Below are 72089 nucleotides of genomic sequence, written 5' to 3'. Positions count from 1 at the left end.
TCATGCAAATTGTTATCACGCCCACAGGGGTGTGATAACATGGAAAGAGGACTGACTAGTCTGAGGAACTTACGCCCCATAGTAGTAGTCAAAGCACTCATTAGAATCAGTAAAACCAGAGGTTAAAAATGCTTTTTAATTTAACGGAATTATGTTATACAGAGTGGTTAGGGAGAAAGTTTAATAACAGATAGCTGAATGCTGCTAGATAGGAGAGCATGGGGGACCTGACAGGATGCTTTTAACATTAACAGTATCATGCATTACACAATGATTGTGTAATGTACTTCATTGTTACACTTTAGGTATTTCATAATTTGAATCACACTGCTTGAAAATATCACGTGATACAGTGAAATGTTGCATTGCTATGGATTAGTAAATCACTTATTTGTTTCAATTATATTTGAGTGTTGTGTGATTTTTTAGCTTTTTGCATTGTTTGACCCTGAATTAAGGTCATATACATTGGGTTTCCCTCAAGCCCGTTCTCCAAAAATACAATAATTGCTGTTCAGGCAAATACAAGATATCATTTCAGAATGGTTGTCTATTCTTCTAATCCAATATTTTTTAAAGTAGCAGAATAAGACAACATACTTCACAGGATTATTTCCTTGGATGTAATTTAAATTTCTTACTTTCCTGTGTTTCATTATTTCGTTCAGGAAATATAATCAGGTTTTATCAGTTTTCTCTGTCTATTTCTAGAAGTGAGCAAATCTTTTGAAAGTTGAATTCGCCAATTTAGCAGATTTTTTTTTATTAGATTTGCAATGAATCTATTTGTGGTGAATTACAAGTAGACTGACTTAGTAGTGTCAATGTGGTTTCAATGTGGGGAGACAATTGATAATTTCACTGCTTTGTTGTCATAAACTGAATGTTTTAGTGTTTTTTATGACTTTCTATCCCTATCTCTAAGTTGTGACCTCAGATGCCCTTTTAGCGTGGCGCGGGGATTGTCTGTTGCTCCCTAGCACGTTACATGAAAATGGGGTTTTGGCTGAGTGTCTGGATTTGTGCTGTGAGGGTACTATGCCTGTGAAGGCCACATGTAACCGATGTTACATGTGGCCTAGTTCAATGAGAAAGAGCGCCATTTAAAAATAAACTTCCTTTTACTGAAGAATAACTTGGTATGAAGCATGTACAGCGGCTAGAAGGCATTTATCTTCAATGGCTTTTCTTTAACAACAAGTGACATCATCCCACACATTTCCTTCTTTCCCGCAAACACTCTATCTTCCTCAGTTACTTCCTCTACTCTTGCACAGCTCAGCACACTATCATTGGGGCTTCCGTTTTCCACTGTGGGGACCGCACAGTTGGTTGTGATGTAATGGTCCAGCCCCTCAAGCTACTCTCAGGTACCAGCTGATGAATGAGGACCCCTCAGGGTGGGGTTCATCGATATAACTCCTCATTGTCACTTCCAAAGTCCATTCCACGAGAGTCATAGACTTCATATATGCATTTTCTTCCTCTTGCTTCCCTTTACTTTTCCCTTTCATTACGCCTCTAACTGAAACTCCATACCGTACTGCTAGGCATCCTGCCCCAGGCCTCAATTTTCTTTTTTTATTCTCTCTCTGTCTCTGTTCCAATTCTGGGCCGCTGCTTGCTTCTCTTCTTTTATCTCTTTTCTTACAGGCTCCTCTCATCTGCTCCTGTAGTTCCAATTTTGCCAGAGGTACACCCATTGCATGCAGCACTGCTCACATTAGACTTGAGGCTGTACTCTGCAGACTCTGGGCTCTATGTGACTCACTACATGGAAACTCTATCCTGTCCCTTCAGCTTGTCCCCTCCCACTCTGGGCTAGACCAAACTCTGTCTTTGTCAACTACCTGTTGCTGATCAGAACACAGCTTTGTCACTAACAATGCAAATCATTAAACACACAAACATTATAATGATACACATAATTTCAACAAGGACAGCATTTCCATCTCCTTACATTATCTCACTGTCCAGGTTGACCGCAAAATGGGTGCGGCATTCCCTCTCACTGCTATTATTTTAATTATTATGATTAATATTATTTTCATTATTGTAGTACCTTATGATTTTCTATGCTAGAGCATGAAACTGATAAAAGGCATTATGGAGCAGCCTTTACTATTAAGCCTAGGTCATGAGAGCTTTCTTTAGTTGATGTAATGTTCTGCAATGTGCAAAATGGCAATGACCATTTTAGATGATTTGCTTGAATCAGAAAGCAAGTTGTTAAGATTTCCGAGGCTCATTGAATTCCTAAACATAGAAAATTGCCATAAAAATGGGTTGTCATGCCAATAAATAATACAGTTATTGTACAGATCATGAAAAGTTAATATTTTCCATTTAAATGTATTGAAATTTTTCTTTAATAGTTATTACTCTATGTATTATATTATGGTGCATTTGGTACTCAAAGTGCGTATCAAGTGACAGATTTTGACACACTTAATCCATTTTACCAATACTGGATCTTTATATTTACTGCCAAGTGATCCTCTCTTCACAGAACAGCTGTCTTTACCAGTTGCTTTTATGCTGCTGATTAGAGCGTGACCTGAACTTGCGCAGTAGCTAAGCTATATGCTTTAAAACTGAGAAGTCTGCTTCTAAAGATTGTAAGCCAGCAAATTATTTTTCTTTTCACTGCTGCAGACTTCATTTTGCAATTATTATCCATCTATTCACCTGATTATGTAGGATAAATTACTTGAAAATAAATGTATGGCTACCTGAAGGAAAAAGAAAACTGGGAAACTTACTGAAAATAAAGTTACAGCTGTCGGTGAAATAAGTCGAAGGCCAGTGTCACACTTGCGAGTGTGATGCGAGAAACTCGCGCAAGTCTCTCGTATCAATACCCGGCACTGCCGCCGGCACTCGGACCGAAGCGTGCGGCTGAATAGAAATACATGCAGCACGGTGGCGCAGTGGTTAGCACAGCAGCCTTGCAGCGCTGGGGTCCTGGGTTCTAATCCCACCCAGGACAACATCTGCAAAGAGTTTGTATGTTCTCTCCGTGTTTGCGTGGGTTTCCTCTGGGCACTCTGGTTTCCTCCCACATTCCAAAGACATACTGATAGGGATTCTAAATTGTGAGCCCCATCAGGGACAGCGATGATAATGTGTGTAAAGCGCTGCGGAATATGTTAGCGCTATATAAAAATAAAGATTATTATTATGCAGCCGGTCCGAGTGTCGGCGACAGTGCCAGGTATTGATGCGAGAGACTCGCACGAGTTTCTCACATCACACTCACAAGTGTGACACTGGCCTTACTGGGATCTTACTAGAACTTTTTTTTTACAGCTGCCAGTGGGAAAAGAAGGCTGGCTGTGTTCTTACGAGGGATTATATTTAAAGAGAACCTGTCACATGGAAAAATGCTATTAACCTGCAAATATGGGGTTAATTTGCAGGTTAATCGTTTTCTGAACATGCCCAGCACCCACACATAGAGCCCCACAGCAGAAAGAAATGAACTTTGTTCCTCCTGAGCAAGGGAGCTATCAGTCAGTACCAGACATGCAACGACAGCCGTCGCGCTCTATGCACAGAGCAGTGACTGAAGCTGTACTGAAAACGTGCCGGCACCACCCCTATGAATAAAACCCAAATGCTGCCGGGAGAAATAAAGTCCATTTACTCCCGGCAGCGGGGCTCACAGTGCAGGCTCCAGGCAGGTTCAGAATGCTGTTTACCTGCAGATTAAAATTAAAGCTGCAGGTTAGTTGCGTTTTTTCAAGTGACAGGTTCCCTTTAAAGATGACAGAGGTAAGAGAAGATAGTTTAGAAGTGATGCGGAGCAGGAGAGACTGAAATACATATTGAATAAATTCAAGGGGTTTTACAAGTCGGAGGTACTGAGTAGACATGAGCAAATGTTTCAATGTTCGGTTCAGATTGCGATTGCTAAATTTGCAATATTAGTTTGTCCAATATTCGCCGAACATAACCTAATGCCATTCAGATCAATGGGAGGCAAAAACAAACGCATGCACAACACCTTATAAAGGCCTCAAATGCTGCCAAAACACATCAAATGAGGGGCAGACACCAGGAAAGTGGCCTCAAGTCACCCACAGTACTAATTGTAGCATGGCACTGCAGCAATCAGCCAGGCATGAGGTATCGGGGTCTGGACCAGCATTTACAGCTTTCACTTGAACGTCACAGTAAGACGAGGTGGGTGAGGGATCGGTGTAGGCCTCCTGTGCTGGGAGCCCTGATACCACATGCAACAGCTCAACCTGTTTTCATACTTAGCCACACTCAAGTGGCACAAATATCATATGAATTTTGTAGACTACTATTGTCAGAAAAATCTAAGCATAGTAACATGGGTAGATGGCCTGGGAGGTCTACTGCTACAGGCAACATGCATGAAGGAGACCCAGCCAGCAGTCTACACATTTACAAAAATTTGTGGCAGACACCAACAAAGTGGCATCAATTTTAATAGAGTAGTAGTAAAGTAGAGCTAGTATAGCGGGGACCCACACTCTTCCACTACAGCCAACCCAGAAGATTGAGACTGTAACAGGCAATTGTGTCAAAATCACTGTTCCGTATCCCTCTGAAAGCCTGGAAGGGGTGTAACTAGGGGACCTACCAAATCCCTACTCAGACAAGTGGCAGCAGGAGAAAACTGCGACCCAAGGAGAGACAAAGAGGTGGCACCAGGTGCTATTCCTTGGCTGATGTACAGAAGGGTGACAGCATACCCCCTACAGCGGGTTTGCTGCTATGGCCAGAAGGTGGGATGAAAAATGCAGGCAGGCACTGTAGGGACTCTGGAACCATGGGTGCAGATAGGACCGGCTGAGGAACTGAAAAGCACTGGCAGGCGTGGGTTGGGCCAGGTGTTAGACAGATGGGTTCTGGCAGGTGCAATCTGGACCGGCTGATGCACAGAAGAGCACTGAGACAGGTACGACCAGACAGGCACAGATAGTAAGAGCAGATGGGTACAGAGCAGACAAGCAGATGGGCAAACCTGGGGAACCTGACAACTAGCAAGCATGCAAGGCAAACTAACAATGTAGCTCAGGCACCTTCTTACCTTCTTATTGGAGGAGAAGCCTTAAATAGAAGGTGTGCCTAGCTATAGGATTGGAATACCTTAGGCTGATGCGAGCGGTCCCTTTAAGAGGGAGGGAGAACGTGCATGCACCCTCTAAGCTAAGCATAGTTCCTAGTCCTGCAACTGAGCCTTGGTGGACACCGACACCTAGGGGGCGAGATGAGGAGGTGGTGTGTGAGTGGGAGACACTGAATGTCCTGTCTGTTAAGTATGAGGAGATCCATCAAAGAGCCAAGTCTGTAATTTCAAGAGATCAGAAAGTTTGTATTGGAGGGAATGGTCCACTGTGTCAAAGACAGATGCCAGGTCCAGGAGGAGGAGGAGGATAAACTTGTGTTGTTTCATTTGGCAGTTAGTAGGTCATTGGTGATTTTAGTCAGGGCAATTTCAGTGGAATGGTAAGTGCTCAAAGAGGGAGCAAGAGGAGAGGTGGGAGGACAGTTCAAAATGGACATGTAGTTCCAATAGTTTTTAGGCATAGGGGAGAAATGATATGGGGAGATAGGTAGACACAGAGGATGGTTCAAGGGTGGGCTTTTTGAGGATTGCTGTGATTGAGGCATGTTTCAATCAGGATGGAAGACACCAGTTGTTAGTGACAGGTTGAAGGCTGAAGACTGTGGTAAAGTTTGGAATGAGGTGGGACGCTATTATGTCAACTTCACAGGTGGTGAGGCAAAGTATTCAGCTGAGATGAGAGGAGAGGGAGGGGAAGCTGGTGGATGCAGGAATGAATTTAAAGCACTGAATAGCTGTTTAGGGTTGTGAAACAGGTATGATATGAGGGACGGGAAATCGGTTTGTTTTGCTGCAGTGAGCAATTGCACATCATTTTTCCAACTTCTATTACTGGATAGGCAACTCCATTCCCTTTCAATTGTACGCTTTGTAGATGAGGGCCAGAAATAGCATGTGCTCCAATAGATGGCAAGTGCTGTATCAAGTGGCCTTTGTTCCTCTTCCTCCACCTTAACATCACACACAGTACAGTCCTCAGATGTGGCACCTCAATTACCCTTCTTTCCCCTCACATCACAACTCTCCAAGTGCCCAACTGACTGTTGGGAACCACAGATGGCTGCATCCGTAGATCGTTTCACACATTGTATGCCATGGGCATAGGAAGTGTACCCTAAACATTCACAGAGTCAAGAGGAGGAAATCATCTGCACCAATGGCCAAATTTTTTCTCACTTTGATCCGTTGCCAGATGAAGTTTGGTCCAAGTATAAACCAAACCCTCGTCAACTGATGTTAACCTCGCTGGGTGAAGGTAATCCATTTGTGATGAGACTCAGATACTTGAAGTGCCCACAGACTTTACTGTGATCTCAAGTCAGTAAGAGGAGGAAGTTGACTCTCAGGGCAAGGAGGGGGAGAACACAGAGGATGAAGATGAGGTAGTAGATCACACTTGGTGTAAACGCAGAGGCATGAAGCTGAGTAGCTCAGCAGAGGAGGATGAAGGTGAGGAGGTTACATAGACACCAAATTATGTAACCACGACAACCAATGCATCTTGATTCCTGATCCTCAACTCTGGCTGTGAACAGCAGCATTCGTGGTTCTGCAGTTGCCTATCTTGGGTCTTTTTTTCAGACTAGAAAAAGTTTAAAAAATCTCGCTAGCTGTCAACTTTTTAAATAAAGACCTAGTAGAGTAAAAAAAAATGAAATAATTTTAGTACTACATGCATGAACTGGCACATGCAAAATCAACATGCTTTAATCTGGGAATGTCACTGTGCTAAAGTGCAGACTATCGGGCTTCGTGAACCACCATCCACCCCATCAACTGCATCTTCTGATTCTTCCTCCTCCTGCACAGTGGCAAGTGTTGTCACACAGGTCTCCGGCTGAAGGACCTCCACGTGTTAACCCCCTACAGTTGGGGTGACTGAGAGCCTGTCAGCTGTTACTGAATTGGACATGCCTGCTGTTTTGACTGATCTTACATACCAAGCACACCCCATCTTTCTCAATCCACTGTAATATCTCTGCCTGCACCTCTCTCACAGACCAGCAGCTTGTCGTGTTCACACTCCACCCTGTGTCAGCACAGCAGCAAACCATCGTTTGTGTAGTTGTGCTCACTGCACACGTAAAAGATTCTTTCCTCATGCACATGGCAAAACTAACAGCTTGAACTTCACCATCTTCAATCTACTAACAATAATAACCTTTATTTATATATTGCAAGCACATTCACACCACTGTAGCGGTGTAGAGCGCAAGAGGTCTCGAGGGACTCTAACCCTGAGTCTTGGGGCAGAGTTCTGTGACTTCTTGCTTGCGCTCTCTGAGCGGTATCGTGGCCCTGTGATGCAACAGGGTTCGCTTTCTTCATACCAGGTGAAGCTAACCCGTGTGTGTCTTCTTTTAATAGTGCCATATAGTCTGCCATTACCGAGCAGCAGGTGTCTTCTCTGCACTGTGGACCCCAGACTGCGAACACATTTTATATCGCCTCTTATTTATTTTTGGTGCATTCTGCCAGTCCTAACAGCCTGCACATGTGATCTTCTTGAGCAGGCACTGCAGGATTTTAAACCTTTATGGCGTAATGTGTTACCAATGGTTTCCTTGGTGACTGTGGTCTCAGCTGCCTTGAGATCCTTAACAAGATCCCCCCGTGTAGTTTTAAGCTGATCTCTAACCTTCTTCATGATCCATTTTCTTACTATTGCACCAACAGTTGTCTCCTTCTCACCCAGTGTCTTACTTATGGTTCTGTATCCCATTACAGCTTTGTGCAGGTCTATGATATTGTCCCTGACATTCTTAGAAAGCTCTTTGGTCTTGCCCATGTTGTGGAGGTTAGAGTCTGACTGATTAATTGAGTCTGTGGACAGGAGCCTTATATAAAGGTCACTATGTAAGAGAGCTGTCTTTAATGTAGGGGGCGCAAAGAAGCAGTGTGCAAAACGTTCGTTGGTGTCTTCCTCCTTCCAGGTCCATTAGCAGGTTGTTTTTTATCATACTAGCATCTGCTATGGATACTTTATTTTATTTAATTTCAATATTGCATGGTTTTACATAGGGTTTCAGGACTTCCCATATTATTAGGTACCTTTACCTGTATGTGTTTTTTGTTTATGTCCTTATATTAAAGGATCTTCCTCTCTCAACACCAATTGTGGCCATATTGTATCGCATTTTATAGTGCACTATGGCACTATGCATCTTACTTTATCTACTTTTCGAATCCTGCACTATGGTACTATGCACCTTACTTTATCTACTTTTCTTATAAACTCTGCTGAGATTTGATTAAGAACTGTATAATCTAGAAGATTGTCCGTGGCATTGGAGCAACTGCTTTCCTACATTTGCTGCTGATATGGTGCATGTTTTCTGCAGAAATACGGCTGATGTGTTGTTACATGAATTGATCAGGAATAGGGCCATGACGACGGCGGGAATGGTATCGGACAACAGGGTCAATAATAGGGTGGCTGTGTGAGGTACGAGATCCAGGATCCAGCCTACAGCAATTACTCATTTACCCAACACCAATTATCAGAGAGTGTTTGATGCTAATCAGAAGATAGATGTAAGAGATGCGTGTCTCAAGCTAGGAATAAAAGATGCCCATGAGAAATTGGATGCCAAAGATGCACATAATTTAAAAGATAGGCTAAAAACAATTTAAACCTCAGATCCAGGCTGCTGTATCACATTTGTAAAAAAAATAAAATAAATTAATTTTAATGTGCAACAGCTCTGCACACAGAACAATTTTGATGCCACTAAATGGAAAAGTTGGATATAGCGGGCTTTATCATGTTTATCAACAGAAAAAAAATATTTTAATGTGCTTGAGGATTGCAGACAGATTCATATAACTGCCATAAAATTACAATGTGTGATACGGCGGGCTGTGTCACATTCAGCAAAAGAAAAAATTATAATTTTTTTTCAATGCGCGTTAGGTCTGCAGACAGGTTAATATCACCATATGCTGGTGGGATGAGATGGTGGTCCCAGAAGAAAAGGAAGATGCAGAGGAAGATGCGGAAAAGAGAACATTGTCTTTAAATTCTAGACTGTCCTCACACAGGAGGGTGTCGAAGGAGAATGGATTACTGCGATCCAAGGGGGCTGGTGATAACAGACCAAACTGTTAACAAAGGTGCAAAATCCGAGGAACAAATGGAGGAGGAAGAGGTGATGAGCGAGCAACTGTCAGATGAAGAGGATAATTCTCCCCTCTCTGTTGTTTGTGGTTAGTGGGAGAGGACGGAGGAAACAAGCATCATTTTTTAACCAGTCACCAACACAGCATGTGCTTGGACTTCATGGAAGAGCCGAAGATATGAGTATCTTTTTGCTGCACTATCAGCTTGTGTACCAGCACAACAGAGTCCAAGTCTTGCACGTGGTGAATGAAAGGAGAGGATGGTGCAGGAGTATCTAGAACTAAATATCAATACCATCAGGGAGGGTTTGGACCCTTTCACATTTTGGCCTTCCAAAATGGATGAGAGGCCTGAGCTCACCACCCATGCTTTGGAGGTTTTATTGTGCCTGGCAGCCAGCATTCTCTCAGAATGTGTCTTCAGTTCTGCTGATGGTATCTTTATGAATAAGCCCAGCTGGTTGTCCCCTGAAAGTGTACACCTCCTAACTTTCATCAAGATTAACAAGTCATGGATCTCCAAGGACTTTTGCACCCCAATTGCAGACTGTACAGACTAGGTGATATTGCATTTTTTAGTGTACTGCATTAATGTCACGTAACTGCACTCTGTGATATCTTTGGTGTGGCTTCTGTGCTTGCTTTGGCTGCTACTGCTGCTGCTGATTCTAACACAAATTTGTGGAAATGTGAACAGTCAAGGTTGGCCTACATATGCTGGGTTGGCTGTAGTGGAAGATGTGTCGGTCTCTACTATACTATTTCTACTCTCGTGAAATTTATGCCACTTCTGGGGTGTAAGGCCTTCATTTGTTTAAATGTGACCACTCCTGGTTGGGTGTCCATCTGCTGGATTGGGTGCAGTGGAAGACCTGTCAGTACCCTTTTATACTATTTCTACTGTGGTGAAATTGATGCCACTTTGGTATTGTCTGCCAATAATATTTGGAACTGTGATCATTCCTGGCTTGGTGTCAATCTGTTGGATTGGGTGTAGTGGAAGATCTGTAGGTCACTATTATACTATTTCTACTGTGGTGAAAATGATGGCACTTTGGTAGTGTCTGCCACTAATTTTTGAAAATGTGCAGACTCCCGTTTGGTTCTCCTTCATGTATCACCATCAGGTCTCCACTTTCTTGGACTCAACTACCCATGTTACTATCCTTAATTTTTTCTGACAATGGTAGTCTATGAAACTGATATTTGTGCCCCCTGAGTGTGGCTCAGCATGAAAGCAGGTAGAGGTGTTGCATGTTGTATCGGGCTCCTAGCAAAGGAGGCCTACTCTGATCCCTCACCCATCTTGTCTTACTGTGATGTTCAATTTAAAGCTGGAAATGCTGCCCCAGACCCCCGATACCTCATGCCTGGATGATATCTGCAAGCTGTTGAAATGTGGAGATTCCAAGTTGGGTATCTATGTGGTCGGTTGCCTGTAGTGGATGGTGTGGCACTGGACTAGTATAATGTTTCTATTCTGTGGAAATTGATGCCACTTTAGTCGTGAGTGAGAGTAATTTTTTGACATGTGGAAACACCAATTTGGAGCTCCATCTGGTGGGTTGCCTGTGTAAGTAGGGTTCCCAGACAGGCAGGCTTGCACTTACTTTCAGTCAACTATCTGTGTCACTCTCATTAAATTTTTCTACCAATAGTACTGTATGAAACTGATGTTTGTGCCATCTGAGTGTGGCTGGAAAAAATAAAAATGAAGCTGTTGCATTAGATATCAGGGCTTCCAGCAAAGAAGGTTAACACTGCTCCCTTAACCATGAGGTGCTCAATGAAACTTCAATTCAAAGCTGTATATGATGGACCAGACCCTGATACCTCATGCATCTCCCATGGCTGACTGCTGTTGTGCCATTTGCAAATTTCTACTGTGGGTCCATTGATGTCAATTTTCATGGTTCCCCCCAGCCATTTTATCTGTTTGAGAAGATTTTTGACATCCCTTAAGGTGTTGTGTATATGTTTAGTTTGGCCTCCCATTGATTTTTTGGGGTTCAGGTACGTTCATTGAACGGCTAACGTCTAAATGTTTTGAAAATCGCACCGAACCCTGAAAGGTTCGCTCAACTCTGCTAACAACCCATGACTGTCATCGTATTGCTCCTATTAGGCACTGCCTGTACCTTGTTTACCAGATCCCCAAATTTTTTTTTTAGCTTTTTTTAAACAACTGCTCTTTAAAACATTTACAACTTGACTGTTATTTTGTTTCTTCATGCCATACCTAAAACTGTGTTTAAGGTCACTTTCACCAGTTAGCTATTTGTCCTCATATTTAATCTTTGGTCATTGGCATAACACATTACCTTTGACTCACAGGATAACATATAAATAAATTCATTGGTAGAACCTAGCTACCAGCTGTTAAACTTTGTGCTTGAGAAAAACTTTTCCTTTTTGTTATTGACACAATGTTCCACATAGCGATAGTAAACAATTAATTGTGATTTACACTGCTAGTGAAGATGATTGAATCACTTTGCCGAAAATTAAATTGAAATACATATTTTTTAAATCTACAGGTCTCGTCGAATTTGAAAAATGTGCAATTTGATTCATGTGAATCACCCTAACATGGCACATTGAAGTTGATTATAACTGTCAATTTGCTTAATAGTTTTCACCAATATCTCTCTGTCTTTCACTCTCTCATTTTTCCAACTTCTATTACTGGATAGGCAACTCCATTCCCTTTCAATTGTACGCTTTGTAGATGAGGGCCAGAAATAGCATGTGCTCCAATAGATGGCAAGTGCTGTATCAAGTGGCCTTTGTTCCTCTTCCTCCACCTTAACATCACACACAGTACAGTCCTCAGATGTGGCACCTCAATTACCCTTCTTTCCCCTCACATCACAACTCTCCAAGTGCCCAACTGACTGTTGGGAACCACAGATGGCTGCATCCGCAGATCGTTTCACACATTGTATGCCATGGGCATAGGAAGTGTACCCTAAACATTCACAGAGTCAAGAGGAGGAAATCATCTGCACCAATGGCCAAATTTTTTCTCACTTTGATCCGTTGCCAGATGAAGTTTGGTCCAAGTATAAACCAAACCCTCGTCAACTGATGTTAACCTCGCTGGGTGAAGGTAATCCATTTGTGATGAGACTCAGATACTTGAAGTGCCCACAGACTTTACTGTGATCTCAAGTCAGTAAGAGGAGGAAGTTGACTCTCAGGGCAAGGAGGGGGAGAACACAGAGGATGAAGATGAGGTAGTAGATCACACTTGGTGTAAACGCAGAGGCATGAAGCTGAGTAGCTCAGCAGAGGAGGATGAAGGTGAGGAGGTTACATAGACACCAAATTATGTAACCACGACAACCAATGCATCTTGATTCCTGATCCTCAACTCTGGCTGTGAACAGCAGCATTCGTGGTTCTGCAGTTGCCTATCTTGGGTCTTTTTTTCAGACTAGAAAAAGTTTAAAAAATCTCGCTAGCTGTCAACTTTTTAAATAAAGACCTAGTAGAGTAAAAAAAAATGAAATAATTTCAGTACTACATGCATGAACTGGCACATGCAAAATCAACATGCTTTAATCTGGGAATGTCACTGTGCTAAAGTGCAGACTATCGGGCTTCGTGAACCACCATCCACCCCATCAACTGCATCTTCTGATTCTTCCTCCTCCTGCACAGTGGCAAGTGTTGTCACACAGGTCTCCGGCTGAAGGACCTCCACGTGTTAACCCCCTACAGTTGGGGTGACTGAGAGCCTGTCAGCTGTTACTGAATTGGACATGCCTGCTGTTTTGACTGATCTTACATACCAAGCACACCCCATCTTTCTCAATCCACTGTAATATCTCTGCCTGCACCTCTCTCACAGACCAGCAGCTTGTCGTGTTCACACTCCACCCTGTGTCAGCACAGCAGCAAACCATCGTTTGTGTAGTTGTGCTCACTGCACACGTAAAAGATTCTTTCCTCATGCACATGGCAAAACTAACAGCTTGAACTTCACCATCTTCAATCTACTAATAATAATAACCTTTATTTATATATTGCAAGCACATTCACACCACTGTAGCGGTGTAGAGCGCAAGAGGTCTCGAGGGACTCTAACCCTGAGTCTTGGGGCAGAGTTCTGTGACTTCTTGCTTGCGCTCTCTGAGCGGTATCGTGGCCCTGTGATGCAACAGGGTTCGCTTTCTTCATACCAGGTGAAGCTAACCCGTGTGTGTCTTCTTTTAATAGTGCCATATAGTCTGCCATTACCGAGCAGCAGGTGTCTTCTCTGCACTGTGGACCCCAGACTGCGAACACATTTTATATCGCCTCTTATTTATTTTTGGTGCATTCTGCCAGTCCTAACAGCCTGCACATGTGATCTTCTTGAGCAGGCACTGCAGGATTTTAAACCTTTATGGCGTAATGTGTTACCAATGGTTTCCTTGGTGACTGTGGTCTCAGCTGCCTTGAGATCCTTAACAAGATCCCCCCGTGTAGTTTTAAGCTGATCTCTAACCTTCTTCATGATCCATTTTCTTACTATTGCACCAACAGTTGTCTCCTTCTCACCCAGTGTCTTACTTATGGTTCTGTATCCCATTACAGCTTTGTGCAGGTCTATGATATTGTCCCTGACATTCTTAGAAAGCTCTTTGGTCTTGCCCATGTTGTGGAGGTTAGAGTCTGACTGATTAATTGAGTCTGTGGACAGGAGCCTTATATAAAGGTCACTATGTAAGAGAGCTGTCTTTAATGTAGGGGGCGCAAAGAAGCAGTGTGCAAAACGTTCGTTGGTGTCTTCCTCCTTCCAGGTCCATTAGCAGGTTGTTTTTTATCATACTAGCATCTGCTATGGATACTTTATTTTATTTAATTTCAATATTGCATGGTTTTACATAGGGTTTCAGGACTTCCCATATTATTAGGTACCTTTACCTGTATGTGTTTTTTGTTTATGTCCTTATATTAAAGGATCTTCCACTCTCAACACCAATTGTGGCCATATTGTATCGCATTTTATAGTGCACTATGGCACTATGCATCTTACTTTATCTACTTTTCGAATCCTGCACTATGGTACTATGCACCTTACTTTATCTACTTTTCTTATAAACTCTGCTGAGATTTGATTAAGAACTGTATAATCTAGAAGATTGTCCGTGGCATTGGAGCAACTGCTTTCCTACATTTGCTGCTGATATGGTGCATGTTTTCTGCAGAAATACGGCTGATGTGTTGTTACATGAATTGATCAGGAATAGGGCCATGACGACGGCGGGAATGGTATCGGACAACAGGGTCAATAATAGGGTGGCTGTGGGAGGTACGAGATCCAGGATCCAGCCTACAGCAATTACTCATTTACCCAACACCAATTATCAGAGAGTGTTTGATGCTAATCAGAAGATAGATGTAAGAGATGCGTGTCTCAAGCTAGGAATAAAAGATGCCCATGAGAAATTGGATGCCAAAGATGCACATAATTTAAAAGATAGGCTAAAAACAATTTAAACCTCAGATCCAGGCTGCTGTATCACATTTGTAAAAAAAATAAAATAAATTAATTTTAATGTGCAACAGCTCTGCACACAGAACAATTTTGATGCCACTAAATGGAAAAGTTGGATATAGCGGGCTTTATCATGTTTATCAACAGAAAAAAAATATTTTAATGTGCTTGAGGATTGCAGACAGATTCATATAACTGCCATAAAATTACAATGTGTGATACGGCGGGCTGTGTCACATTCAGCAAAAGAAAAAATTATAATTTTTTTTCAATGCGCGTTAGGTCTGCAGACAGGTTAATATCACCATATGCTGGTGGGATGAGATGGTGGTCCCAGAAGAAAAGGAAGATGCAGAGGAAGATGCGGAAAAGAGAACATTGTCTTTAAATTCTAGACTGTCCTCACACAGGAGGGTGTCGAGGGAGAATGGATTACTGCGATCCAAGGGGGCTGGTGATAACAGACCAAACTGTTAACAAAGGTGCAAAATCCGAGGAACAAATGGAGGAGGAAGAGGTGATGAGCGAGCAACTGTCAGATGAAGAGGATAATTCTCCCCTCTCTGTTGTTTGTGGTTAGTGGGAGAGGACGGAGGAAACAAGCATCATTTTTTAACCAGTCACCAACACAGCATGTGCTTGGACTTCATGGAAGAGCCGAAGATATGAGTATCTTTTTGCTGCACTATCAGCTTGTGTACCAGCACAACAGAGTCCAAGTCTTGCACGTGGTGAATGAAAGGAGAGGATGGTGCAGGAGTATCTAGAACTAAATATCAATACCATCAGGGAGGGTTTGGACCCTTTCACATTTTGGCCTTCCAAAATGGATGAGAGGCCTGAGCTCACCACCCATGCTTTGGAGGTTTTATTGTGCCTGGCAGCCAGCATTCTCTCAGAATGTGTCTTCAGTTCTGCTGATGGTATCTTTATGAATAAGCCCAGCTGGTTGTCCCCTGAAAGTGTACACCTCCTAACTTTCATCAAGATTAACAAGTCATGGATCTCCAAGGACTTTTGCACCCCAATTGCAGACTGTACAGACTAGGTGATATTGCATTTTTTAGTGTACTGCATTAATGTCACGTAACTGCACTCTGTGATATCTTTGGTGTGGCTTCTGTGCTTGCTTTGGCTGCTACTGCTGCTGCTGATTCTAACACAAATTTGTGGAAATGTGAACAGTCAAGGTTGGCCTACATATGCTGGGTTGGCTGTAGTGGAAGATGTGTCGGTCTCTACTATACTATTTCTACTCTCGTGAAATTTATGCCACTTCTGGGGTGTAAGGCCTTCATTTGTTTAAATGTGACCACTCCTGGTTGGGTGTCCATCTGCTGGATTGGGTGCAGTGGAAGACCTGTCAGTACCCTTTTATACTATTTCTACTGTGGTGAAATTGATGCCACTTTGGTATTGTCTGCCAATAATATTTGGAACTGTGATCATTCCTGGCTTGGTGTCAATCTGTTGGATTGGGTGTAGTGGAAGATCTGTAGGTCACTATTATACTATTTCTACTGTGGTGAAAATGATGGCACTTTGGTAGTGTCTGCCACTAATTTTTGAAAATGTGCAGACTCCCGTTTGGTTCTCCTTCATGTATCACCATCAGGTCTCCACTTTCTTGGACTCAACTACCCATGTTACTATCCTTAATTTTTTCTGACAATGGTAGTCTATGAAACTGATATTTGTGCCCCCTGAGTGTGGCTCAGCATGAAAGCAGGTAGAGGTGTTGCATGTTGTATCGGGCTCCTAGCAAAGGAGGCCTACTCTGATCCCTCACCCATCTTGTCTTACTGTGATGTTCAATTTAAAGCTGGAAATGCTGCCCCAGACCCCCGATACCTCATGCCTGGATGATATCTGCAAGCTGTTGAAATGTGGAGATTCCAAGTTGGGTATCTATGTGGTCGGTTGCCTGTAGTGGATGGTGTGGCACTGGACTAGTATAATGTTTCTATTCTGTGGAAATTGATGCCACTTTAGTCGTGAGTGAGAGTAATTTTTTGACATGTGGAAACACCAATTTGGAGCTCCATCTGGTGGGTTGCCTGTGTAAGTAGGGTTCCCAGACAGGCAGGCTTGCACTTACTTTCAGTCAACTATCTGTGTCACTCTCATTAAATTTTTCTACCAATAGTACTGTATGAAACTGATGTTTGTGCCATCTGAGTGTGGCTGGAAAAAATAAAAATGAAGCTGTTGCATTAGATATCAGGGCTTCCAGCAAAGAAGGTTAACACTGCTCCCTTAACCATGAGGTGCTCAATGAAACTTCAATTCAAAGCTGTATATGATGGACCAGACCCTGATACCTCATGCATCTCCCATGGCTGACTGCTGTTGTGCCATTTGCAAATTTCTACTGTGGGTCCATTGATGTCAATTTTCATGGTTCCCCCCAGCCATTTTATCTGTTTGAGAAGATTTTTGACATCCCTTAAGGTGTTGTGTATATGTTTAGTTTGGCCTCCCATTGATTTTTTGGGGTTCAGGTACGTTCATTGAACGGCTATTGTCTAAATGTTTTGAAAATCGCACCGAACCCTGAAAGGTTCGCTCAACTCTGCTAACAACCCATGACTGTCATCGTATTGCTCCTATTAGGCACTGCCTGTACCTTGTTTACCAGATCCCCCAATTTTTTTTTTAGCTTTTTTTAAACAACTGCTCTTTAAAACATTTACAACTTGACTGTTATTTTGTTTCTTCATGCCATACCTAAAACTGTGTTTAAGGTCACTTTCACCAGTTAGCTATTTGTCCTCATATTTAATCTTTGGTCATTGGCATAACACATTACCTTTGACTCACAGGATAACATATAAATAAATTCATTGGTAGAACCTAGCTACCAGCTGTTAAACTTTGTGCTTGAGAAAAACTTTTCCTTTTTGTTATTGACACAATGTTCCACATAGCGATAGTAAACAATTAATTGTGATTTACACTGCTAGTGAAGATGATTGAATCACTTTGCCGAAAATTAAATTGAAATACATATTTTTTAAATCTACAGGTCTCGTCGAATTTGAAAAATGTGCAATTTGATTCATGTGAATCACCCTAACATGGCACATTGAAGTTGATTATAACTGTCAATTTGCTTAATAGTTTTCACCAATATCTCTCTGTCTTTCACTCTCTCATTTTTCCAACTTCTATTACTGGATAGGCAACTCCATTCCCTTTCAATTGTACGCTTTGTAGATGAGGGCCAGAAATAGCATGTGCTCCAATAGATGGCAAGTGCTGTATCAAGTGGCCTTTGTTCCTCTTCCTCCACCTTAACATCACACACAGTACAGTCCTCAGATGTGGCACCTCAATTACCCTTCTTTCCCCTCACATCACAACTCTCCAAGTGCCCAACTGACTGTTGGGAACCACAGATGGCTGCATCCGCAGATCGTTTCACACATTGTATGCCATGGGCATAGGAAGTGTACCCTAAACATTCACAGAGTCAAGAGGAGGAAATCATCTGCACCAATGGCCAAATTTTTTCTCACTTTGATCCGTTGCCAGATGAAGTTTGGTCCAAGTATAAACCAAACCCTCGTCAACTGATGTTAACCTCGCTGGGTGAAGGTAATCCATTTGTGATGAGACTCAGATACTTGAAGTGCCCACAGACTTTACTGTGATCTCAAGTCAGTAAGAGGAGGAAGTTGACTCTCAGGGCAAGGAGGGGGAGAACACAGAGGATGAAGATGAGGTAGTAGATCACACTTGGTGTAAACGCAGAGGCATGAAGCTGAGTAGCTCAGCACAGGAGGATGAAGGTGAGGAGGTTACATAGACACCAAATTATGTAACCACGACAACCAATGCATCTTGATTCCTGATCCTCAACTCTGGCTGTGAACAGCAGCATTCGTGGTTCTGCAGTTGCCTATCTTGGGTCTTTTTTTCAGACTAGAAAAAGTTTAAAAAATCTCGCTAGCTGTCAACTTTTTAAATAAAGACCTAATAGAGTAAAAAAAAATGAAATAATTTCAGTACTACATGCATGAACTGGCACATGCAAAATCAACATGCTTTAATCTGGGAATGTCACTGTGCTAAAGTGCAGACTATCGGGCTTCGTGAACCACCATCCACCCCATCAACTGCATCTTCTGATTCTTCCTCCTCCTGCACAGTGGCAAGTGTTGTCACACAGGTCTCCGGCTGAAGGACCTCCACGTGTTAACCCCCTACAGTTGGGGTGACTGAGAGCCTGTCAGCTGTTACTGAATTGGACATGCCTGCTGTTTTGACTGATCTTACATACCAAGCACACCCCATCTTTGTCAATCCACTGTAATATCTCTGCCTGCACCTCTCTCACAGACCAGCAGCTTGTCGTGTTCACACTCCACCCTGTGTCAGCACAGCAGCAACCATCGTTTGTGTAGTTGTGCTCACTGCACACGTAAAAGATTCTTTCCTCATGCACATGGCAAAACTAACAGCTTGAACTTCACCATCTTCAATCTACTAATAATAATAACCTTTATTTATATATTGCAAGCACATTCACACCACTGTAGCGGTGTAGAGCGCAAGAGGTCTCGAGGGACTCTAACCCTGAGTCTTGGGGCAGAGTTCTGTGACTTCTTGCTTGCGCTCTCTGAGCGGTATCGTGGCCCTGTGATGCAACAGGGTTCGCTTTCTTCATACCAGGTGAAGCTAACCCGTGTGTGTCTTCTTTTAATAGTGCCATATAGTCTGCCATTACCGAGCAGCAGGTGTCTTCTCTGCACTGTGGACCCCAGACTGCGAACACATTTTATATCGCCTCTTATTTATTTTTGGTGCATTCTGCCAGTCCTAACAGCCTGCACATGTGATCTTCTTGAGCAGGCACTGCAGGATTTTAAACCTTTATGGCGTAATGTGTTACCAATGGTTTCCTTGGTGACTGTGGTCTCAGCTGCCTTGAGATCCTTAACAAGATCCCCCCGTGTAGTTTTAAGCTGATCTCTAACCTTCTTCATGATCCATTTTCTTACTATTGCACCAACAGTTGTCTCCTTCTCACCCAGTGTCTTACTTATGGTTCTGTATCCCATTACAGCTTTGTGCAGGTCTATGATATTGTCCCTGACATTCTTAGAAAGCTCTTTGGTCTTGCCCATGTTGTGGAGGTTAGAGTCTGACTGATTAATTGAGTCTGTGGACAGGAGCCTTATATAAAGGTCACTATGTAAGAGAGCTGTCTTTAATGTAGGGGGCGCAAAGAAGCAGTGTGCAAAACGTTCGTTGGTGTCTTCCTCCTTCCAGGTCCATTAGCAGGTTGTTTTTTATCATACTAGCATCTGCTATGGATACTTTATTTTATTTAATTTCAATATTGCATGGTTTTACATAGGGTTTCAGGACTTCCCATATTATTAGGTACCTTTACCTGTATGTGTTTTTTGTTTATGTCCTTATATTAAAGGATCTTCCACTCTCAACACCAATTGTGGCCATATTGTATCGCATTTTATAGTGCACTATGGCACTATGCATCTTACTTTATCTACTTTTCGAATCCTGCACTATGGTACTATGCACCTTACTTTATCTACTTTTCTTATAAACTCTGCTGAGATTTGATTAAGAACTGTATAATCTAGAAGATTGTCCGTGGCATTGGAGCAACTGCTTTCCTACATTTGCTGCTGATATGGTGCATGTTTTCTGCAGAAATACGGCTGATGTGTTGTTACATGAATTGATCAGGAATAGGGCCATGACGACGGCGGGAATGGTATCGGACAACAGGGTCAATAATAGGGTGGCTGTGGGAGGTACGAGATCCAGGATCCAGCCTACAGCAATTACTCATTTACCCAACACCAATTATCAGAGAGTGTTTGATGCTAATCAGAAGATAGATGTAAGAGATGCGTGTCTCAAGCTAGGAATAAAAGATGCCCATGAGAAATTGGATGCCAAAGATGCACATAATTTAAAAGATAGGCTAAAAACAATTTAAACCTCAGATCCAGGCTGCTGTATCACATTTGTAAAAAAAAATAAAATAAATTAATTTTAATGTGCAACAGCTCTGCACACAGAACAATTTTGATGCCACTAAATGGAAAAGTTGGATATAGCGGGCTTTATCATGTTTATCAACAGAAAAAAAATATTTTAATGTGCTTGAGGATTGCAGACAGATTCATATAACTGCCATAAAATTACAATGTGTGATACGGCGGGCTGTGTCACATTCAGCAAAAGAAAAAATTATAATTTTTTTTCAATGCGCGTTAGGTCTGCAGACAGGTTAATATCACCATATGCTGGTGGGATGAGATGGTGGTCCCAGAAGAAAAGGAAGATGCAGAGGAAGATGCGGAAAAGAGAACATTGTCTTTAAATTCTAGACTGTCCTCACACAGGAGGGTGTCGAGGGAGAATGGATTACTGCGATCCAAGGGGGCTGGTGATAACAGACCAAACTGTTAACAAAGGTGCAAAATCCGAGGAACAAATGGAGGAGGAAGAGGTGATGAGCGAGCAACTGTCAGATGAAGAGGATAATTCTCCCCTCTCTGTTGTTTGTGGTTAGTGGGAGAGGACGGAGGAAACAAGCATCATTTTTTAACCAGTCACCAACACAGCATGTGCTTGGACTTCATGGAAGAGCCGAAGATATGAGTATCTTTTTGCTGCACTATCAGCTTGTGTACCAGCACAACAGAGTCCAAGTCTTGCACGTGGTGAATGAAAGGAGAGGATGGTGCAGGAGTATCTAGAACTAAATATCAATACCATCAGGGAGGGTTTGGATCCTTTCACATTTTGGCCTTCCAAAATGGATGAGAGGCCTGAGCTCACCACCCATGCTTTGGAGGTTTTATTGTGCCTGGCAGCCAGCATTCTCTCAGAATGTGTCTTCAGTTCTGCTGATGGTATCTTTATGAATAAGCCCAGCTGGTTGTCCCCTGAAAGTGTACACCTCCTAACTTTCATCAAGATTAACAAGTCATGGATCTCCAAGGACTTTTGCACCCCAATTGCAGACTGTACAGACTAGGTGATATTGCATTTTTTAGTGTACTGCATTAATGTCACGTAACTGCACTCTGTGATATCTTTGGTGTGGCTTCTGTGCTTGCTTTGGCTGCTACTGCTGCTGCTGATTCTAACACAAATTTGTGGAAATGTGAACAGTCAAGGTTGGCCTACATATGCTGGGTTGGCTGTAGTGGAAGATGTGTCGGTCTCTACTATACTATTTCTACTCTCGTGAAATTTATGCCACTTCTGGGGTGTAAGGCCTTCATTTGTTTAAATGTGACCACTCCTGGTTGGGTGTCCATCTGCTGGATTGGGTGCAGTGGAAGACCTGTCAGTACCCTTTTATACTATTTCTACTGTGGTGAAATTGATGCCACTTTGGTATTGTCTGCCAATAATATTTGGAACTGTGATCATTCCTGGCTTGGTGTCAATCTGTTGGATTGGGTGTAGTGGAAGATCTGTAGGTCACTATTATACTATTTCTACTGTGGTGAAAATGATGGCACTTTGGTAGTGTCTGCCACTAATTTTTGAAAATGTGCAGACTCCCGTTTGGTTCTCCTTCATGTATCACCATCAGGTCTCCACTTTCTTGGACTCAACTACCCATGTTACTATCCTTAATTTTTTCTGACAATGGTAGTCTATGAAACTGATATTTGTGCCCCCTGAGTGTGGCTCAGCATGAAAGCAGGTAGAGGTGTTGCATGTTGTATCGGGCTCCTAGCAAAGGAGGCCTACTCTGATCCCTCACCCATCTTGTCTTACTGTGATGTTCAATTTAAAGCTGGAAATGCTGCCCCAGACCCCCGATACCTCATGCCTGGATGATATCTGCAAGCTGTTGAAATGTGGAGATTCCAAGTTGGGTATCTATGTGGTCGGTTGCCTGTAGTGGATGGTGTGGCACTGGACTAGTATAATGTTTCTATTCTGTGGAAATTGATGCCACTTTAGTCGTGAGTGAGAGTAATTTTTTGACATGTGGAAACACCAATTTGGAGCTCCATCTGGTGGGTTGCCTGTGTAAGCAGGGTTCCCAGACAGGCAGGCTTGCACTTACTTTCAGTCAACTATCTGTGTCACTCTCATTAAATTTTTCTACCAATAGTACTGTATGAAACTGATGTTTGTGCCATCTGAGTGTGGCTGGAAAAAATAAAAATGAAGCTGTTGCATTAGATATCAGGGCTTCCAGCAAAGAAGGTTAACACTGCTCCCTTAACCATGAGGTGCTCAATGAAACTTCAATTCAAAGCTGTATATGATGGACCAGACCCTGATACCTCATGCATCTCCCATGGCTGACTGCTGTTGTGCCATTTGCAAATTTCTACTGTGGGTCCATTGATGTCAATTTTCATGGTTCCCCCCAGCCATTTTATCTGTTTGAGAAGATTTTTGACATCCCTTAAGGTGTTGTGTATATGTTTAGTTTGGCCTCCCATTGATTTTTTGGGGTTCAGGTACGTTCATTGAACGGCTAACTTCTAAATGTTTTGAAAATCGCACCGAACCCTGAAAGGTTCGCTCAACTCTGCTAACAACCCATGACTGTCATCGTATTGCTCCTATTAGGCACTGCCTGTACCTTGTTTACCAGATCCCCAAATTTTTTTTTTAGCTTTTTTTAAACAACTGCTCTTTAAAACATTTACAACTTGACTGTTATTTTGTTTCTTCATGCCATACCTAAAACTGTGTTTAAGGTCACTTTCACCAGTTAGCTATTTGTCCTCATATTTAATCTTTGGTCATTGGCATAACACATTACCTTTGACTCACAGGATAACATATAAATAAATTCATTGGTAGAACCTAGCTACCAGCTGTTAAACTTTGTGCTTGAGAAAAACTTTTCCTTTTTGTTATTGACACAATGTTCCACATAGCGATAGTAAACAATTAATTGTGATTTACACTGCTAGTGAAGATGATTGAATCACTTTGCCGAAAATTAAATTGAAATACATATTTTTTAAATCTACAGGTCTCGTCGAATTTGAAAAATGTGCAATTTGATTCATGTGAATCACCCTAACATGGCACATTGAAGTTGATTATAACTGTCAATTTGCTTAATAGTTTTCACCAATATCTCTCTGTCTTTCACTCTCTCATTTTTCCAACTTCTATTACTGGATAGGCAACTCCATTCCCTTTCAATTGTACGCTTTGTAGATGAGGGCCAGAAATAGCATGTGCTCCAATAGATGGCAAGTGCTGTATCAAGTGGCCTTTGTTCCTCTTCCTCCACCTTAACATCACACACAGTACAGTCCTCAGATGTGGCACCTCAATTACCCTTCTTTCCCCTCACATCACAACTCTCCAAGTGCCCAACTGACTGTTGGGAACCACAGATGGCTGCATCCGCAGATCGTTTCACACATTGTATGCCATGGGCATAGGAAGTGTACCCTAAACATTCACAGAGTCAAGAGGAGGAAATCATCTGCACCAATGGCCAAATTTTTTCTCACTTTGATCCGTTGCCAGATGAAGTTTGGTCCAAGTATAAACCAAACCCTCGTCAACTGATGTTAACCTCGCTGGGTGAAGGTAATCCATTTGTGATGAGACTCAGATACTTGAAGTGCCCACAGACTTTACTGTGATCTCAAGTCAGTAAGAGGAGGAAGTTGACTCTCAGGGCAAGGAGGGGGAGAACACAGAGGATGAAGATGAGGTAGTAGATCACACTTGGTGTAAACGCAGAGGCATGAAGCTGAGTAGCTCAGCAGAGGAGGATGAAGGTGAGGAGGTTACATAGACACCAAATTATGTAACCACGACAACCAATGCATCTTGATTCCTGATCCTCAACTCTGGCTGTGAACAGCAGCATTCGTGGTTCTGCAGTTGCCTATCTTGGGTCTTTTTTTCAGACTAGAAAAAGTTTAAAAAATCTCGCTAGCTGTCAACTTTTTAAATAAAGACCTAATAGAGTAAAAAAAAATGAAATAATTTCAGTACTACATGCATGAACTGGCACATGCAAAATCAACATGCTTTAATCTGGGAATGTCACTGTGCTAAAGTGCAGACTATCGGGCTTCGTGAACCACCATCCACCCCATCAACTGCATCTTCTGATTCTTCCTCCTCCTGCACAGTGGCAAGTGTTGTCACACAGGTCTCCGGCTGAAGGACCTCCACGTGTTAACCCCCTACAGTTGGGGTGACTGAGAGCCTGTCAGCTGTTACTGAATTGGACATGCCTGCTGTTTTGACTGATCTTACATACCAAGCACACCCCATCTTTCTCAATCCACTGTAATATCTCTGCCTGCACCTCTCTCACAGACCAGCAGCTTGTCGTGTTCACACTCCACCCTGTGTCAGCACAGCAGCAAACCATCGTTTGTGTAGTTGTGCTCACTGCACACGTAAAAGATTCTTTCCTCATGCACATGGCAAAACTAACAGCTTGAACTTCACCATCTTCAATCTACTAATAATAATAACCTTTATTTATATATTGCAAGCACATTCACACCACTGTAGCGGTGTAGAGCGCAAGAGGTCTCGAGGGACTCTAACCCTGAGTCTTGGGGCAGAGTTCTGTGACTTCTTGCTTGCGCTCTCTGAGCGGTATCGTGGCCCTGTGATGCAACAGGGTTCGCTTTCTTCATACCAGGTGAAGCTAACCCGTGTGTGTCTTCTTTTAATAGTGCCATATAGTCTGCCATTACCGAGCAGCAGGTGTCTTCTCTGCACTGTGGACCCCAGACTGCGAACACATTTTATATCGCCTCTTATTTATTTTTGGTGCATTCTGCCAGTCCTAACAGCCTGCACATGTGATCTTCTTGAGCAGGCACTGCAGGATTTTAAACCTTTATGGCGTAATGTGTTACCAATGGTTTCCTTGGTGACTGTGGTCTCAGCTGCCTTGAGATCCTTAACAAGATCCCCCCGTGTAGTTTTAAGCTGATCTCTAACCTTCTTCATGATCCATTTTCTTACTATTGCACCAACAGTTGTCTCCTTCTCACCCAGTGTCTTACTTATGGTTCTGTATCCCATTACAGCTTTGTGCAGGTCTATGATATTGTCCCTGACATTCTTAGAAAGCTCTTTGGTCTTGCCCATGTTGTGGAGGTTAGAGTCTGACTGATTAATTGAGTCTGTGGACAGGAGCCTTATATAAAGGTCACTATGTAAGAGAGCTGTCTTTAATGTAGGGGGCGCAAAGAAGCAGTGTGCAAAACGTTCGTTGGTGTCTTCCTCCTTCCAGGTCCATTAGCAGGTTGTTTTTTATCATACTAGCATCTGCTATGGATACTTTATTTTATTTAATTTCAATATTGCATGGTTTTACATAGGGTTTCAGGACTTCCCATATTATTAGGTACCTTTACCTGTATGTGTTTTTTGTTTATGTCCTTATATTAAAGGATCTTCCACTCTCAACACCAATTGTGGCCATATTGTATCGCATTTTATAGTGCACTATGGCACTATGCATCTTACTTTATCTACTTTTCGAATCCTGCACTATGGTACTATGCACCTTACTTTATCTACTTTTCTTATAAACTCTGCTGAGATTTGATTAAGAACTGTATAATCTAGAAGATTGTCCGTGGCATTGGAGCAACTGCTTTCCTACATTTGCTGCTGATATGGTGCATGTTTTCTGCAGAAATACGGCTGATGTGTTGTTACATGAATTGATCAGGAATAGGGCCATGACGACGGCGGGAATGGTATCGGACAACAGGGTCAATAATAGGGTGGCTGTGGGAGGTACGAGATCCAGGATCCAGCCTACAGCAATTACTCATTTACCCAACACCAATTATCAGAGAGTGTTTGATGCTAATCAGAAGATAGATGTAAGAGATGCGTGTCTCAAGCTAGGAATAAAAGATGCCCATGAGAAATTGGATGCCAAAGATGCACATAATTTAAAAGATAGGCTAAAAACAATTTAAACCTCAGATCCATGCTGCTGTATCACATTTGTAAAAAAAATAAAATAAATTAATTTTAATGTGCAACAGCTCTGCACACAGAACAATTTTGATGCCACTAAATGGAAAAGTTGGATATAGCGGGCTTTATCATGTTTATCAACAGAAAAAAAATATTTTAATGTGCTTGAGGATTGCAGACAGATTCATATAACTGCCATAAAATTACATTGTGTGATACGGCGGGCTGTGTCACATTCAGCAAAAGAAAAAATTATAATTTTTTTTCAATGCGCGTTAGGTCTGCAGACAGGTTAATATCACCATATGCTGGTGGGATGAGATGGTGGTCCCAGAAGAAAAGGAAGATGCAGAGGAAGATGCGGAAAAGAGAACATTGTCTTTAAATTCTAGACTGTCCTCACACAGGAGGGTGTCGAGGGAGAATGGATTACTGCGATCCAAGGGGGCTGGTGATAACAGACCAAACTGTTAACAAAGGTGCAAAATCCGAGGAACAAATGGAGGAGGAAGAGGTGATGAGCGAGCAACTGTCAGATGAAGAGGATAATTCTCCCCTCTCTGTTGTTTGTGGTTAGTGGGAGAGGACGGAGGAAACAAGCATCATTTTTTAACCAGTCATCAACACAGCATGTGCTTGGACTTCATGGAAGAGCCGAAGATATGAGTATCTTTTTGCTGCACTATCAGCTTGTGTACCAGCACAACAGAGTCAAAGTCTTGCACGTGGTGAATGAAAGGAGAGGATGGTGCAGGAGTATCTAGAACTAAATATCAATACCATCAGGGAGGGTTTGGATCCTTTCACATTTTGGCCTTCCAAAATGGATGAGAGGCCTGAGCTCACCACCCATGCTTTGGAGGTTTTATTGTGCCTGGCAGCCAGCATTCTCTCAGAATGTGTCTTCAGTTCTGCTGATGGTATCTTTATGAATAAGCCCAGCTGGTTGTCCCCTGAAAGTGTACACCTCCTAACTTTCATCAAGATTAACAAGTCATGGATCTCCAAGGACTTTTGCACCCCAATTGCAGACTGTACAGACTAGGTGATATTGCATTTTTTAGTGTACTGCATTAATGTCACGTAACTGCACTCTGTGATATCTTTGGTGTGGCTTCTGTGCTTGCTTTGGCTGCTACTGCTGCTGCTGATTCTAACACAAATTTGTGGAAATGTGAACAGTCAAGGTTGGCCTACATATGCTGGGTTGGCTGTAGTGGAAGATGTGTCGGTCTCTACTATACTATTTCTACTCTCGTGAAATTTATGCCACTTCTGGGGTGTAAGGCCTTCATTTGTTTAAATGTGACCACTCCTGGTTGGGTGTCCATCTGCTGGATTGGGTGCAGTGGAAGACCTGTCAGTACCCTTTTATACTATTTCTACTGTGGTGAAATTGATGCCACTTTGGTATTGTCTGCCAATAATATTTGGAACTGTGATCATTCCTGGCTTGGTGTCAATCTGTTGGATTGGGTGTAGTGGAAGATCTGTAGGTCACTATTATACTATTTCTACTGTGGTGAAAATGATGGCACTTTGGTAGTGTCTGCCACTAATTTTTGAAAATGTGCAGACTCCCGTTTGGTTCTCCTTCATGTATCACCATCAGGTCTCCACTTTCTTGGACTCAACTACCCATGTTACTATCCTTAATTTTTTCTGACAATGGTAGTCTATGAAACTGATATTTGTGCCCCCTGAGTGTGGCTCAGCATGAAAGCAGGTAGAGGTGTTGCATGTTGTATCGGGCTCCTAGCAAAGGAGGCCTACTCTGATCCCTCACCCATCTTGTCTTACTGTGATGTTCAATTTAAAGCTGGAAATGCTGCCCCAGACCCCCGATACCTCATGCCTGGATGATATCTGCAAGCTGTTGAAATGTGGAGATTCCAAGTTGGGTATCTATGTGGTCGGTTGCCTGTAGTGGATGGTGTGGCACTGGACTAGTATAATGTTTCTATTCTGTGGAAATTGATGCCACTTTAGTCGTGAGTGAGAGTAATTTTTTGACATGTGGAAACACCAATTTGGAGCTCCATCTGGTGGGTTGCCTGTGTAAGTAGGGTTCCCAGACAGGCAGGCTTGCACTTACTTTCAGTCAACTATCTGTGTCACTCTCATTAAATTTTTCTACCAATAGTACTGTATGAAACTGATGTTTGTGCCATCTGAGTGTGGCTGGAAAAAATAAAAATGAAGCTGTTGCATTAGATATCAGGGCTTCCAGCAAAGAAGGTTAACACTGCTCCCTTAACCATGAGGTGCTCAATGAAACTTCAATTCAAAGCTGTATATGATGGACCAGACCCTGATACCTCATGCATCTCCCATGGCTGACTGCTGTTGTGCCATTTGCAAATTTCTACTGTGGGTCCATTGATGTCAATTTTCATGGTTCCCCCCAGCCATTTTATCTGTTTGAGAAGATTTTTGACATCCCTTAAGGTGTTGTGTATATGTTTAGTTTGGCCTCCCATTGATTTTTTGGGGTTCAGGTACGTTCATTGAACGGCTAACGTCTAAATGTTTTGAAAATCGCACCGAACCCTGAAAGGTTCGCTCAACTCTGCTAACAACCCATGACTGTCATCGTATTGCTCCTATTAGGCACTGCCTGTACCTTGTTTACCAGATCCCCAAATTTTTTTTTTAGCTTTTTTTAAACAACTGCTCTTTAAAACATTTACAACTTGACTGTTATTTTGTTTCTTCATGCCATACCTAAAACTGTGTTTAAGGTCACTTTCACCAGTTAGCTATTTGTCCTCATATTTAATCTTTGGTCATTGGCATAGCACATTACCTTTGACTCACAGGATAACATATAAATAAATTCATTGGTAGAACCTAGCTACCAGCTGTTAAACTTTGTGCTTGAGGAAAACTTTTCCTTTTTGTTATTGACACAATGTTCCACATAGTGATAGTAAACAATTAATTGTGATTTACACTGCTAGTGAAGATGATTGAATCACTTTGCCGAAAATTAAATTGAAATACATATTTTTTAAATCTACAGGTCTCGTCGAATTTGAAAAATGTGCAATTTGATTCATGTGAATCACCCTAACATGGCACATTGAAGTTGATTATAACTGTCAATTTGCTTAATAGTTTTCACCAATATCTCTCTGTCTTTCACTCTCCCTTTCTCCCTCTACCTCTGTCTTCCTCTCTCTCTCTCTCTATATATATTTTATTCCTATTACAGCTAGTTTTTAATTTTATTAGAATCTACCATTTTTACATAATGATGACTCAAACAGAAGCAGGATTCACATGTTTGTAAGAGGCATCAAGGCTACCACACATTGTCCTATGACAGAACTTTTGCCCGTCTCTCTCTCTCACATCTCACTTCCACCTAACTAGGGTCACTTTTAAAACAAGTTTGTGCCACATTAAACCAAGCTACATACGCTACTAGGAAACTTCACATTGTTAGCCACATTGTTTTAGCACAATTAACCCCTTAAGGTACCGTCACACATAACGATATCGTTAACGATATCATTGCTTTTTGTGACGTAGCAATGATATCGTTAAGGAAATCGTTATGTGTGACAGCGACCAACGATCAGGCCCCTGCTGGGAGACGGTGACGTCACCGCTCTGCTTTCCGGCCGCTGTGCTCACAGTCCGTGCAGAGGAGTGCAGAGAAGCACAGCGCCGGGGACAGACAGCGGTAGGTAAGTATGTACTGTTTGTTTTTTTTACGTTTACGCTGGTAACCAGGGTAAACATCGGGTTACTAAGCGCGGCCCTGCGCTTAGTAACCCGATGTTTACCCTGGTTACCCGGGGACTTCGGGATCGTTGGTCGCTGGAGAGCTGTCTGTGTGACAGCTCTCCAGCGACCAAACAGCGATGCTGCAGCGATCGGCATCGTTGTCGGTATCGCTGCAGCGTCGCTAAGTGTGACGATACCCTTAGTGACGAAGCCAAATTTTTGAAATCTGACCAGTGTCACTTTATGTGGTAATAACTCTGCAACGCTTCAACAAATCCCAGTGATTTTTAGACTGTTGTTTCATGACACATTATACTTTATGATAATGGTAAATTTAGCTCAATATGTTTTGTGTTTATTTATAAAAAATATCAAAAATTTGAGAAAAATGTTAAAAAATTAGCAATTTTCAAAATTTGAATGATTATCCCTTTAATCCAGATGGTCATACCACAAAAAAACATTAATAAATAACATTTCCCACATGTCGGCCTTACATCAGCATCATTTGTAAAATGTTATTTTATTTTTTTAGCATTTTAGGAGGTTTAAAAATGTAGCAGCAATTTTTCATTTTTTCAAGGAAATTTACTACATTTATTTTTTTAGGGACTTAAACATGTTTGAAGTGACTTTAGGGGTCTCATATATTGGGAAACCCCCAAATGTGATACCATTTTAAAAAACAGCACCCCCTGACATATCAAAAACTGCTGTCAGGTAGTTTATTAACCCTTCAGGTGCTTTACAGGAATTAATGCAAAGTGGTATGACAGAAATGAAAATGTGTATTTTTGCCACCGAAATGCCTCTAACTTCTGAACAGATTACTATAGCAGTCAGATTGTAAGGCCGCTATTTGGTCATGAATTTCCACGGCAAACATCAGGACCACACAATCATGATCTGAGGGCACCAATTTGGATAAAGAGGAAGCCCCCACACTCTGTTAACCATATATAATGATTTAGTCGCTATATACAGTAGCATCTAAGGGGTTAAACAGATTTGGACGGTGCAAACACTGATCGTGGAAGATGCAGCAAGTTGTCAGCTATTGTGCACAACCAACAGATGCTGGATTGTCACCTATAGGCCGGGGTCACACTAGACCGTAATACGGACGAGTGCAATGCGATAAAAAATCGCATAGCACTCGTCCCAATGTTAATCAATGGGGCAGCTCCCATCATCCGATATTTTCTCGGCCGTATTCAGGATCCGAGTGAAATCGCAGCATGCTGCGATTGTCAGCGTTTCTCGGCCGAGAATCGCCAATGAAAGTCTATGGAAGCCCCAAAAATACGGATTACACACGGACCAGCAGTGTGACTTGCGAGAAATACGCAGCGCTGTTACAGAGAAAAGCCGGTAATTCAGTGCGGTGTACAGTAAAATCACACTGACAGCTTCCAGTAGAATAGGTAGAATAAATATGTACACAAAGAATAGGTATATATATATATATATGTCAGTAGACACATATATGTATATATATTATTCCTTCATACAGCCGCGATATAGCAAAAAGCCGGTAATTCAATTACCGGCTTTTGCTTTCTCCTTCCTAAAACCCGACATGATATGAGACATGGTTTACATACAGGAAACCATCTCATATCACCATTTTTTTTTGCATAATCCACACTACTAATGTTAGTAGTGTGTACCTGCAAAATTTGGCCGTTCTAGCTCTTAAAATAAAGGGTTAAATGGCGGAAAAAATTGGCGTGGGCTCCCGCGCAATTTTCTCCGCCAGAGTAGTAAAGCCAGTGACTGAGGGCAGATATTAATAGCCTGGAGAGGGTCCATGATTATTGGCCCCCCCCTGGCTAAAAACATCTGCCCCCAGCCACCCCAGAAAAGGCACATCTGGAAGATGCGCCTATTCTGGCACTTGGCCACTCTCTTCCCATTCCCGTGTAGCGGTGGGATATGGGGTAATGAAGGGTTAATGCCACCTTGCTATTGTAAGGTGACATTAAGCCTAATTAATAATGGAGAGGCGTCAATTATGACACCTATCCATTATTAATCCAATTGAATGAAAGGGTTAAAAAAAACACAAACACATTATTTAAAATTATTTTAATGAAATAAAAACAATGGTTGTTGGAGTATTTTATTCTACGCCCAATCCAGTCACTGAAGACCCTCGTTCTGAAAGTAAAAAAACATAATAAACCAACAATATCCTTACCCTCCGCAGATCTGTAACGTCCAACGATGTAAATCCTTCTGAAGGGGTTAAAACATTTTGCAGCAAGGAGTTCCGCTAATGCAGGCTGCTCCTTGCTGCAAAACCCCGGAGAATGAGGCTAAAAATAGATCAATGATCTATATTTAGCTTCATTTGCGGTGAGGCGCCCTCTGCTGGATGTTCATAGATCGTGGGAAATTTCCTAGAAAGCCTGGGAGCTTTCTAGGTAAGTTCCCACGATCTATGAACATCCAGCAGAGGGCGCCTCACCGCAAATGAAGCTAAATATAGATCATTGATCTATTTTTAGCCTCATTCTCCGGGGTTTTGCAGCAAGGAGCAGCCTGCATTAGCGGAACTCCTTGCTGCAAAATGTTTTAACCCCTTCAGAAGGATTTACATCGTTGGACGTTACAGATCTGCGGAGGGTAAGGATATTGTTGGTTTATTATGTTTTTTTACTTTCAGAACGAGGGTCTTCAGTGACTGGATTGGGCGTAGAATAAAATACTCCAACAACCATTGTTTTTATTTCATTAAAATAATTTTAAATAATGTGTTTGTGTTTTTTTTAACCCTTTCATTCAATTGGATTAATAATGGATAGGTGTCATAATTGACGCCTCTCCATTATTAATTAGGCTTAATGTCACCTTACAATGGCAAGGTGGCATTAACCCTTCATTACCCCATATCCCACCGCTACACGGGAATGGGAAGAGAGTGGCCAAGTGCCAGAATAGGCGCATCTTCCAGATGTGCCTTTTCTGGGGTGGCTGGGGGCAGATGTTTTTAGCCAGGGGGGGGCCAATAATCATGGACCCTCTCCAGGCTATTAATATCTGCCCTCAGTCACTGGCTTTACTACTCTGGCAGAGAAAATTGCGCGGGAGCCCACGCCAATTTTTTCCGCCATTTAACCCTTTATTTTAAGAGCTAGAACGGCCAAATTTTGCATAGACACACTACTGACATTAGTAGTGTGGAATATGCAAAAAAAATGGGGAGAAGACATGGTTTACTGTATGTAAACCAGGTCTCAAATCATGTCGGGTTTAGGAAGGAGAAAGAAAAAGCCGGTAATTGAATTACCAGCTTTCTGCTATATCGCGCTGGATGAAATAATAATATATATACATATATGTGTCTACTGACATATATATATATATATATATATATAGACAGTATATATGTTTGTTTTTTTTTGACACATGGATCCCTTGTATTGGCGTATGTTGGTTTTGCAAGCCTGCGATAAAAACACGCAGTACGGATGCCATACGGATGTCACACGGATCATTTGATGCGAGAAAATCGCATCCTCGCACTGCACTCGGATCACTGTTTTGTAAAAATGTGTGCGATTCTCGTCCGACAAAAACGGACCGATTTTTTATACGTTGTGTGTGTCCCCGGCCATATGGGGAGGCTATTCTCTTATATGTCAGGTCAGTTAAAAGGCGTATTGGCTGTCATTAAGGGGTTCGCGGCAAATTTATTTGCCTGCAAAACCAAATTTTTATGAAGAATTTACCAAATTTGGCAAATTTTATTTGCAAAAGGTACAGTATGATCATCTCTATCTGCCAGCTTACAAATTGTTTTGGAGGGTAGAACAATCAATATTGCATGTTATTGCAGTCAGCTAACGTTCCCATTCACATCACATTTACTTCTCATATTTCCTGTGCTTTGAAATGGGTGCAGAAGGGAAGAAAGGTTCACAAAATCTTCAAAGATTATTAGTCCTGTTTTCACTTTCATAATGTGTGTGGAAAATAGAACAGTAAATTAATGGTAAAAATTTGAGCAGCCTTTTTTTATTATTCCAAATCTAATCATAAATAATTCTGGGCATGCATCTGTTGGATTTGCTGTGACTTGGCTCTATTATATATTACTGCAGCCAAAATGTAGAAGACATTTGCTGATTGCTGGCTGTTCAAAGCATAGAACAAATAACAACAGAGTGCCTGTTTTTGAGTGATTGGATTGCAGTTATTACTTAATGCCAGTTTTCAACTAACAGTTTTTACATTTGTAAATATGCATGTGTGACATGTTATAATGAAGCTGTAGTTATTCTAAAGTAAAAGTAATACAAACTTGATCATTAGGTGTCCTGGCCACAGAAGTACAACTGTATAAACCTTCAAACAGAAAGAACGGTGAGTCAATTAAATATTTTTCCATCCAAGACAGTCCATAAAGGATCAACGAATCAACACCCTAGATACAACTAAGTATGGCTGGTTTCTGAAACAGCTGGTACAATCATATGAGAAAAAAATATTGCTTTCAGACATACGTGGTAAAGATTTCTCTAGCTAAAATGAAACAATAATATCACCCACATAATAGAATCAGATTAAAAAATTTGTTTTGTTTAGGCACGATGAACAAAATTTGCAAATCAAACATATGAGCTGGAGTGCTGCAAAAAAATTAAATAATCAAGTTTTCCATGGATCAGTTTCAGTGTAAATACATATTAAAATGGAAAAATCAAGTGATATGAGCCACATCAAATGAGGCATGGTCATTCATCCTAAATTGGTAAGACCAGTATTTTAAAAGATGACAATCTTGTGGGGTTTTCAATAGAGTCTAGAGTACAAATAACAATGTGTGACCTGTTAGATGCTTTGCCCAGCTCTTTGCCCTGTGGCAGTGGCAAGTGTGGCTCATATTTGTGAGGTTGATGTCACCTTTGTATTGTGCGGTGACATCAAGTCATGCCTTAAGGTACCGTCACACTAGACGATATCGCTAGCGATCCAGCAGGGCCGCGCTTAGTAACCCGATGTTTACCCTGGTTACCATCCTAAAAGTAAAAAAAACAAACAGTACATACTTACCTACAGCTGTCTGTCCTCCAGCGCTGTGCTCTGCTCTCCTCCTGTACTGTCTGTGAGCGTCGGTCAGCCGGAAAGCAGAGCGGTGACGTCACCGCTCTGCTTTCCGGCCGCTGTGCTCACACAGACAGTACAGGAGGAGAGCAGAGCACAGCGCTGGAGGACAGACGGCTGTAGGTAAGTATGTAGTGTTTGTTTTTTTTACTTTTAGGATGGTAACCAGGGTAAACATCGGGTTACTAAGCGCGGCCCTGCGCTTAGTTACCCGATGTTTACCCTGGTTACCGGCATCGTTGGTCGCTGGAGAGCGGTCTGTGTGACAGCTCTCCAGTGACCAAACAGCGAAGCTGCAGCGATCCGGATCGTTGTCGGTATCGCTGCAGCGTTGCTAAGTGTGACGGTACCCTTAGTCATGGAGAGGTGTCTAATTTCTAAATAGGCTTTAAGAGTGGTAATCAGGATGCTCATAGCAAAGAGTTCAGTATATTAAAGAGGTTGTCCACTACAATGTGTAGTGGGCAGATTGATAATCGATTTAAACCTCGGAAACAAGGCCTTCTTCAATACCTTAAATTTCCAAATGTGCCTGTGAGTGGCGTTATTGCTGTCCTCTCATCCCCATAATGTGACTCCACCTGGGTACAGCTGCGTCTGATATCCAGTGATATCACATCAACTTCCAGAATTGGAAGTTCACTTGGCATCAATGATGTAGGACCAACTTTCCCTGAGTGACTGAGCTGTGGGCAGAGCTTCACCAGATGTCACAGTCGAGCATCACTCTCTCCCGCCTGCTCTTATTAACAGAGCGTAGCAAGCCTCCACGATGCTGAGCTGTAACGTGTAGTGAAGCCCCACTACAACCCATTCACTCAGGGATACTGGGTCCCGCCTTGGTGATGCCGAGTCAGCTTCCAATTCTGGAAACTGACGCGACATCACCGGACATCAGAGACAGCTGCAGCCGGGGACTGCATGATGGGGATGAGCGGACAGCAATAGTGCCACACACAGGTACAGACACCCAAGGTATTTGAAGAAAGCCTTATATCCAAGGTTTATATTGATCTGCCCACTACAAATTGTAGTGGGCAACTTCTTTAAAGTGGAAATGCTCCTGAGAGAGGCTCATATTTTAGTACAACCACTAGGGGCTGTGTCATTTAAATTTAGTGTGCTAGAGTGAGATACAATGTCTCCAGGTTGGAGGGGTGAATGGATAACTGGAGTACCAAATGAGGTATGTACAACCCAAGTGTGACACACTGGAGAGGATTGAGAAACTGAAGGAGAAGCAATCAAGGATGGGTTGCTAATAGATTTAGGTCATACCAAGGAGAGGACATTCCAAAAAGATGAGGACTACACCAAGGTGGCATAACCAGGAGGCACGATGTGAAGGGTTTCTTTCTGGTGACTATGGCATGATGGAAATTACTTTAAGGTTAATTAATGTATATATTTTTGTTGCAATAGTGTAATGATTTGTCAATGATTATCTGTTTTATCAATGTTTTACTGCACATTTGATTCTGGGTAAAAAATAATTTGTTTATATACGCTTTTGTCAGTGTGTATTTTTTTCTGACCTTCCATTTGAATCTAAATAAGGACTTCGTTGTTGTACAATATTCTTATTGCTTTATATTGGGGTTGTCTATTATAATATTTCTTGATGTTGTCATTGTTCAGTAACTTTTTCATTTTATATTATTGTTCACGATAATGATATTTCTTACACTAGGTATTGAATAAATGGAATTGTTTTGAATATGTTGTTTACATTTTTCATAATTTGCATATCACTATGTTTATGATACTGTGATTTCCATCAATTCAAGACTTTTATTTTTTAAGTTACAATTTCAATGTTCAGAAATTTATAAAAAAGCTAAATACTTACTGTTCTAAAATAAAATCGCAAATATACTGTAGTTATATTAAAAGCTTATAGCTAAGGATGAGGGAACAGCTTCGGATAAGAGCTTTTCTGGATAGCTATAGCACTTCCCGAATAGTTACCTTGGTATCCTGGATACCTGGAGCGCTCATGATCATCAGCTGTTCGGTCCTGTGACAACACATGCATGGAGAGCCTGTTTGTTGGGCACCGAACAGCTGATGATCGTGAGCGCTCCAGGTATCCAAGATACTGGGGTAGCTATTTGGGAAGCACTATAGCTATTCGGATAAGCTCTTATCCGAAACTATTCAGTCATCCATAGTTAGGGATAGTGAATATGTATTCCACTATTTGGCATGAGGGAGGGACCTCTGAAATGTAGGAGTGAGAGCCCTCACAAATGTTAAAAGAAAAACTAAAGCCAAAATGCTCCACATGAACTTATGCTAAAGGGGAGGTATTTTTTGGATTCTTATTTAACGTTATATACACGTAATAATGAAGGAAAAAATGTTTCTTAGCATTTGTCCCTTTAAAAAAAAAAATTACGATTGGTTTGGTAGGTCTAAAAATTCAGAAAACTGGCGCAATAGTCTGACAACATTATTTCCAGATACCATATGTGAGTCAGAAAGGAATGCAGGCATCTTCTCCATGCTGTTCCCATTTAGTTTTAGCTCTTTCCCATCCATTTCAGCTTTTTTCCCATGCCCTCAGACATGTTTGATGGGTCCAGCAGAAAAATATTTGGCTTTCCCTCTGATTTGCTTTGAATTCATTATTCGGTACGAATACACGAATAATAGAAATTATTGAGGCCGATTGTCCCGAATCCGAATATTTCACTATTCGATCATCACTAGTGTTATTCACACTATTAAGTTCCTGCGTCAATTGGTATTTTCTCTGTAACCAAGTGTTTAGTTGTGTGTTCATTACTGCTACTTTATATAAACTATTTATTTGCTGGTTTCCTAAGGCTCTGCTATTGACAATCTGTCTGTTGAGTGGCTGTTAGTTTTGGACTGTTCATACATCAACATTTCCTTTGTATATCCACACACCTGGTTCTGGTTGTTCTGTTGTTTTCTGCTCCACTTCTCTGTCTTGCATCCTGCATACCCTGCCATTCTGGCCATCACCAAGATCCACGTGCAAATCCTGTTTGTTCTGCCATCATTTTTTATCATGACCTACAGCTTAATTCACCTAACCTGGTGAACCCACATCATTGTGATTATCCTCAAAGAGTACAGCGCTGGCACTTCACAGCTTTACAAGTATCCCTGTATTGGATGCAGAGGGGATGTCCCGTTGACAGGTCACATCACTGCTGCAGGCAATCACTTAGTTTGTGAGCTCCTCCAAAGGAGACACCATTAGCTGCTGAGCACAATGACTGGCTGCAGCAGTGATGTGAGCTGCCAAAGTGATATCACTTTTACAGCCAAAACACTAAGACTACAGCAGCAGTGGCAGCACAGCACCCGACCCGTGAGGGTGAATATTATCTGATTTTTGTACTTTACGTGACAAGAAATATTTGGTGCAAACTTTTGTTACAGTGGAAAACCCCATTTAAAGATGTAGTATAGTCTTTATCAAACAAAAAGTCTTAAACAGTAATTGACAGCTTTCTGCATGTATCAGAATACAGATATAGCTGTGAATAACTGACTAGAACCAGCCACTAAGAAAATAATAAGGAAGGATGTGAAATAATAATATATAAATTAAGCTGAATCCTTTCCCACAAACCTATATATATACATATATATATATATATATATATATATATATACAGTTAGGGCCAGAAATATTTGGACAGTGACACAAGTTTTGTTATTTTAGCTGTTTACAAAAACATGTTCAGAAATACAATTATATATATAAAATATGGGCTGAAAGTGCACACTCCCAGCTGCAATATGATAGTTTCCACATCCAAATCGGAGAAAGGGTTTAGGAATCATAGCTCTGTAATGCATAGCGTCCTCTTTTTCAAGGGACCAAAAGTAATTGGACAATGGACTCTAAGGGCTGCAATTAACTCTGAAGGCGTCTCCCTCGTTAACCTGTAATTAATGAAGTAGTTAAAAGGTCAGGGGTGGATTCCAGGTGTGTGGTTTTGCATTTGGAAGCTGTTGCTGTGAGCAGACAACATGCGGTCAAAGGAACTCTCAATTGAGGTGAAGCAGAATATCCTGAGGCTGAAAAAAAAGAAAAAATCCATCAGAGAGATAGCAGACATGCTTGGAGTAGCAAAATCAACAGTTGGGTACATTCTGAGAAAAAAGGAATTGACTGGTGAGCTTGGGAACTCAAAAAGGCCTGGGCGTCCACGGATGACAACAGTGGTGGATGATCGCCGCATACTTAATTTGGTGAAGAAGAACCCGTTCACAACATCAACTGAAGTCCAGAACACTCTCAGTGAAGTAGGTGTATCTGTCTCTAAGTCAACAGTAAAGAGAAGACTCCATGACAGTAAATACAAAGGGTTCACATCTAGATGCAAACCATTCATCAATACCAAAAATAGACAGGCCAGAGTTAAATTTGCAGAAAAACACCTCAAGAAGCCAGCTCAGTTCTGGAAAAGTATTCTATGGACAGATGAGACAAAGATCAACCTGTACCAGAATGATGGGAAGAAAAAAGTTTGGAGAAGAAAGGGAACGGCACATGATCCAAGGCACACAACATCCTCTGTAAAACATGGTGGAGGCAACGTGATGGCATGGGCATGCATGGCTTTCAATGGCACTGGGTCACTTGTGTTTATTGATGACATAAGAGCAGACAAGAGTAGCCGGATGAATTCTGAAGTGTACCGGGATATACTTTCAGCCCAGATTCAGCCAAATGCTGCAAAGTTGATTGGACGGCGCTTCATAGTACAGATTGACAATGACCCCAAGCATACATCCAAAGCTACCCAGGAGTTCATGAGTGCCAAAAAGTGGAACATTCTGCAATGGCCAAGTCAATCTCCAGATCTAAACCCAATTGAGCATGCATTTCACTTGCTCAAATCCAGACTTAAGACGGAAAGACCCACAAACAAGCAAGACCTGAAGGCTGCAGCTGTAAAGGCCTGGCAAAGCATTAAGAAGGAGGAAACCAAGCGTTTGGTGATGTCCATGGGTTCCAGACTTAAGGCAGTGATTGCCTCCAAAGGATTTGCAACAAAATATTGAAAATAAAAATATTTTGTTTGGGTTATGTTTATTTGTCCAATTACTTTTGACCTCCTAAAATGTGGAGTGTTTGTAAAGAAATGTGTACAATTCCTACATTTTCTATCAGATATTTTTGTTCAACCCTTCAAATTAAACGTTACAATCTGCACTTGAATTCTGTTGTAGAGGTTTCATTTCAAATCCAATGTGGTGGCATGCAGAGCCCAACTCGTGAAAATTGTGTCACTGTCCAAATATTTCTGGCCCTAACTGTATATATATATATATATATATATATATATGTACATTTATAATGCATCTTCTGCTCTAAAGTTTGATGTCTACAGATTAGACACCATGATTAATGTTAAAGGTTTCCCTTAACATATCACATCTCAATTAAAAACAAGTCAAGTTGAACTTTGCAAAAAAGAAGAGAGACAAGCGCAATAGGATAATGATGCTTTGTGCAAGAGGGAAGAATGTTAGGGCATTACTCTCCTTTTTGGGTTGTGTGTGGTGCACAAACCATATGTAACACTGGTGAGTGTGACAAAGTGGCTACCTGTTTTTTTGCTAGATTCTCTGGTGGTGAGGTTAAGCCTGTCTGCAGGTAGTCTACAGGTACTACTCCAGGACAATCCCCCGTAATGCAGAAGAAGACTAGAGGGTCAGAGGCATGGGTACATGGTACAGGAGCCAAATACAAGATGTGGTTAGATGGTCTGAGGTTGGGGCAGACAGCACAGGGTCTGTAAGCATAGCCAAATTCAGGAACAGAGAGGTCAGGCAGGATGAGAAAACTAGCTGTTTTGGTAATGCGTAGTGGAATATGGATTCAAACATGAATGTGGACTAACAGGGTAGGAGCAAACATTTGGTTGGGGATTTGAAGAAGTAGATGCTTAATAAAGGCTCTGCTCAAGTGGGAGAGGCTGGGGAAGCTAATCTCTGCAGGACTTTGCAGGATTAAATTTCTTTAGAGACCAGCCACACACCCAAAAGTTTAATGAATGCAGCAAACACATGCAGCAGTGCTGCATGACGAGGCAGATTATCGAAAGGGCCTGACTTGGGGAGAAACAGCACGGTGAGTAGAGGAATGCTGGAGAGGTGTATGAGTTGCCGCTGTAACTCTGTATAAACATCCGAAGATAGAAGATGTCCTTCTGCGAATAAAGTTGAATATTTCAAGCAAAGTTGATGTTTGGATGACTGTGCTGCTGGATAGGTGCAGTGGTTCCAAGCATATAGATGTATATCAAGTAGTCATTATATCTCATTTTAACTCCGTAAAGGTCCTTTTCTCAAATAAAATTATGTACGAGGGTTAACACAGCAAGGATGGTTTAAATATTTTTTAAAAAGTGCCAAAGTCTACTAAAATTTGCCCATTAGGGTATGGTGGAGGTGTGTTATTTCAAAAAATAGTGATCATAAGGACCCGGTAAAAGAAAAAGGTAAAATCAATGCATTAAGTTACGTGTAAATATAAATGTGTGTAATACATAGCAGAGAAGGGATGTGCAATAAAAAAGAATATCCTTGAAATTCAGTATTAGAAACATGTTTTGCATATCTTTGATTGAGATTACATAAAAAAACAAGGGTAGTGAGTTTGAATTCAAGACTCGACTCTGCTTATTGTCCAAAGATCGCGCCAGCTGGCTGGGCTATTACGTGGAGCATATTTTCCTTTTGAATCTTTGATAGAGCACATTCAGTGTTACAGTAATTGTGTTTTAAAAAAGCAAAAAAAACAAACAAATAAAGGTCCCTTTTAAAATAGTATGGTAAATGTACTTTACTTTGCATAGACTGCTGTTTGTATTTTAAGACAAAAATTAGAATACAGCTCCAAAGTATAAAAAGCTAAATTGTAATTTACAGAATAAAATAGCTAATTACAAACAATCGTATTTGGGTGAATCAGTTTAGTATAGTAATAAGAACTAACGAGAGAAATACTATCACCTTGACAAAGTAGAATTATTCTTAAACCCAGGAGAATAGCATTTCAGCTTTTATTACTATTGAGAAAAAGCTCCAAATTGAGAAAATGAATTATTAGTAAATGAAGCAATTAGTGCATACAATTTTGTTTTATAATCAATTTTTTTTTATTAAAGTTGATATTAACTTAATATGTCAAATAAATGAACTGTTGCCATTTCAATGTGCTAGACCTCAGTTAAAAGCTGGAAGACTTACCGCAAATATAAATTCATATATAAAAAAAATAATTATAATACTAATAAAATAATAATAATATGTTAACTTTTGAACATCATTTTAACAATATTAACCAGAGGAATAACAGAACTGCTAGCAATATACTGCGATCAGGATGAAACAAAAGACAAAACGTGCTAGTTTTGTATAATCTTCCAGCCATCTCTTATAAAAACAAGAACTGTGTGAGAAAGTCATCAGCAAATATCAGTGTGAGCATACATATAAATAAAGTTTGAGCACATGGAGTTTGGGGCTAATAGTAAAAGATAGGACTAGTTTCAGGGAGAAAGGGTAGATAGAAATATACAGGTGCTTCTCACAAAATTAGAATATCATCAAAAAGTTAATTTATTTCAGTTCTTCAATACAAAAAGTGAAACTCATATATTATATAGAGTCATTACAAACAGAGTGATTTGTTTCAAGGTGTGTTAGGTGTCGAGTTCCCACGGCTGCACAAGGGGAATCTCGAACCATGTCTGCTGCGGTCTCCCATTCTCCTCCAGCCACAGTGGAGACATTGGTCCCAGCATCTGGCTCAGGCTGAAACTGGATGACTGGTTACTACTGTCCTAACAGGCTCTGTCATTGGACATTTTGGGACCAAAATCACGTCTGAGCTGCTGGCGAGGACGTACTGGTGGCCACATATGGCCCATGACGTCGGAGATTATGTCCGGGCATGTGCTTCCTGCGCCAGAAAAAAGTCTTCTCGACAACAAGCTGGCTGGTTTGCTTTACCCCTTACCGGTGGCAGACAGGTCCTGGGAGATGGTTGGGATGGATTTTGTGGTGGACTTACCCAAGTCTCGTAGCTGAACCATTATCTGGGTTATCACCGACCATTTTTCCAAAATGGTGCACTTGGTGGCTCTTCCACGGTTACCTTCTGCATGGGCTCTGGCAGCGTTGTTTATCAAACATATCTTTTGCCTACACAGTATGCCGGACAAAATTGTCAGTGACCGGGGTCCCCAGTTTGCGTCTCGGTTCTGGAGAGAGCTTTGTCGTCTACTCAGAATTGAGTTGAATCTCTTGTCAGCATATCACCCCGAGACAAATGGGTTGGTAGAGAGGGTCAACCAGACCCTGGTCACATATCTGCAACATTTTGTTCCTGTCAGGCAGGATGACTGGGCATCATTGCTACCGTGGGTGGAATTTGCCCTTAACAATGCCATAGCCAATTCCACTGGTCAGACTCCATTCCTTCTTAATTACGGCCAGCATCTGCGGGTTCCTGTGCCTATCCCGTGTCTTCCGACGACTCCAGGGTGGCAGACTGGGCTGTGTAGGCATGGGACATTTGGAACCGCACTCAAGATGCCATCAGGGATTCCAAGGAGAGAATGAGGTCCTCCACCAATGCACATCGGTGCCCCGCTCCGATCTTTGCTCCTGGCAACTTTGTGTGGCTCTCCGCCCGTAACATCAGGCTGCGAGTTGAGTCCACTAAGTTTGCACCTCGCTACTTGGGTCCCTTCAAGGTCCTCAAACAGGTTAACCCTGTGGTCTACTGTCTGGCTCTTCCTCCACGCCTAGGATTCACCGACACCTTTCATGTGTCCCTTTTAAAGCCCGTACACATGTCTCGGTTTTCCGAGTCATCTGTCGGGACATCGGGTTCGTCTACTGACGATTATGAGGTGAATGCTATTTTGGGGTGCAAGGTGGTACGTGGTAAAAAAAATTATTTGGTGGACTGGAGGGGTAATGGCCCAGAGGACAGGTCCTGGGAACCTGCTGAGCACATTTGAGCTCTGCAGCTCATTGCTGCCTTCGAGGTCCAAGGAGGGGGACCCTAGGAGGGTGGTAATGTTAGGTATCGAGTTCCCACCGCTGCACAGGGGGAATCTCGAACCATATCTGCAGCAGTCTCCCATTGTCCTCCAGCCACAGTGGAGCCTGCTCAGCGGAGACGTCGGTCCCAAGGTCTGGCTCAGGCTGATACTGGATGACTGGTTACTACTGCCCTTCCAGGCTCTGTTATTGTAGCCAGCAATGTTCAGCAGTGAGCAGGTGTTTCTGGGACTAAGTCCCGCTTTTACCATACTGAGCATGCCCACGGGATCACCTCCCATTGGAGGTCTGGAGTCACATGCTTAGGTCCTGTAGCAGCTCCTATTGGACCACCTGGTAGGTCCTTGTCTGCTACAGCTATAAAAGTTTCACATGACCGCACGGCCATGCGCTAGTATCAACCGATGTTTTGAGCCTTGCTACTGTGTTGTCATGTTTTCATGAGGTCAGGGTGGGCTGAAATAAGCCCCTAGAATACCAACACCTCTGGTGTGGAGTTTTGTGTGTTTGGATTCAGGTCTTGGCTGAAATAAGTCCCTAGAATCCCGGCACCTCCGGTGAAGAGTTGTTTGTGTGCTATGATGACTGCATGACCACAGTTTTGCTCTGTTTGGTAGCTGTGTTCCTCTGTGAGGTTAACAGGGCACAGCGTTTCCCTATCCTAGCGATTCTGTGAAGTAACAGAGTTCGCTAATACCGCCATATAGCACCACCAATTGCTAGCAGCAGGTTCCTCTCCTGCACGGTGGACTCCGGGTTGTGAACACACCTATTATTACATATATTTATACTCGGTGAGTTCCACCAACCCTAACAAGGTCTTTATTTCTGATAAGGTTGATTATTATGATTTACAGCCAATGAAAACCCAAACGTCTTATTTCAGTAAATTAGAATAATTAACAAAAACATAAAATAATAATGTTTTACTTGGCTCCACAATCATGGGGAAGACTACTGACTTAACCTATGTTCAGAACGCAGTCATTGACACACTCCACAAGAAGAGTAAGCCACAAAAGGTCATTGCTTGCTAAAGAAGTTGGCTGTTCACAGAGTGCTGTATCCAAGCATATTAATGGAAAGTTGAGTGGAAGGAAAAAGTGTGGTAGAAAAAGGTGAGCAAATATCCAGAATGACTGCAGTCTGGAAAGGATTGTTAAGAAAAGGCCATTAAAAAATTTGGAGGAGATTCACAAGAAGTGGACTGCTGCTGAAGTAATTGCTTCAAGAACCACCACACACAGACATATCCAGGACATGGGCTACAAATGTTACATTCCTTATATCAAGTTACTCTTGACCTATAAACGCCAGAAGCATCTTACCGGGGCTAAGGAGAAAAAGAACTGGACTGTTGCTCAGTCATCTAATGTGTTGTTTTTAAATTAAAGTAAATTCTGAATTTCATTTGGAAATCAAGGTCCCAGAATCTGGAGGAAGAGTGGAGAGGCACACAATCCAAGCTGATTGAGGTCTAGTATGAAGTTTCCACAAATAGGTAATGGTTTGGGGAGCTATGTCTTCTGCTGGTGTAGGTCCGCTGTGCTTTATCAAGACCAAAGTCAGCACAGCCATCCACTAGGAAAGTTTAGAGCACTGCATGCTTCTCTCTGATGACAAGCTTTTTGGAGCTGGAAATTTCATTCTCCAGCAGGACTTGACACCTGTCCACACTGCCAAAAGTACCAATACCTGGTTTAAAAACAAAATTATCTCTGTGCTTGACTCACTTGACCTTAACCCCCTAGAAAATCTATGGATTCTCTGTGGGATATTGTCAAGAGGAAGATGAGAAACACCAGACCCAACAGTGCAGACATGCTGAAGGCTGCGATAAAAGCAACCTGGGCTTTTATAACATATCAGCAGTGCCACAGGGTGACCGCCTGCATGCAGGGCCGGACTGGCCATCGGGCATTTCCGGCAATTGCCAGAAGGGCCTGTAGCAGTAGTGGGCCACTCGCCAGCGCCGACTCCCCCCCGCCGCCAACTCACCACCCGCCAGCGCCGCCACATTCAACTATACCAGCGTCTATAACGCCAGTACAGTTGAATGCAATGATGGAGGAGAGAGCGTCTGCTGAAGCTCCCTCTCCCATCATTCCCTGCTCTGCCTAAGACACCATGGGTGCGCAATGATGTCATATCAGCGCACACTTGCTGTGTGTCGGGCAGGCAGAGTGCAGCTGATGAGACCGGAGGCAGAGCAGCGCGGGCACGAGGAGAGGTGAGGAGAGTGTTTTTTTTTAAAAATATATCAATGAGTGATAACTGGATTGTGAGGCTATGGGGGGGGGGCTGTATTACATTCTATGTGGGGGGATTTATTACATTCTATGGGGGCTGGCTGCATTATATTCTATGGGGGCTGTGCTGCATTACATTCTAGGGGGGCTGTGCTGTATTACATTCTATGGGGGCTGTGCTGTATTACATTCTATGGGGGCTGCGCAGCATTACATTCTATGGGGGGCTGGTTGCAATACATTCTATTGGGGGCTGGCTGCATTACATTCTATGGGAGGCTGGCTGCATTACATTCTATGGGGGCTGTGCTGCATTACATTCTATGGGGGCTGTGCGGCATTGCATTCTATGGGTCTGTGCTGTATTACATTCTATGGGGGCTGTGCTGCATTACATTCTATGGGGGGCTGGCTGCATTACATTTTAAGGGGGGCTGGCTGCATTACATTCTATGGGGGGCTGGCTGCATTACATTCTATGGAGGCTGGCTGCATTACATTCTATGGGGCTGGCTGCATTACATTCTATGGTGGCTGGCGGCATTATATTCTATGGGGGCTGGCTGCATTACATTCTATAGGGGCTGTGCTGCATTACATTCCATGGGGGCTGTGCTGCATTACATTCTATGGGGCTGTGCTGCATTACATTCTATGGGGGCTGGCTGCATTACAATTTATGGGGCAGGCTGTTTTACATTCTATGGGGGCTGGCTGCATTACATTCTATGGGGGAGGGCTGTATTCCATTCTATGGGGGCTGTATCACATTCTATGGGGCTACATTATATTCTATGGGGGCTGTATTATATTCTATGGGAAGGAGGGCTGTATTACATTCTATGGGGGGCTGTATTACATTCTATGGGGTGCTGAATTATATTCTATTGAGGGGCTACATTATATTCTATGGGGGGCTGCATTATGCTCTATGAGGGGGCTACTGTTATGATCTGGTGGCCTAGGAGCAGCATGTGACATACTCTGGAGAAGGTGGTACCTGTACTGACCGCAGACCCTGAACTTAGCACCGCAACTAGAAGTAGCCGTGGGATGTACCTAACACTCCCTAGACACCTCGACACAGCCTAAGGACTAACTTCCCCTAAAGATAGAAACGGGAAAACTATCTTGCCTCAGAGAAAATCCCCAAAGGATAGACAGCCCCCCACAAATATTGACTGTGAGAGGAGAGGGAAATGACATACGCAGACTGAAATCAGGATTTAGCAAAGGAGGCCTTTCTAGCTAAAAAGAAAGAATAGGACAGAGTACTATGCGGTCAGTATTAAAACACTAGAAAATATCCACCACAGAAAATACAAATCTCCACATCTGACTAAAGACATGGAGGGTATATCTGCATCTCCAGAGATACAGCTTGGCTGCAAAAAATCCTTACACAGACAAAGCTGGACAAGAAAAAACATGAAAATGCACAGAACTATAAGGCCCACAGCATGTGGACAGCAAAAACAAAGCCAGAACTTATCTTTGTTGAAAAGAACAGCAAAACAGGAGAGACCAGTCAGGGATGTGAATCCTCCAAAAACAATGGACAACTGGCACAGACTAAAGGATCAAGCAAGACTATATAGCCCAGTCCAAATTGCAATAAGTGGACACACCTGATAAATGCTGCGATCCAAAGACAGCAGCACTACCACTCATAACCACCGGAGGGAACCCAAGAGCAGAATTCACAACAGTACTTTCCCCCTTGAGGAGGGGTCACTGAACCCTCACCAGAGCCCCCAGGCCGATCAAGATGAGCCAAATGAAAGGCACGAACCAAATCGTCAGCATGAACATCGGAGGCAACAACCCAAGAATTATCCTCCTGGCCATAACCCTTCCATTTGACAAGATACTGAAGCTTCCGCCTCGAAAAACGAGAATCCAAAATCTTCTCAACCACATACTCCAACTCCCCATCAATCAACACCGGGCCGGAGGATCAACAGAGGGAACAACGGGCACCACATACTTCCGCAACAAAAATCTATGGAAAACATTATGGATGGAAAAAGAGGCTGGAAGGGCCAAACGAAAAGACACTGGATTGATTATCTCAGAAATCCTATAAGGACCAATAAACCGAGGCTTGAACTTAGGGGAAGAAACCTTCATAGGAACATGACGGGAAGACAACCAGACCAAATCCCCAACCCGAAGCCGGGAACCAACACACCGACGACGGTTAGCAAAACGCTGAGCCTCCTCCTGAGACAACACCAAATTGTCCACCACATGAGCCCAAATTTGCTGCAGCCTGTCAACCACAGAATCCACACCAGGACAATCAGAAGGTTCAACCTGCCCTGAAGAAAAACGAGGATGAAAACCAAAATTACAAAAAAAAGGCGAAACCAAGGTAGCAGAACTAGCCCGATTATTAAGGGCAAACTCGGCCAATGGCAAGAAAGCAACCCAATCATCCTGATCAGCAGACACAAAGCATCTCAAATAAGTTTCCAAAGTCTGATTAGTTCGCTCGGTTTGGCCATTTGTCTGAGGATGAAATGCGGAAGAAAAAGACAAATCACTGCCCAGCCTTGCACAAAAGGCCCGCCAAAACCTAGAAACAAACTGGGAACCTCTATCGGACACAATATTCTCCGGAATGCCATGCAAACGAACCACATGCTGAAAAAACAAAGGAACCAAATCAGAAGAGGAAGGCAATTTAGGCAAAGGTACCAAATGAACCATCTTAGAAAACCGATCACAAACCACCCAGATAACCGACATCCTCTGGGAAACCGGAAGATCTGAAATAAAATCCATAGAAATATGCGTTCAAGGCCTCTCAGGGACCGGCAAAGGCAGAAGCAACCCACTAGCACGGGAACAACAAGGCTTGGCCCGCACACAAGTCCCACAGGACTGCACAAAAGAACGCTCATCCCACGACAAAGAAGGCCACCAAAATGACCTACCAACCAAATCTCTGGTACCAAAAATCCCAGGATGGCCAGCCAACACAGAACAATGAACCTCAGAAATCACTTTACTAGTCCATCTATCAGGAACAAACAGTTTTCCCACTGGACAGCGGTCAGGTTTATCAGCCTGAAATTCCTGAAGAACCCGTCGTCAATCAGGGAAGATGGCAGAAAGAATCACCCCTTCCTTCCGAATGCCGACCGGCTCAAGGACCCCAGGAGAATCAGGCAAAAAACTCCTAGAGAGGGCATCAGCCTTAACATTCTTAGAACCCGGAAGATACGAGACCACAAAATCAAAACGGGAGAAAAACAGGGACCATCGAGCCTGTCTAGGGTTCAGTCGTTTGGCAGACTCGAGGTAAATCAGATTTTTATGATCGGTCAGTACCACAATACGGTGTTTGGCCCCCTCAAGCCAATGTCGCCACTCCTCAAATGCCCACTTCATAGCCAACAACTCCCGATTGCCGACATCATAATTGCATTCCGCAGGCGAAAACCTCCGAGAAAAGAAGGCACACGGTTTCATCAAGGAACCATCAGAATTCCTCTGAGACAAAACGGCCCCTGCCCCAATCTCAGACGCATCAACCTCAACCTGAAATGGAAGAGAAACATCCGGCTGATGCAACACAGGGGCAGAAGTAAATCGGCGTTTAAGCTCCTGAAAGGCAGAAACAGCCGCGGAGGACCAATTCGTCACATCAGCGCCTTTCTTCGTTAAATCGGTCAGAGGTTTAACCACACTGGAGAAGTTGGCAATGAAACGACGATAAAAATTAGCAAAGCCCAAGAATTTCTGAAGGCTCTTCACAGATGTGGGCTGAATCCAATCATGAATGGCCTGAACTTTAACCGGATCCATTTCTATAGATGAGGAAGAAACAATGAAGCCCCAAAAAGAAACTTTCTGCACTCCAAAGAGGCACTTAAACCCCTTCACAAATAAAGCATTATCACAGAGGATCTGAAATACCATCCTGACCTGTTTCACATGAGACTCCCAATCATCAGAAAAAATCAAAATATCATCCAAATATACAATCATGAATTTATCAAGATAACTCCGAAAGATATCATGCATGAAGGACTGGAACACAGATGGGGTATTAGAGAGTCCGAATGGCATCACAAGCTATTCAAAATGGCCTTCGGGCGTATTAAATTCAGTTTTCCATTCGTCACCCTGCTTAATACGAACAAGATTATATGCCCCTCGAAGGTCAATCTTAGTAAACCAACTAGCCCCCTTAATCCTAGCAAACAAATCAGTAAGCAAAGGCAAAGGGTATTGAAATTTGACCGTGATCTTATTCAAGAGGCGATAATCAATACAGGGTCTCAAGGAGCCATCCTTCTTGGCAACAAAAAAAACCTGCTCCCAATGGTGAAGAAGATGGCTGAATATGCCCCTTCTCCAAAGACTCCTTAATATAGCTCCGCATGGCGGTATGTTCTGGCACAGACAGGTTGAAAAGTCTGCCCTTAGGGAATTTACAACCTGGAATCAAGTCAATAGCACAATCACAGTCCCTATGCGGTGGAAGGAAACTGGATTTGGGCTCATCGAATACATCCTGGAAATCTGACAAAAACTCAGGAATTTCAGAAGAGGGGGAAGAGGAAATTAACATCAAAGGAACATGACCATGAACCCCCTGACAACCCCAACTAGTCACAGACATAGATTTCCAATCTAACACCGGATTATGTACCTGTAACCATGGAAAACCTAGCACAATAGCATCATGCAAATTATGCAACACCAGAAAACGACAATCTTCCTGATGTGCTGGCGCCATGCACATGGTCAGCTGTGTCCAAAACTGAGGTTTATTTTTAGCCAACGGTGTAGCATCAATGCCCCTTAAAGGAATAGGGTTCTGCAAAGGCTGCAAGGGGAAACCACAACGTCTGGCAAATTCTAAGTCCATTAAGTTCAGAGCGGCGCCTGAATCCACAAACGCCATGACAGAAAATGACGATAATGAGCAGATCAAGGTCACAGATAACAGAAATTTAGGTTGTACAGTACTGATGGTAACAGAACTAGCGATTCTCTTAGTACGCTTAGGGCAATCAGAAATAAAATGAGCAGAATCGCCACAGTAAAAACACAACCTATTCTGACGCCTGAATCTTTGTCGTTCAGCTCTAGACAAAATCCTATCACACTGCATAGGCTCAGGGTTCCGCTCGGAGGACAACACCACAGTGTGCACAAGTCTGCGCTCGCACAAGTCTGCGCTCGCGCAAGCGCCGATCAATCTGAATGGCCAGAGAAATAGAATCACTCACACCAGCAGGCGTAGGGAACCCCACCATAACATCTTTAACGGATTCAGAAAGACCCTTTCTGAAAATTGCCGCCAAGGCATCCTCTTTCCATTTAGTCAATACAGACCATTTTCTAAATTTCTGGCAATACGATTCTGCCGCTTCTTGACCCTGACACTGGGCCAACAAGGTCTTCTCTGCATGATCCACTGAATTAGGTTCATCATACAATAACCCTAGCACTTGAAAAAAGGTGTCTACATTAAGCAAAGCAGGATTCCCAGATTCCAGGGAAAATGCCCAATCCTGAGGATCACCACGCAGCAGGGAAATAACAATTTTAACCTGCTGAATGGGATCACCAGAAGAACGGGGTTTCAGAGCAAAAAACAGTTTACAGTTATTTTTAAAGCTCAAAAATTTTGACCTGTCCCCAAAAAACAAATCAGGAGTTGGAATTCTAGGCTCTAAAACTGGAGTCTGAACGATATAATCGGAAATACCCTGTACTCTAGCAGAAAGTTGGTCCACACGAGAAACCAATTCCTGAACCTCCATGCCAGCGCCTAACTCCTGAGCCACCCAGAGGAAAAGAGGGAAGAAAAGACACAACAGATTACAGAAAAAAAAATGGCTCAGCACTTTCCTTCCCTTCTTCTGAAATGCGTTTAACTCATTGTTGGCCAGTTGTACTGTTATGATCTGGTGGCCTAGGAGCAGCATGTGATGTACTCTGGAGAAGGTGGTACCTGTACTGACCGCAGACCCTGAACTTAGCACCGCAACTAGAAGTAGCCGTGGGATGTACCTAACACTCCCTAGACACCTCGACACAGCCTAAGGACTAACTTCCCCTAAAGATAGAAACGGGAAAACTATCTTGCCTCAGAGAAAATCCCCAAAGGATAGACAGCCCCCCACAGATATTGACTGTGAGAGGAGAGGGAAATGACATACACAGACTGAAATCAGGATTTAGCAAAGGAGGCCTTTCTAGCTAAAAAGAAAGAATAGGACAGAGTATTATGCGGTCAGTATTAAAACACTAGAAAATATCCACCACAGAAAATACAAATCTCCACATCTGACTAAAGACATGGAGGGTATATCTGCATCTCCAGAGATACAGCTTGGCTGCAAAAAATCCTTACACAGACAAAGCTGGACAAGACAAAACATGAAAATGCACAGAACTATAAGGCCCACAGCATGTGGACAGCAAAAACAAAGCCAGAACTTATCTTTGTTGAAAAGAACAGCAAAACAGGAGAGACCAGTCAGGGATGTGAATCCTCCAAAAACAATGGACAACTGGTACTGACTAAAGGATCAAGCAAGACTATATAGCCTAGTCCAAATTGCAATAAGTGGACACACCTGATAAATGCTGTGATCCAAAGACAGCAGCACTACCACTCATAACCACCGGAGGGAACCCAAGAGCAGAATTCACAACAGGCTACCATATATTATATATGCAAGGGCTGCATTATACTATATGAGGGGGCTGCATTATATTCTCTGGGGGCTTACATTACACTCAGGGGACTACAATATATTCTGTGGGGTGGCTGCTATATATACTATATGTGGGCTGCATTATACTGTATCGAGGACTATGGGGAATGCATCATACTATATGAAGAACTATGGGGTGCATTATACTATGGGAAGTGAATTGTACTACTGGATGACAATGGCGGGGCATTAAACTATATGGAGCACTATAAGGAATGTATTATACTATTTGGAGGACTGAGGAGTGTATTATACTATATGGAGGACTGTGGCAGTACATTATGCTATATGGAGGACTATGAGGAGTGTATTATACTATATGGGGGACTATGGAGAGTGTATTATACTATATGGAGGACTGAGGAGTGTATTATACTATATGGAGGACTGAGGAGTGTATTATACTATATGGAGGACTGAGGAGTGTATTATACTGTATGGAAGACTGAGGTGCACATTATAATATATGGAGGACTATGGGGTGTTTTATACTAAATAAGCAAAATGCTGCGAGTGATTGGATTGTTTATGTGGGAACAGAAATCCTTGTTCTCAGCAGCACATTGCCGGTGTAAACTGTAGATGTGCTGCTGATAACATGATAATGTATGGGGACAGATTGATCTAATTGTGATTGTTCTGTTCCCTTCATTCTTTCTCAGTTGGTGTAAAGAGGCCGGGAAACAAGCGAACGACTTCAGTATTGTCGATCACACTCGTTTAGCAGCCTGAGATTAACGCATGTAAATACAGCAGAAATGTTTCACAGGAAGACCAGGCAAGGATGATGACAGTTGTAGTTAGCACACGGTGGCCTCGCATAGTGCTAACTCTACTGCTTTTCCCAGCCGCCAAAGCATTTAATTCTGTTATGTGTAATGATTTTTAGGGTTGATGTCAGCTGGGTAATGTCATCTGCTATCAATCCCTGATGTAAATAATGGAGAGGTGTCTGTCAGACACCCCCACTACTAGCCCCGACCTGGTGAGACCCAGCGACTCTGAAGAGTGGTGATGGTAGTAACAATACCACTCTTCACAGTCACCGAGCTCAGCGCAAGACCCGGAATATCTGAAGAGCAGTGACGTTACTGCGTCACCGCTTTTCAGAGTCACCAGGTCTCATGCTGCGCAGCGGAACCAAAATTGGCTGTAGGCAAACTTTATGGAGCATCAGAAAGAGGTTCCGTAGCCTTTGGTCGTCTCAATGCCTTAATTATCTACGAGATCCAGTTATGTAGGTAAAGTAGCGAATTTTCTTGGTATTGCAACTAAAAGCCATAAATAGGACTGAGCTGTAATGCTGGATACAGCTGTGATTATATGTTATATAGTCGTGTTACACTCCCCTCACTTCTTGTAACCTACAAGTGTACAAAGATATTATACAGTCACCATGTGACAAGTGGGCCTGCGTAACTTCAAATGCCAGGGCTGAATTTTAGTCACAGTCCGGCTCTGCCTGCATGCCATGCCACATTGATGCAGTAATTGATGCAAAAGGAGCCCCGACCAAGTATTGAGTACATTTACTGAACATACATTTCAGTAGGCCAACATTTCAGATTTTAAAATCATTTTTCAAGCTGGTGATACAAAATATTCTAATATACTGAGATAATGAGTAAATGAGTTTTCATTGGCTGTAAGACATAATCATCAACGTTATGAAAAATAAACACATGAAAAAGATCACTCTGTTTGTAATGACTCTATATAATACTGTATATGAGGTTCACTCTTTGTATTGAGGAAGTTAAATAAATTAACTTTATGTCGATATTCTAATTTTGTGAGAAGCACCTGTATATGTGTGTATGTATGTATATATATATATATATATATATATATATGTAAATATCCCACAGGGGTACAATTTTTTCAGCACTCGCACATAGTCCATCCACTATGGTTACTGATGCCACCTTGCTGTGAACACCACCCTGTGGTCAGCGCTCATAGCAAGCCTGCAATTCAGCTACATAGGAGCAATCTGATGATCGCTGCTATGCAACAGAGCCGATCAGGCTATGCCAGCTTCTAGCCTGCCATGGAGTCTATTGAAGCATGGTAAAAGTAAACAAAAAATGTTTTTAAAAAATATGAAATAAATAAAAAAAATATAAAAGTTTAAATCAGCCCCTTTTGCCCCATTTAACCCCTTCATGACCCAGCCTATTTTGACCTTAAAGACCTTGCCGTTTTTTGCAATTCTGACCAGTGTCCCTTTATGAGGTAATAACTCAGGAACGCTTCAACGGATCCTAGCGGTTCTGAGATTGTTTTTTCGTGACATATTGGGCTTCATGTTAGTGGTAAATTTAGGTCAATAAATTCTGCGTTTATTTGTGATAAAAACAGAAATTTGGCGAAAATTTTGAAAATTTCGCAATTTTCACATTTTGAATTTTTATTCTGTTAAACCAGAGAGATATGTGACACAAAATAGTTAATAAATAACATTTCCCACATGTTTACTTTACATCAGCACAATTTTGGAAACAACATTTTTTTTTGTTAGGAAGTTATAAGGGTTAAAATTTGACCAGCGATTTGTCATTTTTACAACGAAATTTACAAAACCATTTTTTTTAGGGACCACCTCACATTTGAAGTCAGTTTGAGGGGTCTATATGGCTGAAAATACCCAAAAGTGACACCATTCTAAAAACTGCACCCCTCAAGGTACTCAAAACCACATTCAAGAAGTTTATTAACCCTTCAGGTGCTTCACAGCAGCAGAAGCAACATGGAAGGAAAAAATGAACATTTAAATTTTTAGTCACAAAAATTATTTTTAGCAACAATTTTTTTATTGTCCCAATGGTAAAAGGAGAAACTGAACCACGAAAGTTGTTCTGCAATTTGTCCTGAGTACGCTGATACCTCATATGTGGGGGTAAACCACTGTTTGGGCGCACGGCAGGGCTTGGAAGGGAAGGAGCGCCATTTGACTTTTTGAATCAAAAATTGGCTCCACTCTTTAGCGGACACCATGTCACGTTTGGAGAGCCCCCGTGTGCCTAAAAATTGGAGCTCCCCCACAAGTGACCCCATTTTGGAAACTAGACGCCCCAAGGAACTTATCTAGATGCATAGTGAGCACTTTGAACCCCCAGATGCTTCACAAATTGATCCGTAAAAATGAAAAAGTACTTTTTTTTCACAAAAAAATTATTTTAGCCTCAATTTTTTCATTTTCACATGGGCAACAGGATAAAATGGATCCTAAAATGTGTTGGGCAATTTCTCCTGAGTACGCCGATACCTCATATGTGGGTGTAAACCACTGTTTGGGCACATGGTAAGGCTCGGAAGGGAAGGAGCGCCATTTGACTTTTTGAATGAAAAATTATTTCCATCGTTAGCGGACACCATGTCGCGTTTGGAGAGCTCCTGTGTGCCTAAACATTGGCGCTCCCCCACAAGTGACCCCATTTTGGAAACTAGACCCCCCAAGGAACTTATTTAGATGCCTAGTGAGCACTTTAAACCCTCAGGTGCTTCACAAATTGATCTGTAAAAATGAAAAAGTACTTTTTTTTCACAAACAATTTTTTTTGCCTCAATTTTTTCATTTTCACATGGGCAGTAGGATAAAATGGATCATAAAATTTGTTGGGCAATTTCTCCCGAGTACGCCGATACCTCATATGTGGAGGTAAACCACTGTTTGGGCACACGGCAGGGCTTGGAAGGGAAGGCGCGCCATTTGACTTTTTGAATGGAAAATTAGCTCCAATTGTTAGCGGACACTATGTCGCGTTTGGAGAGCCCCTGTGTGCCTATGCATTGGAGCTCCCCCACAAGTGACCCCATTTTGGAAACTAGACCCCCCAAGGAACTTATCTAGATGCATATTGAGCACTTTAAACCCCCAGGTGCTTCACAAAAGTTTATAACGCAGAGCCATGAAAATAAAAAATAATTTTTCTTTCCTCAAAAATGATTTTTTAGCCTGGAATTTCCTATTTTGCCAAGGATAATAGGAGAAATTGGACCCCAAATATTGTTGTCCAGTTTGTCCTGAGTACGCTGATACCCCATATGTGGGGGTAAACCACTGTTTGGGCGCACGGCAGGGCTCGGAAGGGATGGCACGCCATTTGGCTTTTTAAATGGAAAATTAGCTCCAATCATTAGCGGACACCATGTCACGTTTGGAGAGCCCCTGTGTGCCTAAACATTGGAGATCCCCCAGAAATGACCCCATTTTGGAAACTAGACCCCCAAAGGAACTAATCTAGAGGTGTGCTGAGGACTTTGAACCCCCAAGTGCTTCACAGAAGTTTATAACGCAGAGCCATGAAAATAAAAAAAAAAAATTATTTTCTCAAAAATGATCTTTTAGCCTGCAATTTTTTATTTTACAAAGGGTAACAGGAGAAAATAATAAATACGTTTTCTTTCCTCAAAAATAATTATTTAGCCCAGAATTTTTTATTTTCCCAAGGGTAACAGGAGAAATTGGATCCCAAAAGTTGTTGTCCAGTTTCTCCTGAGTACGCTGATACCCCATATGTGGGGCTAAACCACTGTTTGGGCACATGCCGAGGCTCGGAAGTGAAGTAGTGACGTTTTGAAATGCAGACTTTGATGGAATGCTCTTTGGGCGTCACGTTGCGTTTGCAGAGCCCCTGATGTGGCTTAACAGTAGAAACCCCCCACAAGTGACCCCATTTTGGAAACTAGACCCCGAAAGGAACTTATCTAGATGTGTGGTGAGCACTTTGAACCCCCAAGTGCTTCATAGAAGTTTATAATGCAGAGCCGTGAAAATAATAAATACGTTTTCTTTCCTCAAAAATAATTATTTAGCCCAGAATTTTTTATTTTCCCAAGGGTTACAGGAGAAATTGGACCCCAAAAGTTGTTGTCCAGTTTCTCCTGAGTACGCTGATACCCCATGTGTGGGGGTAAACCACTGTTTGGGCACACGTCGGGGCTCAGAAGGGAAGTAGTGACTTTTGAAATGCAGACTTTGATGGAATGGTCTGCGGGCGTCACATTGCGTTTGCAGAGCCCCTGGTGTGCCTAAACAGTAGAAACCCCCCACAAGTGACCCCATTTTAGAAACTAGACCCCCCAAGGAACTTATCTAGATATGTGGTGAGCACTTTTAACCCCCAAGTGCTTCACAGACGTTTACAACGCAGAGCCGTGAAAATAAAAAATCATTTTTCTTTCCTCAAAAATGATGTTTTAGCAAGCATTTCTTTATTTTCACAAGGGTAACAGGAGAAATTGGACCCCAGTAATTGTTGCGCAGTTTGTCCTGAGTATGCTGGTACCCCATATGTGGGGGTAAACCACTGTTTGGGTGCACGTCGGGGCTCGGAAGTGAGGGAGCACCATTTGACTTTTTGAATACAAGATTGGCTGGAATTAATGGTGGCGCCATGTTGCGTTTGGAGACCCCCTGATGTGCCTAAACAGTGGAAACCCCTCAATTCTAACTCCAACACACCCCTAACCCTTATCCCAACTGTAGCCGTAACCCTAATCACAACCCTAACCCCAACACACCCGTAACCCTAACCACAACCCTAATTCCAACCCAACCCTAGCCCTAAGGCTATGTGCCAACGTTGCGGATTCGTATGAGATTTTTCAGCACCATTTTTGAAAAATCCGCGGGTAAAAGGCACTGCGTTTTACCTGCGGATTTACCGCGGATTGTCAGTGTTTTTTGTCCGGATTTCACCTGCAGATTCCTATTGAGGAACAGGTGTAAAACGCTGCGGAATCCGCACAAAGAATTGACATGCTGCGGAAAATACAACGCAGCGTTCCCGCGTGGTATTTTCCGCACCATGGGCACAGCGGATTTGGCTTTCCATATGTTTACATGGTACTGTAAACCTGATGGAACACTGCTGCGAATCCGCAGCGGCCAATCCGCACCGTGTGCACATAGCCTAATTCTAAAGGTATGTGCACATTCTGCGGAAAACGCTGCGGATCCGCAGCAGTTTCCCATGAGTTTACAGTTCAATGCAAACCTACGGGAAACAAAAATCGCTGTACACATGCTGCAGAAAAACTGCACGGAAACGCAGCGGTTTACATTCCGCAGCATGTCACTTCTTTCTGCGGATTCCGCAGCGGTTTTACAACTGCTCAAATAGAAAATCGCTGTTGTAAAACCGCATTGGAATGCGCAGAAAAAACATAGCAAATCCGCCATAAATCCGCAGCGGTTTAGCACTGCGGATTTATCAAATCCGCAGCGGAAAAATCCGCAGAGGACCAGAATACGTGTGCACATACCGAAACCCTAACCCTACCCCTAACCCTACCCCTAACCCTAACCCTACCCCTAACCCTAACCCTAACCCTACCCCTAACCCTACCCCTAACCCTACCCCTAACCCTACCCCTAACCCTAACTCTAACCCTAACCCTAACCCTAGTTCTTACCCCAACCTTAGTGGAAAAAAAAATATTTTTTTTATTGTCCCTACCTATGGGGGTGACAAAGGGGGGGGGTCATTTACATTTTTTTTTATTTTGATCACTGAGATATAACCTATCTCAGTGATCAAAATTCACTCTGGAACGAATCTGCCGGCCGGCAGATTCGGCGGGCGCACTGCACATGCGCCCGCCATTTTGGAAGATGGCGGCGCCCAGGAAAGAAGACGGACGGTCCCCGGGAGGCCAGGTAAGTATAAGGGGGGGGAGATCAGGGCACGGGGGGGCATCGGAGCACGGGGGGGGTGGACCGGAACACGGGGGGGTGGATTGGAGCACGGAGTGGGGGATCGCTGTGCGGGCGGGTGGATCGGAGCACGGGGGGGGGAATCGCTGTGCGGGGGGGGGGGTCGCTGTGCGGGGGGGGGATCGGAGTGTGGGGGGGTTTGATTGGAGCACGGGGGGTGTGACTGGAGCACGGGGGGAGCGGAGCACAGGACCGAGGGGAGCAGACCGCAGATCGGGGGGCTGGGGGGGCGATCGGAGGAGTGGAGTGGGTGCACATTAGTGTGTCCAGCCATGGCCGATGATATTGCAGCATCGGCCATGGCTGGATTGTAATATTTCACCATTTTTTAGGTGAAATATTACAAATCGCTCTGATTGGCAGTTTCACTTTCAACAGCCAATCAGAGCGATCGTAGCCACGAGGGGGTGAAGCCACCCCCCCTGGGCTAAACTACCACTCCCCCTGTCCCTGCAGATCGGGTGAAATGGGAGTTAACCCTTTCACCCGATCTGCAGGGACGCGATCTTTCCATGACGCATATGCTGCGTCATGGGTCGGAATGGCACCGACTTTCATGACGCAGCGTATGCGTCAAAGGTCGGGAAGGGGTTAAAATAAAACAATAAAAAAAATCAAACATACACATATTTGGTATCACCGCATTCAGAATCGCCCGATCTATCAATAAAAAATAAGGATTGACCTGATCGCTAAACGGCGTAGCTAGAAAAAAATAGAAATTTTGTTTTAATGGTCACCGCGACATTGCTTTAAAATGCAATAACGAGTGATCAAAAGAACGTATCTGCACCAAAATGATATCACTAAAAACATCAGCTCGGCACGCAAAAAATAAATGCTCACCCGACGCCAGATCACGAAAAATGGAGACGCTACGAGTATCAGAAAATGGCACAATTTTTTTTCTTCTTAGCAAAGTTTTGATTTTTGTTTCACCACTTAGATGAAAAATAGCCGAGACATGTTAGGTGTCTATGAACTCGTAATGACCTGGAGAATCATAATGGCAGGTCAGTTTTAGCATTTAGTGAACCTAGCAAAAAAGCAAAACAATAAACAAGTGTGGGATTGTCAAGCTGTCTGACATTTTCTTGCACCTGGTCTAGTAACATTGCATATTTTTTACTGTAAAAAACTTAAAGATATGAACTGGGGTAAAAACTGGTGTGCATGCAGCATGTAAGCACACATTCACCCAGGTCAGTGAGCAGAAAAGTAACAAACACAGAAACATAATGATTGAATACCCTGCAGAAAATAAATAAAAAGCAATTGTGCATGTAAATAATATAGGGTACTTAGATATCAGGTTTTTTGATAAAAAAAAAATGCAAAAGCCATCCCACCACTCCACGGTGACCCTAATTGGGACAGTCCTAAATCTGATATTAAAAACCTTACCGTTTGTCAAGTGACATGCATGTGGATAAGGGCTTGAAAGGACTGGGCCCGGCTAGTAGACGCACAGCCATGGGGAACCACATCAATATAATGTCCAGCTCAAAGAAAAGGCAGGACACACCTTTATATGTACATGATGCATACAGACTGAAAAAAAACCCTAAAGATATGAACTGGGATATAAACTGGTGTGCACAAAGCATGTAAGCGTTCTGGCCACTGAGCAGAAGAAAACAAAGACAGAATGATTTTCTTACCTGTAGTAAATAAAAAGCAATAGTGCATGAAAATAATATAGGGTGCTTAATTAACATATTTTATATCAGGTTATAGTTAATTTAGTAATAAAATGTATAACCTACGTAACTAAGTAACCCTGAAACACTACTTAAATGTAATGCTATATATCTTGCATAAAACAAAGCCTCATATAGCCAAGCAAAGAAAAAAAAAATTGTATGGGTGCTGAAAAGCAGAGAGGCAAAAAATAAAATCGCTGTTCTTTAAGGTGTTAAGAATGTTGAATCAATACTGAGGTATTTATGGCATCGTATGAGTATTTCGAAAACTATGATTTTGAAATTTTTAATGACCTCTGCAATGTCAAGCAAATTAGTTTTATTAGTTTATACATTATAGCTTTCCTATTAAGCCTATGGTTTATAAGTAGTGTTGAGCATTCCGATACCGCAAGTATCGGGTATCGGCCGATACTTGCGGTATCGGAATTCCGATACCGAGATCCGATATTTTTGTGATATCGGGTATCGGTATCGGAAGTGTAAAATAAAGAATTAAAATAAAAAATATTGTTATATTCACCTCTCCGGCGGCCCCTGGACATCAGCGGGAGGATCCGGCGTCCGGCACGGCTTCTTTCTTCAAAATGCGCGCCTTTAGGACCTGTGGAATGACGTCCCGGCTTCTGATTGGTCGCGTGCCGCCCATGTGACCACCACGCGACCAATCAGAAGCCGCGACGTCATTCCTCAGCTAAAGTCCTAGAATGAGCGCCTTCTAGGACCTGAGGAATGACGTCGCGGCTTCTGATTGGTCGCGTGGCGGTCACATGGGCGGCACGCGACCAATCAGAAGCCGGGACGTCATTCCACAGGTCCTGAAGGCGCGCATTTTGAAGAAAGAAGCCGTGCCGGACGCCGGATCCTCCCGCTGATGTCCAGGGGCCGCCGGAGAGGTGAATATAACAATATTTTTTATTTTAATTCTTTATTTTACACTTTAATATGGATCCCAGGGCCTGAAGGAGAGTTTCCTCTCCTTCAGACCCTGGGATCCATGAGGATACATTCCGATACTTGATGTCCCATTGACTTGTATTGGTATCGGATATCGGTATCGGCGATATCCGATATTTTTCGGGTATCGGCCGATACTATCCGATACCGATACTTTCAAGTATCGACGGTATCGCTCAACACTATTTATAAGCTAAATTATTTCACTCATCTATTTGTGTGGCAGGTATAGCACTTATACTTCTTAATGATAATGAGCTCATACTGAGACATTAGTCAAGCTGTCTGACCTTTTCTTGCTCCTGGTCTAGAAACGCTGCATATTTTTTACTGTGGCTCCAGTTCGATTTGTCCTTCAATGTTGGAATTCTGCTTTACTAATCATTAATCTGCATGCATGTGCATGTATATTTATAATGAAAAGCATAATTTTTTTATTGCTCAATGGCCACTGTAATTTGCACAAATTTTACATAAACTTTGTATTATTTATTAATTGATAACTATGCCTATTTCTTCTCCTAACAGACAATTTTACTACATTTTCCTACCTCTTTAACTCGTCATTCACTCAGAAATACATCTGAAATCCATATTCAATAATGTATTACATTACAGCTGTCTATTGAAATCTAATGGGGGGGATGGAGCAGATTGTGATGCAACTTTCTTGTAAATTCTCACCTCAGATCTGGATTCACAGCTACAGCGGGTATGAAAAGTATTCAGACCCCTTTATATTTTTCACTCTTTCACTGCAACTTCAAAAAAGTTTATTTTTTTCTCATTAACCCCTTCCCGACCCATGACGCCACGTAGGCATCATGAAAGTCGGTGCCAATCCGACCTGTGACGCCTATGTGGCGTCATGGAAAGATCGCGTCCCTGCAGATCCGGTGAAAGGGTTAACTCCCATTTCACCCGATCTGCAGGGACAGGGGGAGTGGTAGTTTAGCCCAGGCGGGGTGGCTTCACCCCCACCGTGGCTACGATCGCTCTGATTGGCTGCTGAAAGTGAAACTGCCAATCAGAGTGATTTGTAATATTTCACCTATTAAAACTGGTGAAATATTACAATCCAGCCATGGCCGATGCTGCAATATCATTGGCCATGGCTGGAAACACTAATGTGTCCCCACCCCACCCCACCGATCGCCCCCCCCCAGTCCTCCGATCAGTGCTATGCACCGCTCCATCCTGTGCTCCGCTCCCCCCGTGCTCTTGTCCGCCCCCGTGCTCCAATCACCCCCAGTGCTCTGATGCAACCCCCCTGCACTCCGATCCACCCCCCCGTGCTCCGATCCACCCCCATGCTCCGATCCACCCCCCGTGCTCCGTTCCACCCCCCCCGTGCTCCGTTCCACCCCCCCACTCCGATCCACCCCCATGCTCCGATCCCCCCCCCCCCGTGTTCCCCCCACCCCATCATACTTACCAATCCTGCCGGGGTCCGTCCGTCTTCTCCCTGGGCACCGCCATCTTCCAAAATGGCGGGCACATGCGCAGTGCACCCGCCGAATCTGCTAGCCGGCAGATTCGTTCCAAAGTGCATTTTGATCACTGAGATATAATCTATCACAGTGATCAAAATAAAAAAAAAAAAATGACCCCCCCCCCTTTGTCACCCCCATAGGTAGGGACAATAAAAAAAATAAAGAATTTTTTTTTTCCACTAAGGTTAGAATAGGGTTAGGGTTTCGGTATGTGCACACGTATTCTGTTCCTCTGCGGATTTAAACCGCTGCGGATTTATGGCGGATTTACCGCGGTTTTTCTGCGCATTTCACTGCGGTTTTACAACTGCGATTTTCTATTGGAGCAGTTGTAAAACCGCTGCGGAATCCGCAGAATGAAGTGACATGCTGCAGAATGTAAACCCCTGCGTTTCCGTGCAGTTTTTCTGCAGCATGTGTACAGCGATTTTTGTTTCCCATAGGTTTACATTGAACTGTAAACTCATGGGAAACTGCTGCGGATCCGCAGCATTTTCCGCAGCGTGTGCACATACCTTTAGAATTAGGCTATGTGCACACGGTGCGGATTTGGCTGCGGATCCGCAGCGGATTGGCCGCTGCAGATTCGCAGCGGATTGGCCACTGCGGATTCGCAGCAGAGTTCCATCAGGTTTACAGTACCAAGTAAACCTACGTAAAACCAAAATACAGCGCGGAAACACTGCGTTGTATTTTCCGCAGCATGTCAATTCTTTGTGCGGATTCCGCAGCGTTTTACACCTGTTCCTCAATAGGAATCCACAGGTGAAATCTGCACAAAAAACACTGGAAATCCGCGGTAAATCCACAGGTAAAATGCAGTGCCTTTTACCCGCGGATTTTTCAAAAATGATGCTGAAAAATCTCACACGAATCCGCAACGTGGGCACATAGCCTTAGGGTTAGGGTTGGAATTAGGGTTGTGGTTAGGGTTGTGATTAGGGTTATGGCTACAGTTGGGATTAGGGTTAGGGGTGTGGGGGGGTTAGTGTTGGAGGTAGAATTAAGGGGTTTCCATTGTTTAGGCACATCAGGGGTCTCCAAACGCAACATGGCGCCACCATTGATTCCAGCCAATCTTGTATTCAAAAAGTCAAATGGTGCTCCCTCACTTCCGAGCCCCGACGTGCGCCCAAACAGTGGTTTACCCCCACATATGGGGTATCAGTGTACTCAGGACAAACTGCGCAACAATTACTGGGGTCCAATTTCTCCTGTTACCCTTGTGAAAATAAAAAAATGCTTGCTAAAACATCATTTTTGAGGAAAGAAAAATGATTTTTTATTTTCACGGCTCTGCGTTGTAAACGTCTGTGAAGCACTTGGGGGTTCAAAGTGCTCAACACATATCTAGATAAGTTCCTAGGGGGGTCTAGTTTCTAAAATGGGGTCACTTGTGGGGGGTTTCTACTGTTTAGGCACACCAGGGGCTCTGCAAACGCAACGTGACGCCCGCACATCATTCCATCAAAGTCTGCATTTCAAAACGTCACTACTTCAATTCCAAGCCCCGGCATGTGCCCAAACAGTAGTTTACCCCCACATATCGGGTATCACCATACTCAGGAGAAACTGGACAACAAATATTGTGGTCAAATTTCTCCTGTTACCCTTGGGAAAATTAAAAAATTCTGGGCGAAATAATTATTTTTGAGGAAAGAAAACGTATTTATTATTTTCACGGCTCTGCATTATAAACTTCTGTGAAGCACTTGGGGGTTCAAAGTCCTCACCACACATCTAGATTAGTTCCTTTGGGGGTCTAGTTTCCAAAATGGGGTCACTTGTGGGGGAGCTCCAATGTTTAGGCACACAGGGGTTCTCCAAACGTGACATGGTGTCCGCTAATGATTGCAGCTAATTTTCCATTTAAAAAGCCAAATGGCGTGCCTTCCTTTCCGAGCCCTGCCGTGCGCCCAAACAGTGGTTTACCCCCACATATGGGGTATCAGCGTACTCAGGACAAACTGGACAACAACATTTGGGGTCCAATTTTTTCCTATTACCCTTGGCAAAATAGGAAATTCCAGGCTAAAAAGTCATTTTTGAGGAAAGAAAAATTATTTTTTATTTTCATGGCTCTGCGTTATAAACTTCTGTGAAGCACTTGGGGGTTTAAAGTGCTCAATATGCATCTAGATAAGTTCCTTGGGGGGTCTAGTTTCCAAAATGGGGTCACTTGTGGGGGTGCTCCAATGTTTAGGCACACAGGGGCTCTCCAAACGCGACATGGTGTCCGCTAACGATGGAGATAATTTTTCATTCAAAAAGTCAAATGGCGCTCCTTCCCTTCCGAGCCTTACTATGTGCCCAAACAGTGGTTTACCCCCACATGTGAGGTATCGGTGTACTCAGGAGAAATTGCCCAACAAATTTTAGGATCCATTTTATCCTGTTGCCCATGTGAAATTGAAAAAATTGAGGCTAAAAGAATTTTTTTGTGAAAAAAAAGTACTTTTTCATTTTTACGGATCAATTTGTGAAGCACCTGGGGGTTCAAAGTGCTCACTATGCATCTAGATAAGTTCCTTGGGGCATCTAGTTTCCAAAATGGGGTCACTTGTGGGGGAGCTCCAATTTTTAGGCACACTGGGGCTCTCCAAACGTGACATGGTGTCCGCTAAAGAGTGGAGCCAATTTTTCATTCAAAAAGTCAAATGGTGCTCCTTCCCTTCCAAGCCCTGCCGTGCGCCCAAAGAGTGGTTTACCTCCACATATGAGGTATCAGCGTACTCACGACAAATTGGACAACAACATTCGTGGTTCAGTTTCTCCTTTTACCATTGGGAAAATAAAAAAATTGTTGCTAAAAATAATTTTTGTGACTAAAATGTGAAATGTTCATTTTTTCCTTCCATGTTGCTTCTGCTGTTGTGAAGTACCTGAAGGGTCAATAAACTTCCTGAATGTGGTTTTGAGTACCTTGAGGGGTGCAGTTTTTAGATTGGTGTCACTTTTGGGTATTTTCAGCCATATAGACCCCTCAAACTGACTTCAAATGTGAGGTGGTCCCTAAAAAAATGGTTTTGTAAATTTCGTTGTAAAAATGAGAAATCGCTGGTCAAATTTTAACCCTTATAACTTCCTAGCAAAAAAAATTTTGTTTCCAAAATTGTGCTGATGTAAAGTATACATGTGGGAAATGTTATTTATTAACTATTTTGTGTCACATAACTCTCTGGTTTAACCGAATAAAAATTCAAAATGTGAAAATTGCGAAATTTTCAAAATTTTCGCCAAATTTCCATTTTTATCACAAATAAACGCAGAATTTATTGACCTAAATTTACCACTAACATGAAGCCCAATATGTCACGAAAAAAACATTCTCAGAACCGCTAGGATCTGTTGAAGCATTCCTGAGTTATTACCTCATAAAGGGACACTGGTCAGAATTGCAAAAAACGGCAAGGTCTTTAAGGTCAAAATAGGCTGGGTCAAAAGGGGTTAATGTACACTCTACACCCCATCTTGACTGAAAAAAAATCAGAAATGTAAAAATGTTTGCAAATGTAATAAAAAAGAAAAACTGAAATATCACATGGTCATAAGTATTCAGACCCTTTGCTCAGTATTGAGCAGAAGCACCCTTTTGAGCTAGTACAGCCATGAATCTACACATTTCAAGAAACTCAAGGCCACAGGACACCAAAACAACCCCAAAATATCTTTGAACCTCCACCATACTTGACAATAACTACTCTGTTCTTTTATTTGTAGACTTCATTCCATTTACACTAAACAGTTGAATTATGTGCGTTACCAAAAAACTCTATCTTTGTCTAATCTGTCCACAAGACACCTGCTGATCCTCTAACAATAGAAATGGCTGTATGTTGGCCTTCTACAAATAGAGATGGCCTGCTGATGGCCCTGCAAAAAAAAAAATCATGTCTCTCGCACTACATGGCCAGGTTAGGTATTAAAATGATGAAATTACATTTCGTGTGGAATATTTTTTTTCCACCAGATAGCAAGGTGTGGAGGAGCATTATTTTCTTCTTATTTATTTTGCTTTATATAGAATTCATTATTCTGGGAAGAATGTTTCTTAACATTTTTTTCCAGTTAAATCCATTTTAAGTGCTGTTTTGAATTTTTTTTGTCATTCCATAAAAGTGGCATAATATTCTGACAACATTGTTCCCGGCAGCGATCTGGGATTCAGAGATGCTTCCAGGGGTTTTCACCATGCTGTTCCCATGCCATTTCAATGCTGTTTGCCTAATTTGCAGCAATTTTTAGACCCCCTCCAGACTTCTGGGGGGAAGCCGCCAGAAAAATGCTCGAGTTTCCCATTGACTTCCATTATACTCGTTACTCGGGTCGAATACTCGAGCATTGCAATTTGCTCAACTCGAATAACAAGTCCCCAAGCATTTTAGTGCTTGGTTATCACCGATTACTACATCTTATGGTAGAACATTACAGTCTCATTATGTAGTAATTAATATGTTATTTTATTATGTGAAATTATTTTATTGATTGATCATTTGAGCACACTACTTTATTTTGTATAATATTTTCCTTTCTTTTGCTGAATTTGCACATATTTATTAAAGTCACTGTATTTTTACTGAATTTACTGATTAGACGAAAGAAAATGTAATTGAGTGGAATTGAATTTTACTTAAGTTTTATAAAAATCCACATTTGCCAAAATAAGGGTTTTTTTTTTCTGATTCGCTTCCATGTGGATTCAGCTAAATGCCATTTTGTCAAACTGTGAAGGGCCAGCAAAAGGTTAAAAATGAATAAAATACTTATATTCATCTTATCGTTCAACTCTCTGGCCCCTTCGCTGTCTTGCATCCTCTAACTGGTCATCATAGCATCGTCTTACTTTCGTTGTGAGATCTGAAATTCTGGTCCTAGTCATACAAGGCCAGGACAGTTCTACGAATTCTTTCATAAGGAAGGAATGTCACACCATTCGCCTTGACCTTACGCATGCGCACACATGAACATTCCAGGCCTAATCAGAAACAAAAGTTCCAACTTAGGCTGAAAAAGTAAGGATTTCAGTACTTGCGATGTTGATAAAAGATGCAGTTAGGAGCGGAGAAGCTGGAGGGGTGAGTAATAAGTTGAGTATTTGTGCTTTTTTATGTTTTACATATTACATTTTATGTTAGAAACAAATTGAATTTCAAAGATAATCTTTGCAATTTGGTGAATTAGAATGTTGCCAGATCCACTCATCTCTATTACTGTTTTTTGCATCATCGATTTTTCATATCCATTAGAACCTGCAGTATAAACACACATATTTCAAATAGGCAGCATATTCTATCATCTATAGTATAGTAATTCTATGAAACTCCTAAAAAATACATATTTTGATTTGTGCCTATATTTTAAGTACAGGTCTCCACCCCCTGTACCATCCCATCTATTTTTCACTTTCTTCTAGTATAGAGCTTCTAAAGCCTTTTCTACTGGTGTCATAAACAAAATTATATCAGTGTTTTATGATCTGTAGAGGGAACAAATTCTAAAATTGTTATTATTTTTTACATTAAATTTTTTGTCTTCTGAACCTGCAGAATGAGTCAGTAATTGCTAAGCTAGAAATTGCTGCAGCAATTGAAAATAAAGAACTGTCCAGAATATCACTTCTTTTGAAAAACTACCCTCTCAGCTGTACCTAAAGTATGGGATATCTCCCTGCAGAGAACAGCATCACATTTTGAGAAGTACTATTCTAGTAGAACATAGTAACATAGTTAGTAAAGCCGAAAAAAGACATTTGTCCATCCAGTTCAGCCTATATTCCATCATAAAAAATAAAGCGCTGCGGAATATGTTGGCGCTATATAAATAAAGATTATTATTATTATCATAATAAATCCCCAGATCTACGTCCTTCTACAGAACCTAATAATTGTATGATACAATATTGTTCTGCTCCAGGAAGACATCCAGGCCTCTCTTGAACCCCTCGACTGAGTTCGCCATCACCACCTCCTCAGGCAAGCAATTCCAGAGTCTCACTGCCCTAACAGTAAAGAATCCTCTTCTATGTTGGTGGAAAAACCTTCTCTCCTCCAGACGCAAAGAATGCCCCCTTGTGCCCGTCACCTTCCTTGGTATAAACAGATCCTCAGTGAGATATTTGTATTGTCCCCTTATATACTTATACATGGTTATTAGATCGCCCCTCAGTCGTCTTTTTTCTAGACTAAATAATCCTAATTTTGCTAATCTATCTGGGTATTGTAGTTCTCCCATCCCCTTTATTAATTTTGTTGCCCTCCTTTGTACTCTCTCTAGTTCCATTATATCCTTCCTGAGCACTGGTGCCCAAAACTGGACACAGTACTCCATGTGCGGTCTAACTAGGAATTTGTACAGAGGCAGTATAATGCTCTCATCATGTGTATCCAGACCTCTTTTAATGCACCCCATGATCCTGTTTGTCTTGGCAGCTGCTCCAGGTAAGTTTATCATTAACTAGGATCCCCAAGTCCTTCTCCCTGTCAGATTTACCCAGTGGCTTCCCGTTCAGTGTGTAATGGTGATATTGATTCCTTCTTCCCATGTGTATAACCTTACATTTATCATTGTTAAACCTCATCTGCCACCTTTCAGCCCAAGTTTCCAACTTATCCAGATCCATCTGTAGCAGAATACTATCTTCTCTTGTATTAACTGCTTTACATAGTTATGTATCATCTGCAAATATCGATATTTTACTGTGTAAACCTTCTACCAGATCATTAATGAATATGTTGAAGAGAACAGATCCCAATACCGACCCCTGCAGTACCCCACTGGTCACAGCGACCCAGTTAGAGACTATACCATTTATAACCACCCTTTGCTTTCTATCACTAAGCCAGTTACTAACCCATTTACACACATTTTCCCCCAGACCAAGCATTCTCATTTTGTGTACCAACCTCTTGTGCGGCACGGTATCAAATGCTTTGGAAAAATCGAGATATACCACGTCCAATGACTCACCGTGGTCCAGCCTATAGCTTACCTCTTCATAAAAACTGATTAGATTGGTTTGATAGGAGCGATTTCTCATAAACCCATGCTGATATGGAGTTAAACAGTTATTTTCATTGAGATAATCCAGAATAACATCCCTCAGAAACCCTTCAAATATTTTACCAACAATAGAGGTTAGACTTACTGGCCTATAATTTCCAGGTTCACTTTTAGAGCCCTTTTTGAATATTGGCACCACATTTGCTATGCGCCAGTCCTGCGGAACAGACCCCGTCGCTATAGAGTCCCTAAAAATAAGAAATAATGGTTTATCTATTACATTACTTAGTTCTTTTAGTACTCGTGGGTGTATGCCATCCGGACCCGGAGATTTATCTATTTTAATCTTATTTAGCCGGTTTCGCACCTCTTCTTGGGTTAGATTGGTGACCCTTAATATAGGGTTTTCATTGTTTCTTGGATTTCACCTAGCATTTAATTTTCCACCGTGAATACCGTGGAGAAGAAGGTGTTTAATATGTTAGCTTTTTCTTCGTCATCTACAACCATTCTTTCCTCACTATTTTTTAAGGGGCCTACATTTTCAGTTTTTATTCTTTTACTATTGATATAGTTGAAGAACAGTTTGGGATTAGTTTTACTCTCCTTAGCAATGTGCTTCTCTGTTTCCTTTTTGGCAGCTTTAATTAGTTTTTTAGATAA

The sequence above is a fragment of the Ranitomeya imitator genome, chromosome 6 (assembly GCF_032444005.1).
Source record: "Ranitomeya imitator isolate aRanImi1 chromosome 6, aRanImi1.pri, whole genome shotgun sequence".
NCBI lineage: Eukaryota > Metazoa > Chordata > Amphibia > Anura > Dendrobatidae > Ranitomeya > Ranitomeya imitator.
The sequence above is the reverse complement of the archived record's forward strand: the minus strand, read 5'-3'. Positions refer to the sequence as shown.